Below are 59,428 nucleotides of genomic sequence, written 5' to 3'. Positions count from 1 at the left end.
TTTGGCCTCTTCCTTTCTTGATCAAATTATATCCATGTAAATATTTGTAATCGACTACAAAATTTTGAAATTTTGATTCGTGTGTTAACATACACCAGTACGGTGCTGATCTCCACTCCGGTACAATTAAAGTACCTTCACAACGTTCTGTTGTCAATTTGTAATTAGTGCAGGAGGGGGCACTAACCAATTGTTCTCAGTTGTCCAGTTCTGTTTAAAAGCATCTATGCCTGAGGTATCTTTGCAGAAAAACTTAGAATTAAACATTTTGCATTTTGTGATGTAATCGCATGCAAAACGGTCACATGTGAAAATACCCCATAAATCATTTAGATATTCAAAAATCCATGACTGAATACCCCAGTCATCACAATCTGACTGTCTACTTAATTTATCAGCTTTGGTATTCTATTCTCTAGGGATCCAGTCACATGACATGTCAATTGAATATTTACTACATGTATCGTGTACAGACATAGCTTTTTCTTGTAAATAGGGTTTTTTACTTCCTACTTTAAGGATGTGTGATACATTTTTATTATCTGTGTGTATTTTAACTGATTTCCCCTCTATCCTACTTACAGAGTTCTTTAAAACCCTGTCTACCGCCTCTAACTCTCTCCAAGTTGAACTCTGTTTCATTTCAGTATTTGACCAACTACCAAACATATTTGGTTCATCTGATTCATCTGTCGAATCAAAGGTCAAATGACCACCATAGCCTACATCAGAGGCATCACAAAACATCTGTACATTTTCAGATGTAACGTCTGTCAACTGACTCAGTTCAGAACCCTTTTCATTGAGTTTGTCTATATTTTTGAACCAAAACTCAAACTCGGCAATTGCCTTCCTGTTCAATACCACCAAAGAATTCCAACTGGCTTTTGCTAAAATGCAATCGTAAGAAAACCGAGTTCTCAAACGAACTTCATCTCCCACTACTGCCTGTGCAGAGATAATTTGACCTACTATAGAAGCCAAAAAACATACTTTCACCAAAACGTTCATATTGCATCCTATTTGCAAAAACAAACTGTTTAAGCAGTCCTTGAATTTTACGACTCCTTTTTCACTTAATCGTATAAGACCTTCGATCAAATCCCAATCAAACCCGAGCCACGTAAATTTTTGTGCCGGTTCCCAAATACATTTTTCATGTGCTATAACAAAACCAAAACTTTCAAGGTCTGACTTAATCTGTTTACTTGCTTTCCAACACTCAGACGAGGTTTTACCTCCACCTAACCCATCATCTAGATACATTACTATTTTGAAACCGTCGTTTCTCCAATACCTTACAAGTTCTCTCATGACTTTGGAAAATATGTATCCACTTGTTGACAAACCAAAAGGCAATACATTAAAAACGTAGTACTTATTTTCCCACTTAAAACCAAAATATGTTCTACCTGAAAAACAAATTTCCACATGATGATAGGCACTCTTCAAATCATAGGAAAAACAAAAGTCACCTTTATTAAAGATTTGTCGAGCTGTGCTAGCATCTTCATATTTATACCGAAATTTGAAAAGATGCGGATTAATGTGTCTTGCATCAAGAACTAGTCTGAGTTTGTCCTTTTTGTTTCCTGCTATTGTTAAAGGATTGACAACATGTGGAATATAATTAACCTCGCTTATGCATTTTTTCTGTAATAACTTGTTTATTTCCCCTAATACAAATCGAGGATTATCCTTCGCTGACCTATTGTTTTCAAGTTCAACCTTACCTGGTATTACCATAAACGGTATTTTAAATCCGTTTTTTATTACATCTAAAATATATTCATTTGCGCCTATTGATAACCATTTTGTAATATGAGTTCTTAATCTACCTGCCGGCGATATAATGTTTACATTTGAGATGTCAATTTCATTGTTTTGCTTGTTCATTTCATTCCAAAGGGGTTGTCTCAAAACATTGTTGTTGTATGTGTATCTACTATTACTGTTATTAATATCAAACAGAAAAACAGTACTTATCTTATCACTTTGTCGATTCTGACTTGCGTCTCTTGTCACCTCTGGACATTCTCTTCTCCAGTGGCCCGTCTTATTGCAGTTAAAGCATTTCCCTGGTCTGTCGATGTGGGTTGTTCTTGTGGGAATAGTGTACGGAGCTGGTGATCTAGGAGCTGGTTTCCTTTTTGCCTTTTCTTTCTTGATTTTCGCTTCCGCTCTAGTTTGGGCTTTGTACATTCTTTTTTCGTCCTCTGAATTTTCAGCTAACGGATTAGCGGTATATTCCGCTACAACTCTCCAACCTGCTTCTGAGGAGTCCGCTAGCTTTATTAATTTCTGTCTGTCTCTAATTAAACCCATACATTCTGTAATCTTGTCCTTGGCCGATTCGATATTATCCTTTGTGAGATTTTCCTGATTCAGCTCACTGTTCGCTTCTTTTAACTTCACCAAAACTTTACTGTTATGTTTGTGTTGCTCCTCGTTCCCCCTTTTTTTGAACTTATAGTTATCGGACAATGTCTCGTCTAGTTTTGCCATTTGGGACTCCGCTAACGCCTTCTGAGTAGATTGGAAATTCTTGTTGAAACACTCCAGGCGGTTATCTAAAAGGGTGGTCATGCTATTCAACAATGTTTTCTGTGAATTCTGAAAGGCAGCTTGAACTTCATTTTGTATTTCTGATCGGATTTCGGCGTCCATCTTAAGTTGAGTGTTCACTCGTTGCACGACAGCTAGAAAGTGACCCTATGCTTTATTACCAGAAAGTACACCCATTGGTCACTATAAGTGACCCTATTATATATTCATACGACCCGTACCCGTCAATACAATATTTTCCCGCTATACTTAAACAAAACGCGGGAAAATACAATAATTCAGGTTTAACAAAAGTATAACATGAGTAAAACAATCATCAAATACACATCTTTTAATAGTGAATATATGTATAATACTTTTTATTTAGGCTAACAATGACTTTCAATATTGTAACATTTTATTTTTTAAAGAAGTAAATAAATCAATTAAGCCTAAACTAATACTAGCATGAATTATTTACAATAAAACCTATGATCAATGAAATAGTTATTCCTTGAAAAAACTTATCAAAATAAAACAGAAGTCAATATTTTCCTTTCTTTTTGATAAAAAATCCAGAATGTTAAGCCTTTCACCATTTCAGTTCTGCTCAAATCTGAATTATATCAAAAATGTAGATTTTTGAATCCTATAAATTTGTTATAAATATTAATCATATTTCTATTAATTTATTCAATAAAAATAAAATTCAGGGTTTTAATTTGTTCTCATTAACCTCCAATAAATCTAATAAATCAAACATATTACATTATAATCATCTTATCTTGCGATGTGTCAAAAAAGTTTGAAGTTGTCTTTGTATGTTCAAATATTACAGCTGTACAACTAAGAAATAATCACACAATTTGAATTTTTTTTCATTGTAATCAGAATGTAATCAGGATTACAAGGTATTTTGAAATGAAATTGATTAAATTAAATTACATGTAATCAGATTTTTTGCTGATTAATGATTACAATGATTACTTGAAAAATTTAATCGATTACAGCTGATTAATGATTACAATTACAAGTACCCCAAGTCTGTAACTAAAACACAGGGAAAACCCCAAGTCTAAACGAAAAGAAATTTAATTAAATTCTCCCTCGACATGCTCGTCCGAATTTAAAACATTTCTTTACTAAAATCCTTGGTATAAAAAATAAAACAAAACACTAGGTATAGGTTTAGTTGCTCGCATTAACTTCGACATATCAAAGGATAAATGAGATATGAATTAAATGCCAAGATTCAAAGAAACTGCCATTTGTGATTGAATGTTATCTTTAATGTAACCATCTTTAGATCTATCGGATGCCCAACGACCGTGAGCTTTCAGTAATCTCTCTGAAATACCGAAATTAGCTGCATAAGAAGCTCCACTACTTCTTAAACTATGCAAACCAAATTTGCTCTTATCTAATCCCACAGATTCAAAAGCTACAAGCAAAATTTCTCGTGCCCTCGTATATGAAAGTGGAGAATATTATGCTGTATTCGATTACCTTCGTGCTTGAAAGAAAAATCTGTTGCATCTACTTCAGTAGCTTTCCCCGACTTATCAGTGGCAAAACGGCTCTCAAATGTTAATCACTAGAATTTGAATACTAATTACTAAAAACTAAGTTTAATCAAATGATTAGACATCACGCAATAGCGGATTGATAATTGACTCTTATCTAAACCTTAGACATCACCAAATTTTAGACCATTGGTCATGTAAAATTTTCTAACCCTGAAATTTGACCAAATGTGAAATTTTAAAATTGAAACATGATTTTCATGACAAAGGATAGACGAGACTGTTACCGTAAAAACAACACAAAAATTAAAAAGAACAAAGAACAAAGAACAACACTTATAACTAAAACAAGAACAACATGAACCCCTTTAAAACTTACTAGTAAACAATTTTGATCTGTAACGGTCATTTTGAGCTGAACCGCTCTAATTATAAAAAGACTGAACAATAAATTATTATGTCATTTTCAGTTTTCATTCAATTTTCAGACTACTCTACTGCGGTATATTCAGTAATATTAACACATTTCAATAACAGTCAATTCAGATCTGTTCAGATGTCCAGTAGCTTCTAATTACCGCACAATAACAGCATACTGAATTTCTGAAATGCTACTAAACAGTCCTGAACTTATTTGAATTGACTGTTAGCAAAATGTGTTAACAGTACTAAATTTACCGCATTGGAGTAGTCTGAAATTTGACTGAAAAGCTGAATAGGACTTTTCAGATCCAAATAAGATCAAAATTACCGTTTCAAAACCAAACTCCATTTACTAGTGGATATTTAAAGAGACATTAATTTTTTCAAAAAAATGTTTGTACCAGTCTTTTATATAAGAAACGTGTGTATGTCGTACAAAACTATAAACCTGGTATCTTTTATGAGTTTATTTTGCAACCAGTGGGTCGATGCCACTGCTGGTGGAGGCTTCCTCTCCGATGGTATCGCCAGCTCAGTAGTCAGCACTTCCGTGATGACATAACATAGCACTGATAAAGTAATATCTTAGCTATATTTGGCAAAACCTATCGGAAATTTTATTCCTTAATGCTCTTCAACTTCATAATTTTAACCTTTAAAATTTGGGCGTCACTGATGATTCTTTTGTAGACAAACGCGTGTCTGACGTACAAAACTATAAGCCTGTTATCTTTGGTGAGTTATTTGTATCAGAATAATTGTTTTTAAAATGGCCGTGATGATCACTAATTTTGTGCATATTTATTATTTAAGACAGATAGTATATGTAGTAGTAATTGATTGCCCATCAACATACTTTACAACTTCGTTTACATTTTGAAAGCATGTATTTTTTATTTTTAACACATTCGCCTATGAAGGACCAGTAGTGACAGCTTGTATTTTCATCTTTACAGTTGTTATCACCTAAAACAAATAGAAAGTAATGTAAATGAACGTTTTTATCCCAACTTTCTTAATGTTAATCGTTGTTGTTTTGAATTGGATAAACTTTCTTTAAATATTTTTCAACAAATACACCATGATTGAGGTTTAAGAGTCATGACTCGATCTTAATTATAGTGGTTGTTGTCACTTTAAATACGAAATAGTATAGCACGCAAAATGGCATAATATATACAAGAACGATAAACGTTATACCATGTCATTATATGTTCTTGTTCAGATTTGCTGTTTGTTTTTTAAATTATATAAGAAATTGAAATGAATGTACCATTAACAAAATAAAAATGCTTAATTCATACAGTATTGACATCAATCAAATTACCTCAACAATTGTCAAAGTAATTTGGTTTAAAGCAACTGAATAAACTATCTATACTACTAAAATAACGAGGTCCAATTTGTTAGCCGGCATGACGTAAAAACGACGAATCAAAATATTCAATTTTATATATAACTAATATAGGACAATGGTGTTGATTAAAAATTACACCATTCCAACCCCATTTGTTTTCCACATAATTAATATTACCAATTCTTAACAAGTTCCAGGTCGCATCCGAATCCGATACCGATACCAATAGTTTATGTCACATGTTACCTGTTACCTAATCTATACGTTCCACTTCTGTCAGGCGCACCACCGGACGGTGTTTTTGGGATTTGCTATACCTCCGGGTCATAATTACATCTGAACTTTCTACAGGGTTTGATCCTCTAAATTCAATCATTGTTCAAAGAAATATATCTACAAGTAGTTTCCGGTTGTAGTAATAAAACCAGGACGGATTCAAACAGAGAAATTTGAAAGCAGAGGAAACTGTGCACCTTATCATCAGCATGACTTTATCAAATGACAATACGAATACTAAAAACATCCAGGCTGAAATAATGAGCAGGTACTTTAATTTAGTCACGGACCCGCGATATCGCGGGTGTGTTCTAGTATAAATATAATATACCCAACATCTTATTGTTCCAACATGTATTTTTTATATCTTTTTAAAGAATTTGTACTTTAGGTTGTTCTTCAGAAATGGTGGTACAAAAACTCCTCAAAGATAACATCTTATAATCTGGTACTCCAGTTGCGTGTTTTGTCTTCAATAAATTCATCAGTGGCGCTCGAATCAAAATAGTTGGAGGGTCAAATCAGAAGCGAAGATGACAAGCATTGAATTAAAAAAAATCCGAAAATTTTGCAAAAATACAATTATTTCATTTGAGAACTTATCAATGAAATTTCATGCAACACACAAAATTGGTGCCTACTGGTCTGCTAATACGCTCGGGGGCGAAGATACCACGAGGATAACAACTAGAGGCTCTTAAGAGCCTGTGTCGCTCACCTTGGTCTATATGCATATCAAACAAAGGACACTCTCCAACATTGTAGACGAGAATAGACTTCATGACAAAACTCTCTATTTTGTTGATCTTGTATTACTGATCTTTTAGTCTGTTTAGTTTCTCTCTATCTTCCTTAATGTTTGCTCAAAACACAAAAGAGGGTTAAAAAAAAATCATCATTTAAGGGCAATCACTCCTATGAAGAGTGACAGTCTACTAACTATATCGGCAAAATTTGACTTTTAAATAGATCTTGCCTTGCTGACCATTATTGTCTATTTATTTTTTCTCTATTTATAACGGTTCAATAAATAATAGACACAACTTGCATTTTACCCCTATGTTCTATCTTTAGCCATGTCGGCCATGTTATTTGGTAGGCGGGGTCATCGGACACATTTTTTAAACTAGATACTCTAATCATGATTGAGTTAAAGTTTGGTTAAATGTGTCTCAGTAGTTTCAGAGGAGAAGATTTTTGTAAAAGATTACAAAAAATTACAAAAAATTGTTAAAAATAGACTATAAAGGGCAATATCTCCTGAAGGGGTCGACTGACCAGTGTGGTCATTTTGACTTATTTGTAGATCTTACTTTGATGAACATAATTGCTGTTTACAGTTTATCTCTATCTATAATAATATTCAAGATAATAACCAAAAACTGCAAAATTTCCTTAATAGTACCGATTTAGGGGCGGCAACTCAACTACAGGTTGTCTGATTTGTCTGAAAATTTTAGAACAGATAGATCTTAACCTGATGGATATTTTGACTCTATCAGATTTACTTTTTATGCTTTAGTTTCAGAAATATAAGCAAAACACTGCATTTTACCCCTATGTTCTATTTTTAGCCATGGCGGCTATGTTGGGTTAGTAAGCGGGGTCGTCGGACACATTTTTTTAACTAGATACCCAAATTATGATTGTAGCCAAGTTTGGTTAAATTTGGCCCAGTAGTTTCAGAGGAGAAGATTTTTATAAAAGTTAACGGACGACGACGACGTAGGGCCAGGTGAGCTAAAAACTATATCAAAATAGCAAATAGATAACAGGCATACAACAGTCCCCAAACTACAAAGTACACTTAGTGTTAATCAAACCATACAAAAACGATGGGCCAATCTCAGGCCAGACTCGGCTGTAAAATAGTTTCTGTTACTTTAGTTGCATCGCTTATGTAGCTCATAAAAGGTCAACTTATATGATAAGTCACACTGATGATGTGATAAACGAGGAAAACAAAACGAGATTGTGGCAAATAGTTCATATATGAATCCATCTGAATCTGTGACGCAGATATTCCATAACATTTTAATGTTGCTATCATTTAAAACTTTCGAAGAGATGACTTCAACTCTGTCAATGAGAACTACTTTTAACTCAATAGTTGCTGTAATCAACAACCCTCCATATAATTTTAAATAGGAAACGAAACACCTGGAATATCTTTGAGAGTATACCTTTACTCCATATACAGGTGTTGCTTGCATGTTGCTAATAAAAAAAAAATGGTTGATTCATTATTTTGTTAAACAAATATCATAAATTTACCAAAAAAATATAATTACCGTTCCTCATTGGACTTTCACAAGCATCACAACTAAGCTTGCAATAATCAAACATATAAGTTGATTGTGTATTGCATCTACCAGTTGACGCCCAAACAGAACATTGTTCATGCCAATCTTTGCATTCTGCAGAATACAACAATATCGTATCACAAGTAATGATATGATGACATGCAGCAAACAAGTTTCTGGCAGATCCTTCATCGGGTACGCTCGAAACAAACAATAGTACAATGTGCTTGAGTTTAAAAAACCAAATGAATCTAAATAAAACATCAATCACTAGATTACAATGCCTGGGGGACAATTCACATTTTTATTAACTGGCGATTTGTATCAAACAAAATGTATCATTTAAAAACTGCATTTACCGTAGAACTTGTAATAAGGCGGATTGTGCATTTTTATACCAAGAGCGGTACTTATCAAGTGGTAGTCTAGGGAAGTTAAAAAATTAACAAATGTCATGTGCATCCACATCATGAGGTAACATTTTGAATCCAAATTTTATAATACTGCGGTATTTAATTTAAGCAGTTTATGCAATTACACTGAAAGTCAAATATCATCTTGATTTCCTTGTCGCCACTGTTGCAATTATTTGTACTGTAAACTCAAGAAAGACAGATTAATTACAATTTTGTTTTTATTCTGATACCTTTGATAATTGCATCACCGCAAGCATTACAGCTTTTCTTACAGTTGTACAGCATATATTCTGGGTTCAGCCTACATTCATCTTGCAAAGCCCACATTGAACATTCTTGTTTATTGTCTGTGCAAACTTAAATAAAAACAATTTAGTACAAAAATGTCAATTGTATTTCGTGTCTAATTTTGAAACATGTATTGTCAAAATATTTATCGCTGCCTTGGAATACCTTTATATTCATTGACAAAATACGGCTTTGCAATTCGGACATGTTCTGTGTTATTCGGCTCTCTGAAATTGAAGTTGATGATGTGCATGCTATCCCACGTAAAAATACTTTTTTATAATAACGTTCACAGTCTATATAAAATGATGTTTCTGGCATTATAGGAAGAAAAAAAAAACATCTCAACATAAGATTTTCTTTTCGAATGATTATCCGAGGGACTAACAGGTTCAGGGTACATCGAAACAGGGCTTTCACATTTAAAACAAGAAAAAGAGAGATACGAGTATCAGAAGTTAAAGAACTAGTGTTTACCTGTCACAGCAATAGTGGTTGTGTCGTTGTTTTGATATTCATCCCCTGCTGTTTCTTTTTCTAATTGTGTTGATGTTGTTGCATCGGTTAAGTTTACATCGGTTTCATTGTCCGCAATGGTTACTCCCTCTTTTGCTCCTTTTGTTGTTTGGTGTGTATTAATTTCGCCTTTTTTCTTTTCTGTTGCATCGTCATTGATAACAACAGTTTTTTCATTGCTGATGCCTATATATATATTTTTTCAAACAGTAAGGAGAGAGATTAACAAACTATTTGACAGGGGTCTTTAACCTTCGGATTTGATGATTGTTTGTGTCATTGTCCGTAGTAAATGTCTTATTGCTTTTCATCTTCACTATTTGTGTATTGTCCAAAGATGGCTATTTGTTCAAATGATTTTTAAATTATTCACAGCTGTCATTCGGTATATCGAGAAAAATGATCGTGAAAGAATAAGTAAAGGTAATCAAGTATTGAGATTGGATCGTGAAAGACCTGGTATAGGATCGTGAAGGAATAATAAAACTGTCTGTCAAAATGATTCAACATTATGATCAGTATCTGAGAAAAATCAAGTTTCAAAAGTACACAGTTTTTACAAAACTACAAAAGGCAAATTGCTCATCGACATTTTAATGACAAAAAAAAATGTAAACAAACAAAATTTTTTTCATATTTTGAATGCATAAACTACTTTTCTTTAAAAAATATCGTTCAATATTACTGTTTTAAATGGTTCTAAACGTTATTTCAGAAACTTTGAAAAAATTGGAAATTTTTGTAAAAATGTGATATTTAGGATCGTGAAAGATCGGGCACCGCTTTGTGATGATCGTGAACGATCTGTTGCCACTCATTCGTTATAACAAAATTCCACAAGAACGATCAAATCATTCTTTAAAGGGGTGACATGATAATTGTTATTTGTAATTGGTATAGAAAAAGATTTGATTTGCATGACACTTTTGTTTGTGAATAGGGCTTTGATGTTTCAATGCCATTGGATCAGATTATTTGATAATACATGTACCACACCGACTAGTTGCCTTATAATAATATAATTCCGTCTATCCGTCCTGTATGAGTTTATGTCATTTGAAAAGTTCAGATTGTCTCATTAGATTTCCATTAATTTTTAAGCACAGTCATATCTATAAAACAAAGATCCTTGTTGATTCAGTTTGTAAAAATTAGAAAAAAAACATTGTTTAAAAAAAACCGCAGGAAAATAACAGTCATATTCTTTACTTGGAGTAGGCTTTTTCCTAAGAAAATGGTGGATTAAACCAAGTTTTCTAGCAAGCTAAATCGCCCACTTGAATGAATTTCTTTTTATGTTCCGTAATATTGCCAAATTGGATGAGCAACCCAAACAGACATAAATGCCATTACTGGGATCCAGCAGCCAAAACTATATAAACATACATCACAGACACACAACACAACTGAATAAAACGTTCAAACACACTTACAATTTATTCCAACAAAGACGCCAACAAAAATAACATTTGTATCAAATAATGCGGTCAGCATAGTCAAGCATAATGACATACACTTTCCCAATAAAATATAAAATAAGTAAAATATAAATACAAGGGTACTATATACAAAATGAAAACAACACTACAAAATCCTCACATGCCGAATCGCATCTCTGGACTCACTCGCATAAGGGACGCTAAAAGCTAAAAAACCTGAAAGCTGGATGCACATATACCGAACCAAGTCAAGAGTCATACGACCGAATGGAACATACTATTACAAAGACATATGAAGTTAAAACTGTAAAGTAGATAAAATTCTACACAGAGTCAGCAGCACCTTGAATCTATAACTCAAGACCATCCTGTATTATTTGTGATGTATACACAGAGTATTTATCTATCAGGGATTGGTACTTTCCAATAAACCTTTTGAAAAAAAGGACGAGGCATTCTTTCACACAAAAACTGGCTCATTGATTCTGATGATGTTTTACAAATTCTGAGAAGCAGCTGCACGCTCCTGAATATCGTATGAATTGAGAAATGTATAATCCATACGCTGATGAAGTTGTTAAATTGCTGCCAAGGTGAGGACAAATCTCGTTTGTCATAGATTCAGGTGACCGCTGTAGTCACATTTGGGGTATATTTATTTATGTCTAAATATGAGGCTTAGAAAGCTGTACATGTGTTGTCTGTAATCTCTAGTTCAGGACATTTACTGGGACCCATTCAGAAAAGCTTGTATTGTTTAAAATGGAAAGAACATCTTCATTATACCTGTATGTAAAATTAAATGATATAGCTTCTTTGATCTAACCCTTACCAAAACAAAAACATACATATTACGATATTTCTATGGGAAGACCACCAGACGCCCTCTGGCTTCACACATTCGTGGATGCATTTAGCGTTATAAATACAAAGATATTTACTTTTCGACAATTTGAGCTCTTGGAGGTCTTATTATCTTGGACTACTAGTTAGCTCTGCCTCTTAAAATAAAAACATGTCTAAATATGGGTCTATATATATACATGTATATATATTTCACAAAAAAAGCTTTAATTTACGTTCTTAGTAAGTGATTACACGCTTCAGCCAATTACAAGTTTACCAATTTGTAATAACAATGATGTTTTTTTTTATCATAAAGTCTGGTCACGCCTTGTCTTTCACGATCTAAATAAGGTTCCACCTTTTAAAAATACAGCAGATTTTTCACAGATTTTGAAGTAGAATTACACTTAATTGCATTCACGGTCCGATAACAGATCTTTCACGATCAAATCGCAATGCTAGACCACCAATAGTTATTCTTTCACGATCATTTTTCTCGATATACCGAATGACACCCGTGTTATTGTTCCGTTGTTTGCGTGCGGGCACCTTTAAATCGTCGGAAATAAAAGTAAAATATGCGGACATGAACTTATTCCGGCAACTACGAGCAGATGAATTCAAGTTATCTCGCTTTGAACTGACTTGCATCGTACTCTTCGCGACATATACAACAAGGGGATATTCAATCTAAACCTGCGTCACATTGTTTTTATTCGTATGACTAATTTATTTTGAAAGAAAAATTTGGCCCAAAGAGCCAGCTAATGAACCTTCTTCTTTTGTGCTATGCCTTCTCTGTTTATGTGAATTAACGATAATTAATAAATGTACATCATCATTCATGTCACTGCGTGCAACACAGTCACGTTTCGATGATACTTGTATCAGGTACGCTAAATAAAAAGTGTAAGAAGCGCTTTGTCGATATAAAACAAACTCAAGTTTTCACATTTTGCATATAATTTAGATAGATAATTTAACCATCTTATAGTGACTATATTGAATTTTCTGCATGTACATTACTTTATAATCATGATCCACTATATGAAATTTTTACAGGCTCAGTACAACAAAGCAAATGAACCACTGTTTTTGTTTGTTTATTGGCTGGTTGTAGTGATTGCATTTTAATATCCTTGACTTGAAAATATCTATCGTGTACATTAATTTAAGCGAGGCAGTAATATCCATGTTGCAGTAAACATTAAACCATATACCTAGATCTTTGCTGTCACATACTTTGCAGCTTTTCTGGCAATTAAATAACATGTACTTTGGGTTTTTGTGACATTCACCATTTGAAGACCATTTCGGACATTTCTTGTTCTTGTCCAGACAATCTAAAAAATAGTTATAAAAATGTAGCTCATGTCAGTTTTAATACACGTACATGTATAATTATGATATTATTTAATAAGGAAATTAGAGATGGATGACGAACAAAATGTGTATCGTGCAACTATCGTTTTAAATGTGTTTAACAAATATGGAGATCTGACAATAACAGGACTATTAAATATCCCAATTTGGGTTCATTTTCAATTCGTAGCAGTCATGTGCAACACACACAATTTTTTCAGGAGCTACCGCTTATTTACCGTTTTAACGGGAAAATTTAGGAATAATTAAGCACTCAGATAATCCCACATATAAACAAACATATCATTTGACAAGGATGAGATCTTGGTGAATCATAAATCCCGTACAAGCAATGGTAAATTGCCGGCTCATCTGCATGTTCTACAAAGGAATTGTCCATTAGATTGACAAAAAGTATGTCCGTTGTGAAAAGAAGGTCTTCAGAAGTACTGTGAAACTGTTGTGTATTACGCGTAGTGGTATTTACCATATGCTGATTCTAAAATGATCTAAAGAACTTCTGGATAATTTTAAATCTCGACCTTTTTCTGAAATTAATTATATCAAAACCTTTGATTTTTTAATCCCTTATATTACGATTCCCAAGATGAAATTGAAAAATCGTCCAAAAGAAATAATCCACAATGTTTTTCAATGTAAAAATGGTAGCATACGCTATAAATTTATTGCTTTGGGATACCATACGCCATATGTTATTAATAGTGAACAAAAAGGTGAAACATGATACACTGAGGAACAACTGATCATAATACTGGATTTTCTTAGTCACAACATCATTTTTGAATTTTGAGGTAGAATTTTTCAATACATTGTCGGCATCCCTATGGGAACGAACTGTGCGCCTCTCCTTGCTAACCTCTTTTTTTTTCATGAGTCAGAGTTCCTTCACACTTGTCAAAAACAAGAAGCCAGATCATTCAATTTCACATCCAGATGTATTGATGATATTCTTTTTCATTAACAATCCAAACTTTTCTGGTTGGGTTCCATTAATATATCATCCAGAACTAGAAATTAAAGAAACAACAGACACGGCTTCCTCCGTCTCATTTTTAGACTTATACCTCGAATTTAACATAAGCAGTCATCTATGACCAGAATCTATGACAAACGAGACGAATTTAATTTTGAAATTTCCCCCACCTTAGCAGTAATATTCCAACTTCAACTGCATTTCCGAACTCATTCGGTATTCAAGAGCTTGTAGCTGTTACTCAGACTCCATAAAAAGTCGCCAGTGCCTGAGCAGAAAGTTGATGAACCAGGGTTATGTCAAAGAACGTCTCGTCCTTTTTCTAAAAACGTTCATCGGAAGATATCAAGACCTTGTTGATAAATATTCTGTATCAACTTTACAAATAATACATGATGGTCTTGAAGTATAGATTTAAGTACTGACGTTGTGTATCATCTTAATCTCGTGTTATAGTTTTCTTTTAATTTGTCTTTATATATTTTTAAACTTTACAGTTAGGTCATTTTTGGTAATATACTTTTGGCGTGGCTCGGTTTTTATACATCTCGCCATTGTGTTATTGTGCTATGGTCATATTTTGTATTCTTGTCCTTCATTTTTGCTTATGAGCTCTGTCTATAGTGTCTTTATGCCATTTGTTTTTCTTTGTTGGCATAGTTATTGTTTTTATATTATAGTGATTAAGATTATAACACGATGTTGACTGCTGTACCCCAATTTTTGACCTTTTTTCCTATTATGTCTGTTTGTTTTGCTTACACATTGTTGACAATATAATGGAATTGTATGCGACTGTCATACAAGTGAGAGGTTTAGCTAGCTTTAAACCCAGGTTTAATCCACCATTTTCTACGGAAGAAAATGACTGTACCAAGTCAGAATTATGACAGTTGTTTTCCATTCGTTTGATGTGTTTGAGCTTTTGATTTTGGCATTTGATAAGGGACTTTCCGTTTTGAATTTTCCTTGGAGTTCGGTATTTTTATTATTTAACTTTTTCGCTAAAAAGAATTAAGTCTGACGTATTTGGTCTTTAAAGCATACATTTTATTAAACCCAATGTAAACAAAACGTATTGTATCGATATCCATGCGCATGACACATTTGCTGAAACAATCTGAAGATGCACTCTTTCTTCGACAGCTATTATGACTTCATTGACAAGTTTTGTACATTAAACTTTGTAAAACAAATCATAAATCATGTATATCTGAACGCAATTATCAATATTTTGATTGTCCTGAACCAACATGTAACATTTCCGGCTTAAGTAAACAACCATCAATCAAACAATCAATACTTTTCTAAATTTTGTGTTTATAATTCTATATCATATTTACCTGTAAAGGAACCACTGCAAACTTGGCAACTTTTTTGACAATTGAAAACCATATAACCTTGATCCTTCGAACATTCCCCCTTAAATGCCCATATCACACACATTTTGTCATTATCTTTGCAATCTGTTTTTTAAAATATTTTTTAATTATGCATGTACATTTACCTGCGATCATTTGTACACCGCGAATATAATAAAGATGCCATGGTTATAAAAGATATAGGGCATACATTAATGAAACCGAACGAAAAAATTAACCCAAAGCACACCTAGAGAGCAACATACATAGTCTTCTGTCTCTGATGCATGTATTTTTATTGTTAATTGTTTTTGGCTTTTATCTAGCTTTCAGTAACTGCGAGTACTCTCAAATCGTACTTTTGTGTTAATTTGACCTGTTGACACAATTTGTAATGCATTTCTGTAATTCAATGTTTACTTATTTTGTGTTATATCTCGTCTCACTATTTTTAATATGTACCACCTTTGATAAGAATTAAGTATGACGATAAATTTTCACTTCTGTACTCGTACTCTGAACAACAAATTTATTTATTTGTTAAAAATGCTTACTTTCTTACTCCAAACAAAAAAATTATTATATTTAAATTTACCTGTGTACGGTGTTTTATTTAATGCCATTTTGTCCCAGGTTAGAGCTGTCTTTTTGACACTATTCCTACATTTTTTTTAAAAATTTTTTTTTTATTACTACCTACGTTTTAATATTGTATTTATATTGTGTCATAGATCAAACTTATTCGTTCAGTGTATGTTTACTTGTTTTTGTTTAAATGTCTTTTGACCGAGTTAAGCCATTTCAATTGATATCTAATAGCGTGTCTTTTTATGTTGTAATGTTACACTACCGTCTCAGGTTAGGGTGAACGTTGGCGCATGTTAAAACGTTTAAACCACGCTGCATTTTTATGCACCTGTCCTAAGTCAGGAGCCTGTTGTTCAGTGGTTGTCGTTTGTTGGTGTGGTTCATAGGTGTTTCTCTTTTCTCGTTTATTATACAGATTAGACCGTTGGATTTCCTGTTTGAATTGTTTTACACTAGTCATTTTGGGGCCCTTTATAGCTTGCTGTTCGGTGTGAGCCAAGGCTCCGTGTTGAAGGCCGTACTTTGACCTATAATTGTCAACTTTTTATACATTTTGACTTGGATGGAGAGTTGTCTAATTGACACTCATACCGCATCTTTTTATTTATATTCAACAATAGGCAGCTGAACGGTTGGCAATATGTCAATCTCTAAATCGTCCCTCATCTTTACAACTTGCGTACAAATTTAAGAGAAACTATAATAAATATCCTATTACCATTTTATAATGATCAAATAACAAAATATAGAATAACTAAAATATCGAACTCCAAAGAAAATTCAAAACCGAAAGTCCCTTATGAAATGCCAAAACCAAAAGCTCAAACACAACAAACGAAAGGAAAACAACTGTCATAATTCTGCTATGGTACAGGCATTTTCTTCCGTAGAAAATTATGGATAAGCCTGGTTTAAAGCTAAGTAAACCTCTCACTTGTATGATAGTCGCATAGAATTCCATTATATTGACAACAATGTGTGAGCAAAACAAACAGACATAATAGGTAAAAATTTCAAAAATTGGGGTACAGCAGTCAACATTGTGTTATAATCTATTTATTTTAACACTCTGTAGACAAAGGGCATAAGCAAAAATGAAAGAAAAGAATACAAAAAAATGACCATAGCACAATAACACAATGGCGGGATGTATAAAAACCCGATCCTCGCCAAAAGGATATTACCAAAAATGGACTAAACAGTAAAGGTTAGAAATATACAAAGACGAATTAAAAGAACACTATAACACCTAATTAAGATGATAAAACAACGTCAGTACCTAGCATCCATACTTCAAGAACATCATGTATCATTTGTTAAGTTGATACGGAATATTTATCAACAAGGTCTTGGTATCTTCCGATGACCTTTTTTTTTAGAAAAAGGACGAGACATGATGATATGACATGAAACAACGAGGTTCACGAATTGGGAGAACATGACCATGTGTCGGAATTAACTGGATTTTGAAATATCAGGCATTAACTAAACAGATGTAATGAATACTATCTAAAGCATATAGTAAAATTGACAAAAATGTTCAATATTTAGATTCCTATTTTAGAATGTTTTAATTACTTTTTGGTATGATACAATAAAAAAATCTTATTCTTTTTCCTGTTATTTTACAAATATTTAAAATACAGCTTTATGAATTTATGATAAAGTATGACGTTAATTAATAAGAAACCGATGTTCATTTAAACCAGGTATTGATATACTACTCAACTCAAACGTTATAACAGAGAAAATAATTTTCGATAAATACTGGTGAGTTGTATATCAATTACTGGTTTGAATGTCAATAATTTGACAATAGCAAAAAAGGAAATGAAAACTATCCCATCTAGAACTACATTAACTTCAAACAAAGTGAGATTCGGTATGTTGATATGGTAAACACCTCCTACTCTGTATGAATCATCCGTCTGACGATTACATAGTCACAGATGGTTACAGTACGTGGTCAGATTGGTAGCTTTAACAGATTGATAAATGCGTTTCATAGTTAGAGAATAGTCATTTACACTCATTTATTTCAAACGGTCAGTTACAGTGATTAGTAAGTAGCGAAAAAAACTAAGAAAATTATACAGGTTGGCTCTCGAAAGACAATTAATATGTATAGCTACCATTTTAGTTTCAAATTGACTTACTGGTGTCAGTGAGGATGGTTTGACAAACTGTTAAACAGTCGGGCTTTTAAAATTCTGACAGTAGCTATCACTTTGGTTTAACGTAAGTCAACTTTAAGGTGACATTTCGTTACATTGTAGTTGTTCATAAATATTCAGATATACTGCATATATATATCTTGAAAAGTCCCGTGAAGAATAAAGAAAACATTAGAACAATGATACTTATATTTTATTTTCTATTTACCTGATTTTTGTGTTTTTTATGAATATACGAATCGGTGTGCGACTTGATTTAACATTTTATCAATATATCCCTCGTCTCAAATTCAACCCAACAATGTTAGAACTGCATATATGCGTTAGCAAATTTTTGTCCTTCCCTCAGCGGGATTCGAAACCCTGCATCTGAGACCTCGATATATATTATCTGTTATAATGTTTGAGTTGAGTTGTATATCAATACTTTCTAAATAATATAAATTAATTGATAAAGAAAACTTAACTCCAATACAGCTGATGCGATCTCCTAACCCCAATTTATTATCCTCATAATCTACATCTGACATGCTGCTGTCTTTGGAAATAACTTCATTTGAGCTCTCTTTACAATTCATCTTTAGCTCCTGTTCCAGCTCTTTACCTAAATTTACACTTTTTGGTGAAATGCAGACATAATCAACATTTTTTTTTACAGAATACAAACTTTCAATGAATATTCGAATGAATAATGTAACATCTGTCATTTTTATCAGCACGTGTTGGTCTACGTAATAATATCATTCCTTTACCTTAGACAAATGCATGAAAAGTTGAAGCTTGACAGATTCGTGTTTTTTCCACAAAATTATTATTTCAGCTCAGTATATAAATTGTACATGCATTCGATTTGGGTAATATTGTATTTCGTGTGCGAGATACTTTTGCGTAAAACAATACTAAAGACGCAACAAAACTGATAACATCTAGAGGTTAAAGGGGCAGTAGCTGTCAAATTCATGTTCACCGATTTGACTCAAATTCTCATATTCGATTTATAACATACAAAAAGGTATATCCAAATTATAATAAGTCTGAAATAAACAATTAACAATGCATGAACTCGATAATATAAATCAGCATGTCATGTGTATTTTAGTCTAGACGCCATCGAAATAACCATCGACATGACCTCCGAAGACTACCGACGGTCACATAACGCGATTTAAACATAAATATAAATAGATAGCGACCACGTGTAAATTGATTTTTCTCTAGGTCTGCTTAATTTCATATTATAGCTTAAAAAAATAAGTTAATCATCGTTTTTACCTGTATAAGAATGATTTTTTGTGGATCGGATCTGTCAACGAAATGGTTTACCTTTGTTTCAATTTCAATGTTGATATTCATTTACTTTTAATGGCTGAACACGCCTAATACATGCGTGATCAATCTGTAGCTAATGGGTTAAATTGACGGTCACATGAAAAAGGATTCAATGAGGTCGAATTATTCACTTCCAAGTGAATTTCATCAGCGATGTTTCTTAGCTTATTTTGACAAAATTGAACTAAACTGGCTGCTAAAAGCGAATTATTATTTCACTATTTCACTTTCATTAATGATTGAACAAAAAATATCATATTTCATTTCATATCTCGTATCTAATGCCCCTTTTTAAACACAAGGTTAACAATTTAATCATAAAATCAAGAAGATTAATATTAGGATGTTTTTTTTTTGTTTTTTTTTTTTTGTGTCCTTGTGTTGCTGTCTTATTGACGTGTACCCCCACAATCCCCTTTTTATACATTGTATAGTTCTATTTATTGCCCGCAATCTCTTTTTTATTAATTTTATAGTTCTATTAAACTGTTTGCAAGAAAGAAAAACATTAAAGGAGGTTAAGAGTTTTGTATGAGTAAAATGTCATGTAATCATATGTCCGTATATAAACCTACTCCCCCCTTTGCCTATCTACACCAGATACAGTAAGGTATACTTAAAAGCTGATCTTAAATGCAAAAATTGACCTTACATAATCAAATAAACTATAAGATTGGAAATTTATAATTTGTACTTCTTTATCAGTTGTGAAAAACATACCTCTAGTTGATTCACATCGTTTGAGAAACGTGTTTTTACATGGAAACACTTCATGAATTAAATCATATAAAGCGGGATCATATTCTTGCAGTCTTTTTCGATTGCTTATAGGGCCATGAACTCCGTCAGTTTTATCCAAATGAGTATTGACATTGAAGTAACTTTGTACTCCTTCAGCCTATCAAAAAAAAACTTATAATCTTAATTAAACAAAACGTTTTATGCAAGAAATAAACTTCAATGATAAAACGTACATAAAAAGCAAATTATTAGTAATGAATATACAACTATTTGCAGGTAAGGTAACATGCAACGTCTATTGCAAACAAGATACAATTGTCAAAATTTCTCAAAATTGAAACCAGTCAATGTTTATATTTAAATTGTTTGCGTCAAAACGTTTTTATCAATGACACGTATTTGATCAAGTGTTAGAGAACTCTCCTATAAAAAAGACGTTTGTACAATATTTTCCGTTGAAGGAATTTGATTGAAAAACACCAGACATAAATCTCAGAGAATAACTATAAGCAAATATGTACACTTGATGAAATACATAGACGCCGTCGTTTAGAAATAGAAGAACACATTTTTTTAAAGTCCATTTGTTTCACGAAATGGCAAACTGGAAGAAAACTGACTTGTCTCCTTATTTATATTATAACAGAGCACAACAACGTCGTATACAGATACAGACAACCTTTTCGTGGGTAAGTACAGTAATAGGAGAAAACTTTTTCCATCTGAACATTGTAATGTATGTACTCAAAGAGTAACACAACGGTTAAAAACATTTTGATGTGACGTTATTCAGTGAAAGGAAAGTATCTACACATGTACCATATATAAAGCTCTAGAAGAGGACCAGATTCTAAGCAAGTAAATCTGAACAAACCTATTCGACCTGACACCACATTCCACAAAGTACAAATAACAATACGATATAGACAAATGGAGCTTCTATTGAGGTGCATTAACCAAAAGGAAATCTGCTTATATAAATATACATCAAAGCAGATTTGATTCAGGATCATCATAAACAGTGTTGATAAATATGGGATGGTGCAACGAACGAACAAAACAGGGGATAAGATACCAAAGGCACATAAAAATACAAGTCAAATAACCAAATAACCGAAAAGGATATCAATGTTACCCTCCACCCCACCACACACCCCCTCCCCCCCCCCCCCCCCCCCCTCCCCACCCACCCACCTCCTTTTTTGTACCGGCTATTTCAAGCACTGGACTATAATAGGATAGGACATATCTTATTGATCCAGTGATTAAATTCAATATATGTCCTCTTAAAAAATAGTAATCGCAGCTTTGCCATTGTAGCGAATCGTGTCATCGAAAATTTGATAATAGAAATACTAACTATTAAATCAGATTATCATAATTGTATCGTTTCAACAAAAAAAGAAAAATTGCTTACAAAATATTCAGCCGATGAATTCATTGCGTATGTGTTGTTCCAAAGACCAGTTCTCTGTGCATTTTCAAACTGATTGATAAGTTTTGTATTCCAACCAGCAATAGCGTATTTTGCACCCAGAAGATGAGCTCCATGAGCAACTTCATGGACAAATATATCTTCAAGAAAATATCTGTCCTTGCAAAAACATGAAGCATTTTCTTCTCCAGCAGTACAAACTGGTGCATAATCAGTTGCTCCTAGACCACGTGTTCTCTCATTCATTCTTTTCGGAAGCCATCGGTGTTCTGGAATATCCGTCGTCTCCTCTGAAGCACCAATCACTGCCACTCGTCCATAACGTTTGAAGTACGACGTTCGAACATCTTTGTTATCAGCAAACATAAATCTGACCACATAGCAAGCTCGTCTCAAAGCATTATCTGACACTTGATCTGATGCTTCAATGGAATAGATTAGTATTGATTGATGAGACATTGTGGACGTTGATCTTTAGCTATAGTACTATAATGGCACTAAAAAAAATCTACTTCTAAATTATATGACTAAAAGCATTATATGAAGAAATGATGGCTAACTTATACCATGACATTCCTGATACAGAATCGCACCAAAACAGGTACAGGTTACAGAGAGAATTGAAAAAGAGACATTTCCCTTTAGACTGATTATTCCATTTAACATGTTCGATAAATTCAAAAAATTTTAACAATCAACATAACCAGTTCTTCTTTTGGATCTTTAAGTGTTACTACTCCAACTGATATTCTTACCAATATCTGAACTTGCTGAGCATATGCGAAATAATATTTAACTGTGGCAACATTAAAGGTTGCAAAAGAGATTTTTTTTTGTATCTTTTAAGTCAACAACGTATAAGCGAGGTTTTGGAAATTATTTTTACAAAATTGAACAAAAATTCTGTTCTTGTAAATGTTATAGAACATACAATTGTACAAACTAAAAAATTAAATCTGCATCATTCCCTTTATTTCTTTCGTACAAACCCCTGTTACTAAAAAAACATTTCGAGAAATTTAAAATGGCAAGGTCTTTATTATGGCTTAATTTTTCACGAAACTGTCAAAATGAACAAGCCTTATCGGTGTCTTCCTCCTATTCCCACTTTTTAAAAATCACTATTCCTTCTATTCCCACATGCAAATAACAATAGATGTTTTGATAAATAATTTGTTTTTATTACAATCAAGGTTAATTAAAAATTCACCTAAGATTTACCTGTATTTTTTAAAAGAAAACATATTTCTTACACTGTTTAAGTATAATATTATTTAAAAAAAAATAATAAAGTAATATACTTTTTATTTGTAATACTTAAGAACAAAGAATAAGTCAGATAAATAGAAGTAAGATTAAATAATCATTGAATTTGTAAATTTAAAAAATTGTCATCCGAACAAATAAATTGATGATAGATAATTTTATAACAAACTTTCCCATCTTGCAAGATTTCCATGTACAACAAACGCAAGAAGAACCTAATAGTTTTACCAAAATCTGTTGATGAATTCAACATAGATGGTATTTGGGCACGTACTACCAAAGGTGACCCATTCCTGCTAACAGACGACAACACAGTTTGGCGTATGTTAATCTTCAGTACTCAAAATAATCTAACACACTTAGCCTTATCAAAACACCACTGCACACACGCACACTTATTTATCTTATTTCTTTCTGTTTAATTAATTCTCGATATTTAAGGCTCAGGGCAATTTAGAACTTGACATGTTGTATAGATACCGGACATTTGTCAAAGTATGTATATAAACCTCTAAATGTGTTTGTTATTTATGTTGTTGGTTTGATGTCTAATTGACTTTTACCCCACATCTCCTATTGTATATACTAACAATCCTTACACCGAGAATAAAAACCCATACAAACCGAACAAAACTTTGATTCATCAGAAATAGTACTTATTTATACAAAATATGTACACTGCAATTTTTGATGTTAATATGTTTTCGATCAGTTTTATAACGTGTAAACATTTGAAATAATAAATAGTAATTTTCAAAACATGTACATCTATGTCATAATTTGTTTTTATTGTCTGACACATTCAGAAGCAGGTTTAAGTATAATAAGTTTATACCTATAACAGGAATACCATAAGCTTCCGTATATTTCTGATAGAATTTATCAAGACCATTTGGTTTCATAATTTTTTTGTTGCTTAAATCTTCCGGGACACCCCTAACATGACAACAGCTATGTGAAGACGATGGTTCCCCTGGTCGCAGGTTAAACGCTGAACGAACTTTTCTAGTATTAAACTCTGAAATTGAAATAAATGACATTCATTGTAATAACTGAAATGACGATATTAATATCCAGTGTATAAAGTGGATTGACAAATCAAGAAAAGTCGCTTATTTAAAGAGTTTAATGGACCGAAATACCTCATGGATGAAAAGTCACATGAAGATAGAGTAAACATTATACTTTCATTTTAGCCCTGTCGTAGAGTTTTCCCACGGTGCAGTTTTTTGTAAAATCGCGACAAAGTGTGACTTTCCAATTTTTTTCTTTTTCATTTTCAAACATGGGAACGCTTACAATAAATTCCCGAATGAATAAACAGTTGTCTATAAGCTTTTATTCAACATCAAACTTTAATATCACATGAACATATGAATTGAGTGAATTAGACGATTTTCAAATGTATGTGACATTTTTTTCAATCTTACCGTCTGTCAAAGTATATTACTTTTCTTATATATATCACCAGTAGTCAATTTGCCCAAACAATAGTGGCACAACTAATATGCAAGTAGTTGTAATATATAAAAGTTTGAAAAAGCATTCAAATTAACTTTGACGGGCCTTTTTATAATACTCATCATATAGCAGTTTTACTATTAAATTTTCACCCCAATAAGTCGTGTTGCGCTCCTTTTTCCTATTTTCCCTTGACTTATGATTTGCTGTGTTTTTACAAAAAATTAAACTGTGTATTTTCTTTATTTTCGTATATAAGAATATAGATTTATATCAATGTTTGTGTCGAGATTTTTGACTTAGTACAGATTTATGTTTTAGTAACTTTTGAGGTGTTTTATTTACTTGTTGAGTTTTTCGAATAGACTAACTTTAGACCACATTGGTACAATGCGTTATTTGCCAATTTTCTGCAAACGAATACAACAGAAAAAGGGTAAAATACTCTTTTAGATGCAATAGATGTGAGACAGGGTACTGTTTATCGCCGCCTTTATGATGAATTTGATTCAACCAAAATGATTCCATTAGAACAAATAAAGTATCATAGGTCGTGTTATAAAGCATATCCAGGTAGAAAAAAAATTGGAAACATTTAAGTTCTCATTAACGAGTGCAAAACATTCCGTGTATGAATCAACAATGATCAAATTGCGTTAATACACGCTCTATGGCATTACCATTAGACTGGTCTAAATGTTTATTCTATAGACAAAAGTCATACAAGCGAGATAAGCAATTAAAGCGAGTCTATTGAATGTGCCGATAATATCTTAAATGTCGCAAATGACAAGCCTAACTATCCAATGGTAAGTTAACTCTCTATAAATAACTTCAATGACAAGCGCGGCACTGTATCATTCATCATGCATTGCTAACTACATGCTGAACTGGAAAAGGGAACTTGATTATGATGCTTCAAATTAGTCGGAGCATGACGCTACTTTCCAAAACCTAACACAATGATCTGTTTGTGAAAAAGAAAGCATTTTCGTTGTCGCATTTACTAGATACATATTGTTTCTTTCTTCCACAAGAAATGAGAAGTAAATATACAACTGCTAAACTGCAACACAAACCAGAAAATCACTACGGTGGTAACATTGTTGGTCAGACTCAAAGAGGACAGGGTAGATCCAATATGATTTTCAGTAGCTCAATTAGTGTTTCTGAGGCTTTCTCGCAGCCAGTTGTTTAAAAGCGGAATTAAAGTTTTCAGAGATGGAAACAAGTTTTGTAAATGATTCCATACATCAGGAAGATCAGACCCTTCATGATGAGTCAAAAATTTTGAGAAGCAGTTTACGATCGCTCAAAATTTCAAATATCCATCTCCTTCAGAAGTTTCTATCCCTACAGCTTTAAAATTTATACCTTCCTCTTTGATAAATTTTCTTGACAGGTTAATAGATGACAATTGTTTTCATATGAAGAATGATTACAATTCACTCCCATGTGCTACTGTACGGAAATGTATTGCTTTAAGCTGGGTGTGTGATATCCCTGCATTAAAAACCAGTACACCCCTTTTGGTTGAGCATTGGCTCTTCAGCTGCATCATGAATATGGTTCGAAAAATCTTATTGAAACTTTACATTCACATGGCTTTTGCGCGTCGTACACTGAAGCTAGAAAATTTCTTCAACCAAAGACGCATGACGGTTTATACCTGTACACGACATATGCAATGTTATTGGAACAGTAATGTCTAGCACACTACTAGCTGCTCACGCTCTAACGGGATGAGACACGACGTCTTCTTTCTTCGGAATTGGCAAAAAGACAGTATAAAAGGCGTTGAAACAACACCCATTCAGATATCAAAATTTCTAATATTGAAACATCTATTGCAGTGGGAAGACAATTTATCGCTGATCTATATGACCCCAAAGGCATGCTCAATTAGTACATGCTGATCTTAATAAACTGAGAGTGAAGTCAGCGCTATCTAAGGATGCTGCCTTAGTGAGACTACCTCCTTCAAAGGCATCATTAAGACAACACATTTTTAGAGTTTCACTACAAGTGTTAGTCTGGATGAATACTCATATCACCAAAACACCACTCAGATCACCTCTGGAATATAGATGGACAATAGGGAATAGCTCCATAAATCAAGTATATTTTGAAGGGCCAATGTCTTTTGACTTTTTTACAGGACCATTTTTGCACATGCAAAGGAAAAATTATTTGTTGCAAATCGTGTGCATGCTATGAACAAAACTTGTCATGCACAAGCATTTGTGGTTGTCAGGGCAGTGATGATTGTAGAAACCAGCTTACTTATCAGACTGTTTTAGAAGATTGCAACGATGAGGATGATAATTGAGTGTTTTCAATGCCCAATATTTCATGTGTTTGCTGCAAATGGCTTTTTACTTGACGTGTAGAGGGAGCTTTTCTCTCTCTTGTAATAAAAAATTTAAAAAAATTAAAAAATGAATTTTAAAATTTTAAATAAAAAAAAAAAAAAACTGCCAGTAATCAAAATTTCTATCGAATATGGCAACGAAATAAATGCCTTGTTAAGACAATTTTCCATGGTCACTAACATCGTTTATGGCAGTATATTAATCTTGGCTAAGGCATAAACTTTTATTATTAAAGTTTTTCTTATTTTCCTGATGTCATCTTTTAAAAGTACTTTCAATCCGTTATTTTTTAATCATTTTAAGGTTTATATGCAAAAATACTGTAACTGTAGATTTTGTTTACTCAATTACAACATCAATTTAATACAGTAAATTTCTTACCGGGTCCAGTAAAATATTTGTAATAATCGGCTTCTGATAGTATATCCTCCATATCCATCCAGTCCAGTTCAAAATGTGATTTAATTACGTTGTCCATATCTTTTCGGTTTTCTTGGAAAGAAATATTCGTTAATTATGATATGAAATATGACGAACGTATATTATTCATCTTCATTTAACGTGTGTGTTTAGATATAATGTATATTAATTTTATATAATAAAATACTAAATATATTCCACACAAGGTCATGTTTTTCTCTGTCTGCTATTGACGTCTTTACACTAAATCCATTTGATGTTGGATGTGCACTGATTGATATTTTAGTCTTAGATTTTTTGTAGGGCCAGCTGAAGATTTTTGTTTAGGGGCCAACTGAAGCCCGCCGCCGGGTGCGAGATTTTCTTGCTGTGTTGAAGACCCATCCATTGGTGGCCGTGGGCTGTTTTATGCTCTTTGGTCGGGTGGTTGTCTTTTTGACGCATTCCCCATTTCCATTCTCTATTTTATTAGATTCATGATTTTTTGCTTCGCATCACGGTGCGGAGCTATTAGTTTCAGTCGATATTCACGCCATCTTGGAATAATTACTTATCACATAAAGATTCTGATTGGTTGCTTTATGATTCGGCTGAGATACAGCAACAGCTATTGGCTTAAATGAGATAAAGAATTACAGACTTCTCTCGTCTCAAGATAAGACATCAAATGCCGGAAAATTAACTATGTGTATTTCAGTTCCGATCAAGTGTTATTAATTCATAAAATTGAGAATGGAAATGGGGAATGTGTCGAAGAGACAACAACTCGACCATAGAGCAGACAACAGCCGAAGGCCACCAATGGGTCTTCAATGCAGCTGGCCCCTAAACAAATATGTATACTAGTTCAGTGATAATGGACGTCATACTAAACTCCAAATTATACACAAGGAACTAAAATTAAAAATGATACAAGACTAACAAAGGCCAGAGGCTCCTGACTTGGGACAGGCGCAAAAATGCGGCGGGGTTAAACATGTTTTTTGAGATCCCAACCCTCCCCCTATACCTCTAGCCAATGTAGAAAAAACAAACGTACAACAGTACGCACAGTAAAACTCAGTTTAAGAGAAGTCCGAGTCCGATGTCAGAATAGGAAACAGAAGAAAATAAACAAAATGACAATAATACATAAATAACAACAGACTACTAGCAGTTACTGACATGCCAGCTCCAGACCTCAATTAAACTGATTGTTCGTTTTATTATGCAAATATTGCACACTGAAATTCAATATTGAAATATCAATTGTTTAACACTGTTTATTTGCTTTGTTAATCTGTAATATGCACGATTTGTTTAGCTAAACAATGTTCCTATACAATGTTAACAAAAAAGCATTATCTGTATTTTATAACTTCTGCCAATCTGGGCACACCTCGAGAGTCGTGTTTTGTAAAGTAAATCGATTTTTTTTTAAAAGCATTTGGTGTATAACGTACAACACAGAACAGCCATTTTAAAATTTTAGAAAAGTTCATCTAATATATATACAAAAATTGATATTCCAAGTCTAAGACATCCATTTCATATCAATCAATATCTAAAAATACCACATTTTCAATACTAAATCAACAACCACATGCACACGTATTACCTTAAATTAGGAAAGCGAAGCAGTCCACAGCTTTTTAAAAAGCTCAAACTTGTTATGTTAGTTGTTATTGGCTTTGAACTAGCTGACAGTAACTGCGAGTACTCTCAGATCTGCGTCTTTTTTGTTGTTAGGGATGAGGGATGGATAAATACCCTGCCACGCCCGGTCTGTGTTTTTGTTTGATGTTTTTCTGCTTTGTATCTATCTGATGAGTTAAGGCCTTTTCAACTGATTTGTATAGTTTGTTCTTATGTTGTGCTGTTACACCACTGTTCCATGTTAGGGGAGGGTTGAGCGATTAAAAACATGTTTAACCCCGCCACATTCTGTATGTGCCTGTCCCAAGACAGGAGCATGTAGTTCAGTGGTTGTCGTTGGTTCATGTCTGTCATTTTTGTTTTTCGTAAATTGTTTTGTTATAAATTAGGCCGTTAGTTTCTCAATTGAATTGTTTCTTATTTTTCATGTCGGGGCCTTTTATATCCGACTATACGGTATGGGTTTTTTCTCATTGTTGAAGGCCGTATGGTTGCCTATAATTGCTTACACCCACTTCATTTGAACTTTAGTGGATAGTGGTCTCATTGGCAATCATACCGCATCTCCTTATTTTTAAATAAAAATACTTGCACGCAAATGCTACAAGGAGTGCTAAAAGCAAACTAGGAAATTAAAGCAGACCTAGAAACTATGTTTCGGAATTTATTGAAACTGTAAAACTTTTAAAGTTGACCTCCTATCATATTGCACAAGCTTAATTTATTTATATTGTGAATTGTTGTTTGTCTTTTTACACAAAATTGAATTGGTTTTATTCTGAAGTAATTAAAAAAAATTAAAAAGTTTGATATTGCTATCCAGTTATTGACACTGATGGTCCTACATCCGATCGACTCTTATATTTTGGTATCACATAATGTCATGTTTATCTATGACGGCTTTTAATTGATTCATTGTTGCTTGCTTATCTGTTAGTTGGACAACATGCATATCCAGGAGTTGAACTAAAAATAAATACAATAGGTAGGTTATGACAAGGCTAAAAAGAACGGGAAATTTAGACTGTCACTAGAAAATGAGAGTATATTGGATAGAGGCAGTAATTTGCCTTAAGGCAGGCCACCTAAGACCCCTTCAGATAGTTTTTGCATGGTTCTATAACTTTTATAGAGCTTTCTGATGCCGTGATGGACGTGATGACCATATTTGTATGGTTATGACGTCTTTAAATAAATCGGTTGGATGTGTACATATTGATATCTTAGTATGGGATAACATATATAGAATAACGGCATTTTTGTAAGGGAATAGAGGACAGCACTAACACACATTTTAACTCGCCACATGCTTTATGTGTCTGTCAAATGCTAGAAAGGAGTTATGCTTGTATTTGTCACTGGACGTTAAGCAACCAACAATCATTCCAATGCTTGTTGCTGTTTGCTATCTGTCATAATTGGCATTTTTTGTAATGATGTTATAATAGTAAATTAACTATTCATAGGCCTTTTTCATAGTTGTTTCACGATTTGACACCCCGATGCTTATTATTCTGTATTGTTTTTAGCTCATCTTGCTCAAAGGACCAAATCAGCTTTTCTCATATCTTGGAGGCCGTTGTCGTCATCGTCCGTCTTCATCGTCTTCCGTTTACTTTTACAAAAATCTTCTTCTCTGAAACAATTGGGTCAAATTTCATCAAACTTGGCAACACTCATCATTGGGGTATCTTGTTTTTAAATGTGTTGTGTCCAATGACCCTGCCTGCCATCCAACATGGCTGACAGGACTATAAATAGAACATAGGGGTAAACCGGAGTGCTAAGTGCAATCTTGGAAGTTAAAGCAGTCCTAAAAACAATGTTTTGGAATTCATTGAAAGAGAAATACAAACAAATAAAATGCAAGTGGTGTATAAAAATAAATCAAATGGTCGATATTGTCATTGATTTCGACTCCTTATTGGAGTTATTGGTCTTTCAGAACGATTTTTACCAATGTTTAGTGTGTTTGCCTATTATCTTGAAGACCACGATAGATAGATAGCAACTTAAAATAGCAAAAATGATCAATAAGACAAAATCTACAAATAAATCATTTTTTGCCGAAATCGTTAGTAGTCTCATTATAAGAGTGACTGCCCTTAACTGATGATTGTGTTTAAACTAAAGAAGATGAAGAAAAACTGTAAACAGAAAAAAAATTTCAGCAATACAAGATCAACAAAAAAAGATTTTTTTTTTCATGAATTCTATACTAGTTGCCATTGTTGAATATGCATATTGACGTTGGTCACAGGCGATTTATATCATCTAGTTTCTCAATGTTGAAGGTCCTACGGTGACCTGAAATTTTTCACACCTTCGATCATTGATCTATGCTAATTTTTCTTCTTGATATGCATTCTGCATTTGTCAAGAAATAAAACTACTTTGGTATATGCATTCATGTAAAATCTTCAACAAGCATTATTATTGCATATAAGTAAACAAAATAAATAGGATTTATTTCATTCAAACCCAATACATTGTTAATAAAGCAACCCAGTAAATTAAACTGACGGAAGTGTACTTTAAATATCGTTTGATTTGTTTGAAGTTCAATGCAAATAGCTGTTCCAATCAAGGGAATTTTTAAATTTTCCGCACTGAATCAATTGAGACTTTGTTGTCGTTTTCTATTGCACCTGAAGTAATCAGTTAATGTCGTCAGCTTCACGATTACAATCTAACGAATTAATAATTATTCTTACTGTGTTTATATGAATCTTATACTGTCATTCCTATTAAAAATATTTTAATTGGTACCTTCGTGTGGTAGATCTATATGTCTTGCTTCAACCAACAGAACCGATACGGTAACTACTATCCACATCAAGATATCCTCCAGCATTTTGTTGAAAACTTTACAAAGAAACACACTTAAAATTTTCCTAGATAGATAACTACTGCATGTGATATACTTAACTTTCACAGGAAGAAACTGGACTGGTGAATACAATACACATCGGAAGGATTAAGATCGTACACCAAGTTTCAAGTCTAATTATTCATTATTAGATAGCTTAATAACCTTGAAATCATATTATATATAATTATGGAAATAACTGTAGCCTGTCTCGTACTATCCTTGTGTTCACATTGATAACACAAGTAATTACGGACAAATATCGACACGGAACTGTTTAATATTCAATTCGTAAAAAGAGGGAAGGGCAAAAGAATTAAATCTGCTTACAAGCACTGACAACAGATAGCTGCGCTTTATTATGAACGGGGAAGGATACAGTGTATCAATTCATAACACAAAATCACTATACGCACATGAAAAAACCTAAAGTAAAAGCTGTAATGCTGTTTCTCATCTCAAAGTCACAGTGATAGCTTCAACATGGAACAAACATTCTCATCTCACTGCAGGTTGAAGGCGGTCCTTAACACCGGTTAAAGCGCAATTCTTTGCTAGATTTCGATCACGCTGCATCAGAACACATTACTAATATTATATTGTATTTGAAAAACAGTAACAATCGTAAATCGACTGTCAGTACTGTTTTATCAAGTACAACAATGTATACAACGTTTGTCTATGATTTAAGTTTGAAAAAAAAACACTTGAAGTCCTCTTTATACAGTCTAATGTATAAAAAATCAGATCAAAATCTGCAAACGTTACAACACAAAGTCCGGACATTTACAATTGAAAAGGTCCGTAAAAATTTGGTCAATCGGAACAAAAACGCAAACTTATCTGTACGCCATCGGGTTTACACTAATATACAAAATACAGCACCAAAAAGTGTGGACAAGTACAAGAGCTTCTTTTCGGCAAAATTATATCAACCAAAATGAAAGACAAACGTGATCATCATTTATGGAAGCACCTAACGATATACCTGCAGACATAACCAAAATAGTCCAAAGAACTGTTTAACTTGAGAATGACGGATTGAAGAACGGACACTAGTACAAATATAGACGGGGACATACAAATGACAGACAAAAAATGCTAAATAAAATTCAGAAAAGCATTAACCTTAAACGTGTTAAAAAGAACATAGCAATCAAACAACACCTCATTATTTTGATATAGCACATTATTATTTAACAAAGGATAAATCTGACCTATTTATTGATGAACAAATTAACAATTACTGTAAATGTTTTTCAGTTATGTTATATGCGTGTTTGCAGTGACGTTTCAGATTTCAATACACATACTTTCAGTCTTTAAAAACATTTGAAACACAGATGTAGATATCATGAATTAGTTCAAACTCATACAAAATTTTATTAGATATAGAAAAATTCGGATGAACATATGATTCCACCTGCAAAAGTTAGCTACAAATGGTACTATGATTTCAACTGTTAACGGCAATTATATTGTTTATAAAGCTAAGTTAAACATTAGAGCTATTTTCCCAATGCATGTAGTTTCAATGTTTGGAGGCTTGCTTGCTTTATTTGTATAAATGTTTGCTCAAGCATTGTAATTAAGATTGACATCTGCAATCAATAGATAGGCGGGGCTTCAGCTTGTATACCTTATACTTAAATGTTATTGGATGTTAAGTATAATGTAGAGTATAATGTATACAAGCTGAAGCCCCGCCTATCTATGATTGCAGATGTCAATCTTCATTACAATGCTTGAGCAAACATTTATACAAACAAAGCAAGCAAGCAAGCCATTCAAACCTTTAAACTACATGCATTAGGAAAATCACTCTAAACACGTTAGGAAATGTCCACTTTTCATATATTTTATTTCTGCTGGATAGGATAATTGATAAAAAAAAGTACTTTTATAGGGGAAAGGGGATGCTCATCAATTTATAAATCTAAAGTTTGAAAAAGGAGTATAATATTTATTTGATTTTTACTGAAATAAATTCTGATACTGCTTGTTAATCATGGTAAGTGCACAAGGCCGTGCCTATATGAAGTCTAATCCGAATTATAGCTACCCATTGTATAGCATAAATTTACTGTGAACATCGGCACTAGTTTGCATAGTTTATTGGAGCTGAAGTCACTGAAATACAAAAGGAAGATTTGGCACTCTGATTCACCCAAAATAATTATTTCTTTTGACAGTGCCTGTACCAAGTCATGTAAATGAAAGTCAATCACAGATGCCCCGTTGTCATCGTTATTCTTTTTATTTGAATAAATCTTTTATTTGTATAAATAGAAAGGGTATGTTATATATAAATTCATAAAACACAATCTTTACGCGAACTTAATGAAAACATACCCGAAGAAATAGTTTAATTTAAATTATATGTTCCGGAGCCAAGGATGACAATGTTTTTCCGAGGGGTAATAATCTGCTCTATCACCCTCTCAGCTATGTGTTATTTAATTTATTATACTGAATGTCCTATCATTATTGTAATTTAAACTTTAATTAAAAGTAATGATCTATGAAGTTGTTTACAAAACAACGTTACAGTTGTACAAAAATAACAAAAGTGAAACAAGAAGTTTGGTTTTTTTTGTATTTAAAGTGACAATTAATAAAAAACGTAAAACTTTATCTTTGTCTTTAGTATCATTGATGTAAATGCAATGCATTGTCTTTTGAATTATCGATTTTTGATTGGTTCGTACGAGAGGGTGACATTCAAAAATATTATCTCCCGCTGAGTCATGGGATAAAGTAAATTGTCTCCCGCGTATGAACCAATCAAAATCCGGCATTTTAACGTAAAGTATAATAATACTCTTTATCCTTCTTGGAACGCTCTCTTAGTTGTAATCTTAACGACTGAGTATCTCGAACGTCGATAATCAACTTATAATAAGATCGTCTTTGATTACTCTTAGCAAATTTTAAGTGTATTAGCATTCTTTTTTAACTGAAAACTTAACAGAGATTTCTAAGAGTGGTCAGGGGCACCCCTATCTCTCTTAGTTGATAAAATGTTCTTGTTTGTGCGTTCAAGAGAGCAAAATAGGATACCTATAAGGATCTTCAAAAGTCGATCAAGTCCATTGGATTTCCTAGAAAACTGTAGGATTTTTCCGTGATTATAGAATCGGAAAATGTCCCGAGTACATGTAACAGCATTTTTTCATCTGAATAACTGTCAGCATTGTTTATGATTTGTCTTTGTTAAAGTTGGCGTTTCTTATAAAAAATAAGATGTGGTATGGTTGTCAATGAGACAACTATCTTACAAGGTTCAAATGAGGTGGATGTAAGTTATTATAGACACTCGAACGGCCTTCAACAATGACAAAAACCCATACCATATAGTCGGCAATAAAAGGCCCCAACATGAAAAAATGAACAATTCAATTGAGAAAACCAACGGCCTAATATATAACAAAACAAATATAACAGACATAAACCAACGTCAACCGCTGAACTACAGGCTCCTGACTTGGGGCAGGCACATAAAGAATGTGGCGGGGTTAAAATGTTTGAGAGCGCTCACCCCCTCCCCCTAACCTGGGACAGTCAAGTTACAAACTCCGAAAATCAGTTGAAAAGGCTTAACTTATCAGATCGATTCCATGTAGATAAACAGCTAACAAATACACAAACCGGACGAGGTATGGTATTTATACATCCCTAACAACAAAAAAGACACAAAGTACAGATCTGAGGGTACTCGCAGTTACTGATAGCTAGTTCAAAGCCAATAACAACTAATGAAAAAAATCACGTATCAAAGACTAAAATATCTGTCAGTACACATACAACATCCAATTGATTTAGTGTAAAGACGTCATTAACAGTCAGAGGAACACATGACCTTTTGAATGCCAAAATATAGGTATAGACAGATTCTATTACCGTGAAAGGGCCTATGTGTATAACAATAATATTTAGTATGGTCTTTAATTTACTGATAACAAATCAATGTTTATACCAATAAAAACAATATTTAAGGTCTAATAACAATGTTGAATTGGTAACCTTCTAGAATAAGTTTATTTAAAGGAGTGCTAAGTCCTGATGAGTTTACCGGGATCGTATCTAAAATTTCAGGATCGGTAAACAAGAGGGTATGAATACCTTTTACCATCCGACGTCAAACGGTCATTTTCGTCAAAATATCCTTATCGTGATTCGGCACAGGTCTCAAATAATCTTCAGTTACTCGTTTTTATTTTTTGGAAAGAATTTATCGTGATTCGTCAAAATCAGTCGATTTTTTTATCGTCATAAAGAAAATGTACATTTTATCGTTATGCATCAAAACTTACCGTTAAGTCATTTGGTATGATTTTTTACCGTTATTCGTCATGAAGGTACCCCAATTACAACCCTAAAACAACATTACCGTAAAAATTGCATATGTGCTATTCTGTTATAAGTAATTTTTCTACAGGTACAGTCAAACTCGCAAACCAAATATATGCATCTATAGACAAATTTAATTTGTGGTAACGAAATTCTTGACTTAATAAATTGCCAGTAATACATAGATTACGTTCATTGGAATCTTAAACGTCACTACAGACAAGGACACACTCAAAACGAACGAGTTTGGGTATATAAACACAGCAAGACGGTGCCAAAGGAACGTCGCCGTCAAAAGATGAAAAATTAACAATAGAGAAAGAAAAATCGTCCTTTGTTTTCCTCGAACCGTTTGGAGCACCTGCTTCTCCCATTTTTTGTTTTTTATTCAGTGATTGACAATATTTCTTTAATATAAAAATAAGGAGATATGGTATGATTGCCAATGAGGCAACTATCCACCAAAGTTCAGATAAAGTGGATGTAAACAATTACAGGCAATCGTAGGGTCTTCAACAATGAGAAAAACCCATACCGTATAGTCGGCTATAAAAGGTATATACATGAAAAATATAAAACTATTCAATTGAGAAAACCAATGGCCTAATTTATAACAAAACAATTTACGAAAAAAACATATAGGACAGACATGTATCAACGACATCCATGTGAGCTCTATACGACAACCACTCAAAAACACTAAATGCTCAATCAACTAATGACTTTGGACCGAGCTTTGGACATGCAGGCAAATATAGGATCATATAGAATGTGGCGGGGTTCAACATGTTTGTAGGCGCCAACCATCCCCTAACCTGAAACAGTGGTGTAACAGTATAACATAAGAACAAAGAACTGGAACAAACAATAAAAACAAGGATTGAATTTAAGTATGTTTTTCTACCGTTCAATTAAACGCACAGATGACTTTTACTACCGATTTTGCCGCGAATTCTAATATTCTCTTCAAAAACCAAAGACGGTCACCTCGGAAAAGTCGATAAGAGTACTATCTTTACTCGCAGTTGTAAGTGTATACTAAGATGGCTGTACAATTGTTAAGAGTAACCCACGAGGGGATTGGAGATACACTCTTAGCACCATCGTAACTTTCTCGTAAAGCGTTCGCAAGTTTTCTCTTAAATGAAACTTAAGATAGGTTTTCATGATACTGGCCCCAGTTTAGTATTTGAAACTGTATGTATAGTTATTGAATTCGAAGCTAGTCTCAGATAAAGGATTTTTAAATAGTTTAACCACGCCACATATTTATGTGCCCGTCTAAATTCAGTGTTACTCTTATGTCAAATCAGTTTTTGTTCTTGTTGATAATTTGAAGTTCAATGCAGATCGTCGCAGTCGCTGTTATTTTTATTCACATTTTATCAGACTTTGGGTTATTTTAAAAATGTCCGCTTGTAGAGACACCTGTCATTTGTTGATAACAATACGGTGAACTGCAGTAAATTCCACCTTTTTGTCGTTCCGTTGCTGTCTCATTGACGTATACCTTCATATCCTTTCATTCGTACTTGATACATGCATATGCAAAATTAGTTTTAAAATAATATCGTTCACTCTTTTAAAAAGTCATCACACCTATTAAAATTAGTTCTGTACATCAATTAACATAACTTATGTAGATAAAACAGTATGTAACATTTACATATTTACAGAATCATGTACTAACTTCTTTAATATATGAAGATAAGTGTTCTAATCCAGACTTGTATGAATCATAAAATGAATAGATCATAAAGCCATGTTCTACTCCATCCCAATGTTTATAATTTAAAGGATGATTAATTCGTCGTAGGCGGTGTCCTAAAATCATTCCTTCGTCCCGTAAACCGTCATATTCTGCTGTTATAAGATAAGTCTTGGGAAGAAGTTTTAGCTCTTCATCTGTTGCCATTAAAGGTGCAAAATAAGGATTAAGTATAACATTGGCAACTTTGTTTGCAATTTCTAAATTTTCTTTTGAGTTGTCATCGTCTGGTAACATTTGGTACTTCCACGTCAGGTGGCTTGGATCAATCAATTTTCGGTATTTCTTCTTTGTTTCGCGTGTTGTATGAGTGTTTTCTATAAAGTATTCCACGTACTGATCCCCGCCAAAACCATACAGATTATAGTAATGTATCATTGTCTTCTTAGTAACAGGTGTATAGGTATTTCTCATTGACATATCAAACTCCCGGTAAGACGATAGGTTATAATCCATAGCTTGTAATGCAGGATAAATAAGACCTTGGAAATTTAACTTCGGTTTAATGTTTTCTTTCCCAAAATAAAGGGAAACTGCCATTGCCAAATTTCCACCAGCACTATCGCCTATGGAAAAAAACAAGATTAAGGCAAAAGTAAAACGCTTAACGACAAGTGTCAAGATAAATGCAATAACATTGTATGTTTCACTTTATTTAGGACGAAAGGGTAAGATTCTGGGTTTGGTTTCGTTTTCTTTCATGCATTGTATTCTATGGGTAGCATTTCGGTTATATTTAGAACGGTGACTATATAAAGTGTAAATAATGACAGTGTACGTTCATGTTCTGACATGCGTGCAATATATGCCACTGGATGTTAATCAAATAACCAATCAATCTTTGGGTAAAATATAGCTTACGGAGTTATACAAATATTCAAATTGTTCTATTTTTCTATTTCTAATAAACGATTTCCATCGTTAACTAAATAATCAATTAAGAAATTTTCATTTCTAGCACATTATATTCGTAATGCAGCCAATATAATTATTCAAAGATCAAATTTCTACCTGCAACGCCAATTTTTGAGGAATCAACACCAAATGTAGCTGCATTTTTCATAAAATATTTGGTAGCTTTCACACAGTCATCAAACGCTGCTGGGAATACATGTTCTGGTGCAAGCCTGTAGCTATAATGAATCGAAGAGGAATAGTTTATAATTCAGTACAGTCAATCCTTTCAATGACAAATTAAAAAGAAGTATAGAGTTTAATTGGTCTACACCGTAAAAACATTGTATAACCCTTTACTGTGAACTTATTATTCCGAAATAGAAAAAAGTAATTATATCTTTCGTGTTTTTATGATTTTTCTTTGTTTCACATTTTGCGAATCATGCACTTTACACAGTCTCCTTACCAAATCTGACAAACGTTTAACCTTTGCATACCATATTGCACGTTTATCGCCGATTTTATTTGCTTTCTGTACAACTGTTCACTTATTTTGAAAGCATTTATTCAGTAATATTTCAGAAAAATAAAAAGATAAATGCTTTATTTTTTTTTCTGGATTTTTAGTTAAAGTTCAACAATTAAGCCAAAGTTGTATGCAAAATTTTACCAAAATCTGTGACATAGCCCATTTACTGTACCTTTATCCTAGCTTGAATGTTCTTATTTTTGATAATTTTCACAGTTTTGTAATTGTCATGCACATAAGGTTTTTGTATACGATAAAGTGAGACGAACGTCATGATCTAATTTAAATTAATCCACTAACGATTTTATCTTATTATATCGATTATTTGCACTCATTTTAGTAAATGCATCACTATGCAGCCACATTGTCAATGAATGGTACTACTGACCTAGCTATGCAAATGACCCACGTTGACGTCACACCGTTTATGATGTAACTCTCACAACATTGCGCGCCAAATTCGACCCATTTCAGTTTCTCTGTCTCTGTCTCTAGTTTAAAAACATCTTATATTTGTCTACCTGTAGGGTTCTACCAAAGGTAGTACTCTACACCCCGTTAAAAATATGTCAAATTCCCAAATTTCAATAAAAGATATTTAAAAAATGAAAAAAACGTTGGTTACACGTTAAACTTTGTGGTCGAATTTCTCTAAAAATCGCCAGATTTAGACTAAGACCGGGGATAAATTCGTTATCTACGTTCATATCCGTAGATATGGATATTTTAACACCCTTCAGTACCCTGTACACCCTTCGGCTGCGCCTCAGGGTGTACTTGGATACTTCAGGGTGTTAAAATATCCATATCTACGGATATGAACGTAGATAACTTATATTATAAACCGACAGTATAAATAAATCATTTTTCTAGTGCATTTGAGAGGTTGTTTGGCAGTTGTAAATATATGATAGACCGGCAGTATGAACAATTATTTTTTCTAGTGTAGTTGATGGGTTGTTTGACCCTTGTAAATACTCACTCCACTGAAACAACAATAGCCTGAGTCTTTTTAGCAAGGGCTCTGGTGAATCTATCGTATCCGTCTTAAAATAAAAACAATTACAAGTGTTGTTAACTTGCAACAATTAATAGAAGACCACAAAAAAAAGAAAAATAAATTTTCTAATTATCAAAATAAATTCAATTACATGAGACCCACTAGAACAATCGTACCCTTTCAATCTTGCTATGAGTCCGAATAACTGAGAGTACCATCATACATTTAATCATGTAATGGACTTTCAATGGCATTTTTAAACTTTGTGTTTCTGTAGGTCAGAGTTTCTCTGCGAATATGAACTAAATATTGATTGAAGTTTTTTTCTTCTCTATTTTATCGTTACTATTTTCGAAACACTTCATCATTAAACAACAATGTCATACAACTTCAGAAATTAAAGCCGCGATATATTCCTGTAAACAAAAAAAAACGAACCTATCAAGGTCTATATGACTTTTTTTTTAAAAAAAGATTTGTCTTAATAAACCGAACTTGAGCAGACATTTTGCTATCAAAAACACCTTTCCATTTTTTACACTTTATTTTAACGAACTGAATTGTAACGTAAACATGCGACACCGTACTCGCATTGCAGTGGCCATATAATTGTGTGAAGTTTGAGTTTAAAATTCGTGCTTTTAGTTGTTTTAAAGACTGCGTTAGACGGATATGTGCCCTTTCTAGTAAAAGAAAAACTACACGAAAGACGTTCAGTATTTTTTTGTGTAATTAACATACTTTTTTATTGTGTATATATCGCTCGATAGAGGTTCAATGCAGTATGTATTATCATTTATATTTTTTTGTATAGAAATGTCCACAATCTTCTTGGAATTTGGCTTTCTTTTTCATCAGACATGTATAATTCTTACCAACGCTTAACAAAGTCCAGCCACCTCCATGAATGTACACTACACCGGGTCGTAATTCTTTTGACGGAGTTGTTGGTTTGTATATTCTCACGCCAATGCCATCAAATGTACCTTCTTCTGCCTATACACGACAAACAAAAGTTTTAGAAAGGACTTTATATTTTTATTCTCCAGCAGTGTGCTTTTACATATACTAATTTCGGGATTTTGATAACATATACATGTATACTGAAGCGTAACTGATCATTCCCTTTCATTGAAGCCAAGAAAATTTTAACGACAAATTTTTCTTATGCAATGAATGTTGTAAACTTTCAAACTATCGGCAAAACAGATATCAGGGCAGATGTTAACATTGCTTACCCGCTACAAATCAATATTATCAAGCTGCAGACCAAATATGAAATCATTCCATTTCAAAGAAGCCAAGAAAAGTTTAACGAAAGTTTTTCTAGCACAAAGAATGTAGTAAACTGCAAGAAAAGTTTGACGAAAGTTGTACACCCAAGGTTTTTCGGACGGACGGAGTCGAACGGCTACTAGACCTGCTTTCGCCTTTAGCGACGCTGGTAAAGATTAACGGTATCATCTATGTCTATTATGAAACGACCATTGGAAACATATGTGACTTATAAATGAAATAGTCTTTCGGGCACTCGTATGTTTCCATTTGTAAAGTTGTTTTGGTGCGTTTTGTGCCGATCTGATAAGTAAAGCCTTTTCCTACTGCTTTTCACAGTTTGTTATTATGTTACGTTGTTCATCATTGTTCGGGTTAAGGGGAGGAGTAATCGCTCACAAATATGTTAAGCCCACCACAATCGTTATGTGCATGTTCCAAGTCAGGAACCTGTAATTTAGTGTTTGTTGTTGGTTGCTGTCTGCTGTATTAGTTTTCGTTTATTGCTTTTAGCACAATTTGGCCGTTTCTTTTCTCTGTTGAATTGTGTCACATTTTTTAATTCCGTTCTTTTATTGCTTCTTATGCGGTATGGGTTTTGCTAATTGTTGTAACCTATAGTTGTTTACAGCATAGGCCTTTGGTGTCTTGTGGATAATCATACCTTTTTATTGTGTATAATAAAGAATGTATTGTTATAGGAACCTTCCTGTTTAAATTGCTAAGTGGACAAATAATGATGAAGTTCTAGATAGACATAATTTAGGTAGCATTTATTTCATGTTTATCCATCTTATTTTTGGCAGAATCCAATAATCTTGCTTAAAGTATGTACATATAGATCATCATGGACTAAAAAATTAAACAAGGAAACAAAATGAAGTAAATTTTTTATACCTCAACGCCTTCTATTTTGGGATGTAGATATTTTCCCGCCATAAGAAACACATCCGTTACCGCACGAGTTGCGTTTAAGCGGGAGAATCCAAACAATTCAGCAAGACGTCCCTACATGAAAAAAATAAGTTGTATACTAAGCTTATATATTATTTCCCAATAAATAAATGTAGAATATCTGATTTTTCCCAACCATACCTGAAATTTACATGTATACGAAAAATGAATAGTTTTACGTCTTTAGCTGTCAGGCAGAAGAAACACACATTTCAAAGCTTGGTTATATCTTCAATAACTTAAAATCATGGCTTAAAATTATCACTTCCAGACACTTGTATAGCAGTAATATCAATCTTTGAAAAGAAAAAAATGTTTCTAAAGAACCTTGTCAGTGGTTTTCAATACTTAAGGAAATCTTGTGATTATCTTTGATTATTTTTTTTCAAAAACTTTTCTACACTCGTGGCGATTTAGAACTTGACATGATGTTTAGCCAATTGTCTATGGTCGAAGGTCACATGTTTACTTATTGGTTGCTTTTGTGTTGTTAGATTGATTTCTTATTGACAAGTACTCCACATTGTGTTTTGTTCACAAAGAGGCCGGATGGCGCTGTTACAAAGAAAGCGGTTACATGGGACGCATAAAATTTATGAAGTATTGTTTTCATTTTCATATAGAACGATAGCATTGAATTTGTCTTGGAACTTTACTTGTTTCTTCTTTGTTATCTTTGACATTTAAAACTTATATTTAAATACAGTAGTAACGTTATTTAGATATGTAAATTCAGCAATGTAAGTAGGGAATAAAATTGATTATACTTACAACATCCTCAACAATTTTGAGCGTTATTGCAGGAACGTGTTGTTTATATGGTTCAATGGCATCTTCTGGTAGTGGAATGTAAGCGTAATACGCCACGGAAAAAAGTATGATAGGTGCAATTACCCATCGCTTCATTGTTGTAAATCAATGGTAGATGATAGAATGAAAGAATTGTCTGAAGAAAATATAAAATCCTCGAGTAACGTGCTATTGATAAACTATCTACTAGTATGTATAGAAAAATGCTTCCAACTTAAAATTCTTTTGAAAATATCATTCAAAGACATCTATTAGCATAGTTGTTTAAGAACCAACATTCTCTTACTGTTTTCGGTTTTGTAATATTAATCATATTTTTCATTCGAACATGTTAAAAACTATCTGGTAAATCTTTTTATTTTTTTTGTTGCTTTCCTTTTTTGTAAATTCTGTCAAAGATTGAAGTAAATCAGTATTTTGATAAAAAATTATGCTACTATTGACTTTAATGTCATTGGTGTTTTACCATTCTAAGTGCCTAGAGACATGTAAAGTATGCACGTAAGCAACAGTTTAATATAAAAATGAGGATATGTGGTATGATTGCCAATGAGACAACTATCCACCAGAGTTAAAATGAAGTGGTAGTTTGCAATTATAGGCCCCCGTACGGCCTTCAATAATGAGAAATACACATACATGTACAGTATAGTCGGCTATCATAGGCCCCGACTCTAAATAATCTATATATCTTACGTCCCTATAATTCAAATACGATTACTCGGTTGGATAATATTACATGTACTCTTCACCCTTGTAACGTGGTCTTAGATGCCTAGGTTTTATACTTTAAACATTATTATTGTTATTGCTACTACAATCTATATTAATTTAATACAATGTAAAAGTACGTTTAAAATAACAAAAATAATAATTTAATACTGGGGCTTACCTTGTCCACCTGAAATCCAGGTTATCATGCGATATCCATGTGATAAAGTCATATCTAATGTCAAAAGTTTACAATCTATCATTTTATTAAAGCACATGGTAAAATTTTACACACTACATGTACAAATATTTACCCGTTTACATATGTGTCTAAAGGAAAGGTAGATTAATTTCGAGTGTAAAATAATTTTGATAATAATCTATTGATTTAAATACATGTATACATTTAAGTGCTTTCAGAGAGAACATGTTATGCTAATGTTATTGAAAAATACTAATTATCTATACCTTTTTGTAAGTATATATTATTTGTTTTAGTACAATATGATTAAAAACATTATGTATACGTACGTAGTCTTTCCATATAATACCCCCAAAAGGTCAGCCAAAAGCCTACAAATATACAAAAGTGAAGAAAACAAAATATAATAACTAAAAATGGTATATCGAAATATGTATTTAATGTGAAGTTTCAGTTCTGTACATAGAGAAATTAATAATGATGCCGGATCATATTTTGTTAAACTATTTTAAACCGACTTATATTTGTTTCCTTATCGACAAAATACGGTCCGATTCAAGTTAGGTACCAGTTGAAATACGGCAAGATGCAATTGTATCGGAAGAAAAGAGATGGTCAGGACGCCTAAACATAATCATTTAACCCACGAAGCTTTTCTAACCTATTTCTTTCGAAAAGTTCCAATTCAAGTTATCACCTACTTGAGTGTATTTCCTGTTTCCAAGACCGCAACACAAACGTAATATGCATCAAAATTTATAATTTAATGTAAAGCATTTTTTTTTACTTTCGACTGTTGTGTGTGTTTTTTTTAGCTTGATTATAGTATGTTTTAGTCTTAGATGCATGATTTTTTTTATTAGTTGTTGTTGGCTTTGAACTAGCTGTCAGTAACTGCGAGTACTCTCAGATCTGTACTTTGTGTCTTTTTGTTGTGGGGAAGTATAAGTACCATGCCACGTCCACTCTGTGTTTTTGTTATATGTATTTCTATTTATATCCATCTGATGAGTTAAGCCTTTTTGAACTGATTTTTATAGTTTGTTCTTATGTTGTACTGTTACACCACAGTCCAAGGTTAGGGGGAGGGTTGGCGCCTTCAAACGAGTTTAACCCCGCCACATTCTGTATGTGCCTGTCCCTAGTCAGGAGCCCGTGAATCAGTGGTTGTCGTGTGATGCTGTGTAACATATTTGTTTTTCGTACATTATTTTGTACATACATTAGGCCGATAGTTTTCTCGTTTGAATTGTGTTACATTTGTCATTCGGTGCCTTTTATAGCTAACTATGCGGTATGGGCTTTGCTCATTGTTAAAGGCCGTACGGTGACCTATAGTTGTTAATTTCGGTGTCATTGGGTCTCTTGTTGAGAGTTGTTTCATTAACAAACCTACCACCTTCTTATTTATATAATACATATTTTTATTATCTTTACTTTTTTCATATTTAACTTACGACATTTGTTTGTTATTTGATGGGTTTGTGTTCCGTTCTGAAAGGGCAGTAACAAGATATTAAATTTTATTCAGACCTTTTCAGTAAAATGATTCACTGGCTATACAGATTTGAAATAACACACCTATAGTAAACCTTTAACTAGTTTTCAAACGAGGAGGTATCATAAGTCCCTGGAATTGTAAATAAAAACTTCAATCCTTTCAACATAATGGTATGATACTAAACCCCTAACGGGAGGGATTGTACTTGATTTTCATATGATGAAGACATAATCTTCCAATCAGTTTAATTGTGGTCTGGAGCTGGCATGTCAGTAACTGTTAGTAGTCCTTTGTTCATTTATGTATCATTGTCATTTGCTTAGTTTCTTTTTTACCTATTCTGACATCGGACTCGGACTTCTTTTAAACTGAGTTTTACTGTGCGTATTGCTATGTGTTTCTTTATTCTACATTGACTAGAGGTATAATGGGAGGGTTGAGATCTCACAAAACATGTTTAACCCTGCCGCATTTTTGCGCCTGTCCCAAGTCAGGAGCCTCTGGCCTTTGTTAGTCTTGTATGGTTTTTAATTTTAGTTCATTTATATGTTTTGGAGTTTAGTGTGACGTCCATTTTCACTAAACTAGTACACAATTTTATTTACGGGCCAGCTGAGGACCACCTCCGGGTGCGGGATTTTCTCGCTGCGTTGAAGACCCATTGGTGGCCTTCGGCTGTTGTCTGCTCTTTGGTCGGGTTGTTGTCTGCTCTTTGGTCGGGTTGTTGTCTCTTCGACATATTCCCCATTTCTATTCTCAATCTTATTATAAAATATAATTTATAAATGTATCAAATAATACAATATGATGAATACTTCAATGCAGAATTGTTGGCTGTTATGTCGTATTGATTTTATAAACATTTACAAATTAACATATTGGCCATATAACACATACATTGTAATGATTGGCAAAATTTGAATATGAGCCAAAGTCTTACCTTAACAGATATTTCTGAACACATCATCATATAAAAATAAGGAGATGTGGTATGATTGCCAATGAGACAACAATCCACCAAACATTAACAATCAGAGAAAAACGTGACCTTGTGCAGTGCTTAAATATAATAGGTTTCGACAGATTGTAGTACCGTGAAAGCGCATATGTGTATAACAATACTATTCAATATGGTTTTAATTTACTGATAACAAAATCAATATTTATACCAATAAAACACTATTCAAAGATCTAATAGCAGTGTAGAATTGGTACGTATGTCTAACGCGATCAGCGTTGCAAATGTATATCAAAACTGTGAATATCCAAACCAGAAACCCCAATATAAGACTGATTGTCACCTGAATGCATCAATATTTATGTCAGGACACAACGTGCTCGATTTTTTAGGCCATCTATAAGAGAATGATTTCAATTTAAATTTCATTTATTAAAAACGACGAGCAATATTATTTACAACAGGGGGGATAATCTTACAAAATGTATCATTTAAAAGCGTTTAATTCCTCTGATAAAAAGGTGGGGTACAAAAAAGGCCAATAACAAAAAGGTTGAGTACCAAAAAAGGCCAGTAACAAAGCAATTACAAAACTCACATCATATATACAAGGTGGTTAGTTACTGGGTTTGGTGGTAGGTAAAAAAGTAATCCAGAGAACATTTTTCGCCCTTTCTTGTCAGAGATAAATTTCAACGACATAACACATCTGTTATTTGATTGGTTCGCTGAATATATAATTGAATAATTATGAACTTTACACTTAGTTCAAATGACTGTTTAATACAAATGGCAGTTTCCACGAAGACATAAATGAATTTATTTTATGTTAAACATAATCAGTGTTGCAAATGTAAATAAAATCTGTGGATAGCCAAAAGAAAACTACCACATTTCACTGAATATTCCCTGAATGCAAGAACTTTTATGTCAGGACAGACCTTGTTTTGTATTTTGGAGGCCAATTATTAACACGTAGAAAGATTCCAGTCAGTCATCAAAACGACGAGAAAAGTATTTACAACCATGGGAGAGTTAATTTTACAACATATTGGTAAAATAAATCTTGTACATATATACCTACTGGTTTCCAAATATGATCTCCATGTTTCATCTCATAGAGACACAGCTTGGGAACGTTGCCAGTATAAATACAGTTGGATAGCGGTCAAATTGAATTCTCAGGAATACGCAAAGTAAAGGGAGTGGAAGTACAGAATTTAAATCAAAGCATCAACAGTGCTGTGATCCATCCTTTTTAGCTCACCGGGGCCCGAAGGGCCCCATGTGAGCTTATGCCATCACTTGGCGTCCGTCGTTGTCCGTCGTCTGTCGTCGTCGTCTGTCGTCGTAAACTATTTCAAAAATCTTCTCCTCTGAAACTACTGGGCCAAATACCTTCAAACTTTAACTAAATGTTTCTTAGGGTATCTAGTTTATAAATTGTATCCGAAGTTTTGATCCATCGACAAACATGGCCGCCATGGCTAAAAATAGAACATAGGGGTCAAATGCAGTTTTTGGCTTATATCTCAAAAACTAAAGCTTTTAGAGCAAATCTGACATGAGGTAAAATTGTTTAATTGGTCAAGATCTATCGGCCCTGAAATTTTCAGACGAATCGAACAACCCATTGTTGGGTTGCTGCCACCGAATTGGTAGTTTTAACAAAATTTTGCAGTTTTTTGTTATTATTTTGAATATTATTATAGATATATATAAACTGTAAGCAGCAATAATGTTTAGCAAAGTAAGATCTACAAAAAAGTTAAATGACCATAATTGTCAATTGACCCCTTAAGGAGTTATTGCCCTTTAAAGACAATTTTACACAATTTGTTCATCAAGTTTGCTAACATTTAAAAATCTTCTCCTCTGAAACTGCTGGGCCAATTACCATAAAACTTTAACTAAATGTTCCTTAGGGTATCTTGTTTATAAATTGTATCCGAAGTTTGTATCCATCGACAAACATGGCCGCCATGGCTAAAAATAGAACATAAGGGTCAAATGCAGTTTTTGGCTTATATCTCAAAAACTAAAGCTTTTAGAGCAAATGTGACATGGGGTAAAATTGTTTAATTGGTCAAGATCTATCGGCTTTGAAATTATCAGACGAATCGAACAACCCATTGTTGGGTTGCTGCCACCGAATTGGTAGTTTTAACAAAATTTTGCAGTTTTTTGTTATTATTTTGAATATTATTATAGATATATATAAACTGTAAGCAGCAATAATGTTCAGCAAAGTAAGATATAAAAAAGTTAATATGACCAAAATTGTCAATTGACCCCTTAAGGAGTTATTACCCTTTAAAGACAATTTTACACAATTTGTTCATCAAGTTTGCTAACATTTAAAAATCTTCTCCTCTGAAATACAGGTGAGCGATTCAGGCTCTTGAGAGCCTCTTGTTTTAGGTACAGGTAGTCGGACAATTTTTTTGATCTCATTTTCAATATTGATTTTTTTATACAAGCTTCTGTAAGACATTTATATAGTGACAACCTTCACAACTTTGGATAAGTTATTTGAGCCCAATTTTTTTTTAACTTGTGTTTAAACCCTTTTAACAGAAAAGAAACCAATGGACTGAATTATGAAATTGTTAAGCACAGAAAGCGATAGGGAAACACTCCTGGAAACGGTCTATGTTTAGACTTGACCATCCAGTAGTATTGGATTTCAGAAGACTTCTTCCACCAAAAAATTACCAGCGTTATTTTTCCTTTTTAAAATCACCCTTTTTAGCACATGAAATTCTCAGGAAAAAGAGTACTTTTCTAAGGTACTTCTGACAATCAAAGTAATCGTTATCACTGATGGAAAAACTTGAAGAATTGTGTGCATTATCAAACCATATTCTAAGGTATGGTGGTAAACAGAAATAAACTTGATATATCACTCTTGCCTTAAATTCAAAAATATAAATGGTTTTATTTTCAGTAAATAAAACAAGGTTGTCTCCCTAAATTTACTTGTAAATGGTTACTTTTGGGAGTATTTCTATGTTTAAACATATGTTTGCAATTTTAGGTTATTGATTTTTGATAAAAATTATATGACACTGAAGATGAACATTTTAATTAATTTTTATAATATTACTAAAAAGTTATATTCAACTGCCCAAAGATGGAGAATTTCTCAATATTGATATAAATTCTTATATTATTTCAATTTTTAGAAGGGGTACTGAATTTTAACATTTTTTTTTTAATTAAATAATTTTGACATGATTGGAAATAGAAATCTTTAAAAGTAGGTGTAGTATATTTTTTTATGGCGTATGACTTAGTAATGTCCAGAAAGAGGCATTGAAAATGCACATTTTCAACAACAAAATTTAAATAATTAATTTATATTTAACTTGGTTTCATTTTTCGCAGAGAACATAAAATCCTGTATTCAAATACATGTACATATACCTTACACTGTTAAATAGCAATATAATGTGGGAATAAAATACATTTGATTGAAGAAAATGCCCAGGTTAGAGTGTTGAATATTTGTTTATTGATTCCAGCAAATTGACCTTAATTATTGAATAATATCAGATGATTATAACATGGATTTTACAAGTAAAATAGACCCTGCTTGCATTTCTATACATATTTTGTTTTTTGTCTTTTCTATGCAAAAAAATGCACCTATTTAATCCTTTAAGTTAATCATTCAGCATCTTTGTGAAATAATTTACAGATTAAATTTATGTAATATAGCACAGATCAAATGTGAATATAGGTATACTATTGAGGTCAACAATTGACAATAAATTGTGTATTAAGATATCATAAATTGAACTTTATATTAAGTGTATTCAATTATGTAATACAAGAGCTATTATCTGTGGTCAATTAAGAATTTCATTAAAGTGGGGGTGATTCCAATTAATACTCTCACCTTTGAGTGAAATTGTTTGTAAATAATGACATGTGGCTATATAATTTTTTATATATATACGCAATCATAAGTTTGAACGTTGTTTTCAATTTAGACTTGGTTATATTTTTTCGTTTAGGCTTGTATTATATTTGCCTTTGGGTTTATATAATCCGTTCATCCTATTTCGACTCTTCAAAATTCAAGAGTCTGTCCTAAATTGAGGCAAATTATATGGCCTTCCAAATACCGTTTCGATTCCTAACATCACTGAAGATCATTAATTGTCGAAATCCGGATATGGTGTACTAATTTTTGCACCTCATGTTTGCGGTATACCATCTTTTCCACAAGTTTATTGTTTTCTGTTTGGTATTAAATTAATAATTGAGATCCATTTTGTTACATCTGGTGATCTGTTTATTTGGCAATCGCCATGGCAGTCAGCAGGGTTTAAGAACTTCCGTTGTTCGACCTGCTAGTCAAATGCGTTTTGTTAAAATATACTTTTTCACTTTTTTGGTCTTTTGGAAAATGTTGTTTGTGCTGTATTTAGACCACTCTACCAAGAAATTTGTTTTGCATGCACACGTATAAAAATTGCGGTTTTTATCCAACGCAATCATAGGTTTGAACGTTGTTTTCAATTTAGACTTGTTTATATTTTTTCGTTTGGGCTTGTATTATATTTGCCTTCGGGTTCATATGATCCGTTCATCCTATTTTGACTCTTCAAAATTCAAGAGTCAATCCCAAATTGAGGTAATTTATAAAAAAGAGTACTAGGATCCCTAAACCGAGCAAAAATGCCACCTTGGAATCATTTATTGACAATTTTAAGTCGGACATTATTAGAAATACTAGAAATAACAATAAACCTTTTGACAATCTTACCAATGAAGAACGAACTGCACTGAAAAATTTACGATCTAACGACAATATCGTCATTAAACCTGCAGACAAAGGCAGTGCAGTGGTTGTCATGGATAAATCTGCCTATATTCAAGAGGCTGAACGACAACTTGGCGATGCAAGGTTCTACCAAAAACTAGACTCTGATCCTACAACATCTTTTAGCAGAGAAATAACTGATAGTTTGGTAGAAATGCACAACGATGGTTTCATCGATGAAAAGACTCTAGAATATTTGAAACCAGAAAATCCAAAACCGGGCAGATTTTATCTTTTACCTAAAATTCATAAGGCCAATAACCCAGGAAGACCTATAGTTTCAGCGAACGGTCATCCGACGGAAAAAATATCGGAATTCGTTGACTTCCATCTTCGTCAACATGTTGAGGACTTACCATCTCACATCAAAGATACTACCGATTATCTTAGAAAATTGCAGGCCTTAAATCCACTCCCCTCCGACACGACACTTGTCTCTATGGACGTCACCTCCCTCTATTCCACATGCAGATGGCATTGATGCATGTAAAGAAGTTTGGAATTCCCGACCAGTGAAATATCCACCTACTGAATGCCTGGTCAAAATGCTCACGCTGGTACTCAAAAAAACAACAACTTCACTTTTGATGGAGACCATTATCTGCAAGTTAATGGAACTGCTATGGGCACCAAAATGGCTCCATCATATGCCAACATATTTATGGGCAAATTAGAAAAACAACTCCTTGAATCTTCCATCGAAAAACCGCTTTCCTGGTTTAGATTTATAGATGATGTGGATATGAAATGGAATAAAAGTGACGAGGATTTAGATACATTCATCACTCATGCCAACAACATACATCCAAGTATCAAATTTACTCATGAGAAATCTAAATCCAAAATCACCTTCCTCGATACCTCCAGCTCGCTCACAGATGGCATCATATCCACTGATCTATATTCTAAGCCTACTGACACTCACCAATATCTGTCCCCTAAAAGTTGCCATCCTGCTCATTGTACTAAGAGCATCCCGTACAGTCAGGCACTCAGAGTCAAGCGAATATGTTCCAACTCAGAAACAACTAAAAAACAACTACGTCAACTCGTAACCCGCTTGGAGAGAAGGGGCTACAAACACAAAACTATCCAAAAAGGCTTTCAGAAAGCGGAAACTATTCCAAGGAGTAAACTGTTAGAATACAAATATAAAAAGAAAAATAAAAGGACTCCATGTGTTCTTACTTACCACCCATCTCTCAAAAACAGCTTCGGTGTCATTCGTGAGCATTGGAAAACAGTTGAAAAGAATTCCAAACTATCCAAGATTTTTCCCGAGCCTCCCATGATAGCGTTTAGGCAACCCAATAGTCTGCGTAACCTGCTGGTGCGGGCTGAAGTTTCTGATAATAGAAGTACTTCTGGAGAATGTCGTTCGTGTGATGAAAAACGCTGCAAATGCTGCCTACAGATGCATCACTCATCAACTTTTCACAGTAAGGCAACCGAAAATAACTATAAGATATTTTGCAATGTTAACTGCAAAAGTATGAATGTTATTTACATTCTAGAATGTTCGGTTTGTGGCCTCCAATATGTTGGTGAGTCAAAGCAGCCTTTCCACAAACGCCTCAATGGCCATATGAGTGATATCTCTAAGAAGCCACTTCTCCCAGTTTCTCAGCATTTCAGACAGTCTGGTCACACACTTGATGACTTTAACCGCATGAAGATCCTAGTGATTGAACAGAACATTCACTGGAGTGATGCCCAGCGACAGGTTCGGGAAAGCTTTTGGATAAAGGAACTAAATGTACATCATCCAAACGGCATCAATAAAAAATACTAAGTTTTATTTTTCACTCATTTTGGGTTGTAAATATACACAGTCACGTATATTTGAGTATTGAGTTTTGTTTTATATTATGATGTTCAGGATTTTGGATTAAATCAATAGACCAAAACTTACCTGTATTATTGAGCTATTTTTATACATATTATCAGTATTGTTAAAATAATTGACACCGAAGAAGGCTATTTGTTAAGCCGAAATATTTGTCAACACGATTTATTAACAACATCTTCGTATAATACCATCTTATATTAGTATCGTTGTGCAAATCTCTAGACTTATATATATATATATATATATATATATATATATATATATATATATATATATATATATCATACCGTATTGTATCAGTACTCTTACTTGTCTAAGGGAATAATTGGAATGATAGCATTTAAAAAAAAAGTATTAGAACCAACTTTGGTATCAATACAACTGATTAAGTTTGATATATTAGTTTTTCATATTAATTCATAAAAAGTAATCTAATTATAAATTTTTATTAACAAGAACTATATGTAAGTGTATATATAAAAAAAAGTAGCTGTTCGACCAACATTTTCCTAATTTAAGGGCAAATAACATGTCAAAAGTTGGCAGTAGATGATTAAAATAGTGAATAAAGTTTCTGAAAGTTATAAAAACACATAATTAGTATCATGATATGTCTTCAACATAGAATTCTGCACCATCTCAAAATCCGGGGTGATCACATGGATCCAGCATGACTGAATCAAAAATAACTGAAAAACTCTTAGAAGTTTTGGCATATAAATGTTTATATGAGGATGTGGATATGATTTTTTTTACAAAACTTCATAGTAAAAGTGATACAGCTTTAGCCATAAAAGGAGTCCCTATGGTAAAATTATATTGTCTATACTTCCAGAAGTTGAAAGTTGTAAAAAAATGAAAACAAAACGATATAAACTGCGTGTGTCAGAAGCGCTTTTCTGGATTACCTTCCCCATGAACGCTAAAATCCGAATATTTGGAAGCCAAGGATGAAGAAGATTCAAAACAGCTGAGCTACATCACCAAAAATGTACCTTAAATAATAGTCAAACCATCTAGGGTCTACTTTGCCTGAGAGAGTTGAAATTTAGTTTCTTAATAATTTCTAAATTTATAATCGGGCATTTTAAGGTTTGCTATAAATCATGTCAGCACCGAAGTATTGACTTCTAAGCTGAAGATACCCTTTGGAACTGAAAGTCTACCAGCAACGGTTTCAACCAGTTCTGTAATCAAAGAAAAATGTCATGCGTCCGGAGCGCTTTTCTGGATTTACCTGCAACCTATAGCACATTTTTTTGGATAAACTTTGCGTCAAATAAAGAAATTAGGAGTCTTAACGGAAATATGAAATGCAAACTATCAAAATCTTAATCTTTTGCGAACATGTAAAATATGAAACTAGTATTTCTTAGAATTAAAACCAGAGTTAAAATGAAGTGGTATTAAGCAATGATAATAGGCCATCGTACGGCCTTTAAGTCTGTTATAAAACTTTGTATTAATACATTATCGAAGCATACATATTCCATTTGAATATTTGATTCAACCCGATAGTCGTGTTGTTATGAACTTTAATCATCCGTTTTACTTTTCATCTCAAGCTGCCATCCATACGTGCAGAATCCAACTTTCAATAAGAAAATTTTAAATCTTTTAATGCCTTTACAAGTTTGTTTCAATTCAAAAGTCACATAGTTTATGTAATGTTAACGGGTTGATGAAAATAATTCTTGTATGCCTCAGTAATATTGGATATACATTAAAGAATTGCATTAATTACACTATATATATATATCCCTTAGCTTTGATTGCATAACACTTATTCATGAAATTGCATCACAAGTAACTGCTCTTTACTTATATAACATAACAATAGGCTATGACTGTAAATTATTCGTATATTATACAGATTTAAATCAAAGTACTGACGTGCTGCTTACTCGGATAAACCAAAGATCTGATGGCTGGCAAATAAATTTAAAAAAATGTTTTACCTCCATATAGACTATACGAGCAGTTGCTTTTTCAAGTCAAATATCAAACATTTCAGCCACGTTTAAGACATTAACATACTAGTATTTAACATGTAGTCAATTGTCTAGGTTCAGTGGGTCGAAAGGGATAACAAAAAAAATTAAATGTGGTTTGCACTGTCTGAAGCCTGGATAATACATTTAATGAATGCATTTCGATCAGACACCCTTCCCCAATATAACATTGGAGAAATATATGTGAATATAATTATATACTCATGTGACGCTTGCTTGTGTAGACAGTATGCGTAGTTTGCCCTTTTCCTTAAAACTTCAGAGTAGACCTTTTTTGTTCTTTGATTATGTTTTAAATATTTCTAATCTACGAACTGTTTCTTAATTATGCCATGACCCCACCAATGCATAACATATTAAATTCATTTAATTTCTATCATGTATATAGTAGCAATTGTTTATTTGTCTTTATGAATTGTTCAAACGAAAGAGGTAAATCACAGAAGCATATTTTGATTCGCTTAGTTTAATCAGTAGTGGATCAAGGAACTATTAACAAGGGGTGTGGTTACATGTCAGTTCGGGGAGGAGGAAGGAGCCAAATATTCTATTATACTAAATATTAATATTCAAGGTATGAATAAGTAGATAATTAGTTAAAAGTCAGCGAGTCAGCAACCTAACATAAAAGATTGACATGCATAGACATCTATTGACTACTTGCCATATTGAAAATTCAAAGTCTATCTGAAATATCGTTTTGCTTGTATTCAGAAATTGAATTAAGTGCTTGCTAAACTTCAAGGGGGTTGGAGCAAGAGGCAAAACTGAACTACTTCTAGACTATATGACTATAGAAAAGTTTGTTTTTTTGCTTTCCACTTTAAGAATCCCCCCCCCGGCCCAAAAAAAAAACCACACACACATACACACATACACAAACACATTTTCAGTCTAATCCATATAATGAAGAAGAAAACAGTTACCTACTACAGCGATCCCTACCACATATTATATGGTATAGACCTAGCATGTCATGGCTTGAAAACCTAAAACAGTTTTGGTGTTTAACAAAGTGGGCTTTCTTTCTGGCAAAATACAAAAGAAATATTGTCCAAGGTCAGCAACTAAAAGCATGAAGAAATACATCTTGTTTGACGATTCAAATGCATCGTTGTCATTCTTAAATTGTCTGCATGATAGTAACCATTTTCGAATGTGAGCGTTTAAATAGAGAGATGTTGCTGAAAATGGATTAGCACTAATGAACGTGAATTATATATTTACCTTGATATGATAGTTTAAACTTTTCGGGCAACATAATGATGTTATATGATCAGAGTATAAACCTTGCCGACACACTAAGCCTGATTCGTTACGTGCTTTTTCACAAGAAAACAGTCCACAGGTAGACACGTTAGCCTACGCGGACAAATTATTCCAACTCCGAGTTGACCAGTCTATGCTCTTACTCCTAAATGCCGCGTGGCTAGCGGAGAAGCAGCAAAGACGTATTTCCAAGTCTTTTGTTTTACCCGGCCGGGGTTCGAACTCACAACTTCCCGCACTCGAGGGGAGCACGCTATAAAAAAACACGAGGTGGTCAAAGAAAAATAGAATTAGAATAAATTTTGTAAACCATGTGTTACCATTTGTTTTATGATTACCTATAATGACATATGAATATCAACAAAAAAATTGAAATATTTTGAAAGTTCGTTTTGGTGACACTCCTGAAAAATTTCTGGATCCGTCCCTGTTGATACTTACTAACATTCTACAAAAACAAAATGAGGAAAGGAATAGTACTTTGCTAATGTTTTCTTAACGTTTACTTCGAATCATTTTATTTATGCATGTTATCAAAAAAGTAAAATCACAAAAATACTGAACTCCGAGGAAAATTCAAAAAGGAAAGTCCCTAATCAAATGGCAAAATCAAAAGCTCAAACACATCAAACGAATGGATAACAACTATCATATTCCTGACTTGGTACGGGCATTTTCTTATGTAGAAAATGGCGGATTAAACCTGGTTTTAAAGCTAACCAAACCTCTCACTTGTATGACAGTCGCATCAAATTCCATTATATTGAGTTCACATTTTTTACATAGATAAACCTTATAATGATTACTTAAATATACGGACGCACACATACTAATGTCTTCGAAGCAATTATTCTATAAGAACTATTGTACAAAATAAATGCATCCAGTTTCATGTATTAATCCCATGTTAAACAATACCAGAAGAAACTAGTGATGGTATTCAAAAGGTAGATAACTCTGTATAATTACGTCTGTCATATTGTTATTCACGAGGAACATGCATATTTATACAATTCTGCGTCACGTAGCATTATGGGTACTTAGATAACCCATGTATCCGTTTTTATGATATTCATGATTTTTATTGATATATATTTCTCAAAGCAAAACATGTTGATTACAAATAAATATTCTTAAAAAAATATTTTCGTGAAATTTCATTGATAATACTGATATATATATATATGAACCGATAGAGAATTTCATTTTGCACTCGATAACGTCAGTGTATTTTAAAAGAAATAAGATGTGGTGTGAGTACCAATGAGACAACTCTCCATCCAAGTCACAATGTATTTACATGTATACGCAGTAATGCGTTTTTAAAAGCACATGCAGAAACTGCCCAATAACATTACTTCGGATTCCCTCACGTTAATCCGAGTAAAAATCTATTCTTTCTATGTATATTCATTCACTGTTTACAATACAGCATATCACGTTCAAATTTAATCGCTCTAAATCTCCTTTAATCCTATTTAATGTATCTCCTGTGACACAGCTCATCAATCGAGATCGAGGCCTGTAACAGTAACACCGATTCACATTCGAAATACTTGTATAACAATGTAATTGTCTGTGCACAATCATAATTATTCTGGAATGTGACCAAGCATATAATAGAAAAGTAATCGTTTTTATTTTTCTTAGTTGGAGTCTGAGGATGTTACATTTGTCAGGACATAATGCGTCATTCTTGCTCCCATTTTAATGTTACCTCGATGTCTTTTTGAAATTAAATACAATTATTTTGAGGGATAAAAGGGTGATAAATGATGCTGTCGTTTGCAAAAAGATCACTATATATGCTATTAGTATATATAATAAAAGTATGTCCCTCGTAATATGCCCTGAGAAACGCCAGATATTACTGGTGTTTTTCGGATGTTTTATGTGTTCAAGTACTGTTGGAGTTCTGTTGGAGAGGAATGATTTAATTAACTTAGTTGCGTGCTCAGACATTCCATTGTGTCTTTAATTTGTAAAGGATTCATATGTGCGGCTTTTTATCAAAGGCTTTTGCAAAATCCATGATAAGTAGATCAGTTTGTATATTTTTGTTATTGTTTTTGCAAGTTAATGTACACGATATAAAATCTGTGATTCACACGATCTTACAGTTCTGAAACCTCGTTTTAGTTCGTAAAGTATTTTATTTTATCAAGATAATTCATCATGTTTATGAAGTATTATTTTCATTTACTGGATAGTATAACTGTATGTTAGTTATTTACATGAAAACCATATTAATGATATTGACAATCACTATGTAATAACACAAGAAAGAAAAAACGTATGCCTCATTACATTTCTCAAACAGGACACATTTAAATAATAAAATATTTGCCTTTTTGTATTTAATTCATTTATAAAATTTTGCACTGTCCATAGTAACATAATACATATGTAATGGGTCATTGTCCAACTACAACAAAATGGGATCAAATTGTAAACTAATTAATATAAATTATGTATAAATTCCAAAGAGATACTTTCAAAGGTAACGTAATACAACTCTAGGCTCAACTGTCCTTTAAAATTGTTAGGAATTAAGAGTTTTTGTTATAAAAAAAA

General features: G+C 33.0%; 2 protein-coding genes across 2 annotated transcripts; both read right to left on the bottom strand.

Moving 5' to 3' along the window:
• Nucleotides 1-5,337: 5,337 nt before the first annotated feature.
• LOC127736896 (uncharacterized) lies at nt 5,338-22,374 on the bottom strand. Its single transcript, XM_052247461.1, has 8 exons — nt 21,898-22,374; nt 20,460-20,637; nt 18,886-19,014; nt 13,152-13,274; nt 9,608-9,832; nt 9,073-9,198; nt 8,415-8,540; nt 5,338-5,456 (listed from the first exon to the last, which is right to left on the bottom strand). The coding sequence occupies exons 1-8, from the start codon at nt 22,372-22,374 to the stop codon at nt 5,338-5,340; spliced, it is 1,503 nt and encodes a 500-aa protein (XP_052103421.1).
• A 15,535-nt stretch (nt 22,375-37,909) lies between these two features.
• On the bottom strand, nt 37,910-43,651 carry LOC127737834 (neutral cholesterol ester hydrolase 1-like). The gene is made up of 6 exons (XM_052248774.1): nt 43,483-43,651; nt 42,655-42,765; nt 41,358-41,478; nt 40,465-40,528; nt 39,068-39,189; nt 37,910-38,622 (listed from the first exon to the last, which is right to left on the bottom strand). Exons 1-6 carry the CDS (start codon nt 43,615-43,617, stop codon nt 37,967-37,969), a joined length of 1,209 nt encoding a protein of 402 aa, XP_052104734.1. The 5' UTR covers nt 43,618-43,651; the 3' UTR covers nt 37,910-37,966.
• Nucleotides 43,652-59,428: the final 15,777 nt, after the last annotated feature.

Source organism: Mytilus californianus, unplaced genomic scaffold (assembly GCF_021869535.1).
Source record: "Mytilus californianus isolate M0D057914Y unplaced genomic scaffold, xbMytCali1.0.p SCAF_4, whole genome shotgun sequence".
In the NCBI taxonomy this organism is placed as follows: Eukaryota; Metazoa; Mollusca; class Bivalvia; order Mytilida; family Mytilidae; genus Mytilus; species Mytilus californianus.
This window is presented reverse-complemented; position numbering and strand designations above follow the sequence as displayed.

Bases quoted from the DNA above. Each gene is read 5' to 3' on its own strand.
- LOC127736896 (XM_052247461.1), bottom strand. From the start codon at position 22,374: ATGTCTCATCAATCAATACTAATCTATTCCATTGAAGCATCAGATCAA. The intron at 9,833-13,151 runs GTATATGGTTTA...ATATATATATAG, and splicing joins ATGTGACAGCAAAGATCTAG to GCATCAGCAATGAAAAAACT. The intron at 8,541-9,072 runs GTATCAGAATAA...TGTATTCTGCAG, and splicing joins CGGTGATGCAATTATCAAAG to AATGCAAAGATTGGCATGAA.
- LOC127737834 (XM_052248774.1), bottom strand. From the start codon at position 43,617: ATGAAGCGATGGGTAATTGCACCTATCATACTTTTTTCCGTGGCGTAT. The intron at 41,479-42,654 runs GTATAAAAAATT...TGTCGTGTATAG, and splicing joins CCAAAATAGAAGGCGTTGAG to GCAGAAGAAGGTACATTTGA. The intron at 40,529-41,357 runs GTAAGAATTATA...TTTTATTTTAAG, and splicing joins CTGGACTTTGTTAAGCGTTG to ACGGATACGATAGATTCACC.